The sequence below is a fragment of the Strigops habroptila genome, chromosome 2, assembly GCF_004027225.2.
Source record: "Strigops habroptila isolate Jane chromosome 2, bStrHab1.2.pri, whole genome shotgun sequence".
Lineage (NCBI taxonomy): Eukaryota > Metazoa > Chordata > Aves > Psittaciformes > Psittacidae > Strigops > Strigops habroptila.
This window is the reverse complement of record NC_044278.2, coordinates 9572229-9643637: the sequence shown is the minus strand read 5'-3', so window position 1 is coordinate 9643637 and position 71409 is coordinate 9572229. Positions and strand designations below refer to the sequence as shown.

Sequence of the window (71409 nt, the reverse complement as noted above, 5' to 3'; positions counted from 1 at the left end):
TGCCCTGCAGACTCTTTTCCTCTGCCAGTTGCTGGGCACAGCCTCTTGCCAAAGATCACCAGCTGAGAGGCTACCTCTTCTTGAAAAGCATGCACCACAGGCTGGGGTTACACCATCAATGGTGACTTGCTCCTTCTCAGGACTGCAAAAAGCTTCTGAAGTCTCTTCTTCCATGCAGGAGGAGAAAGAGGTCACCCTAATGAACGACAGGTGATGAACTCACCAACACCACCTCCCTTTCTCCTGCACTAATCTTTCTGCCAGCAGAGCAGAGTACCTGAGTGACAAGTTTAGGAGGTACTGAGAATAACCAAAGAGGTGGACCAGAAAGCAGTAAGGGTGCTGTGCACACTCCTGGTATCCTGCAGACCTATCAGCTCAGGGCTTATGATCTACCTGTGGTTATCTTTAGTACCAATGAGCTCCCAGGAGCACACAGCTTGATCAGATGATAAGGAGATGAGCCTTTGCCTGTGCCCTCCATGGGGGGCACCGGTGCATGAGAGGAACACCTCCCAAAGGACAGAGGTGGTGGAGGTCCTGATGGGAGCTGGCTGAGGCATGCCACCCATAGAGAATATAGTCTTAAAACATGCACTGTTCCAACATGAGCAACTCGAGGGAGGTAAAGAAGAGAGTCCTTTGTCACCGCTCTGGGGACAAAGGCCAGTCTGTGAGACTGAGAGTAATACTGACCCAACCAGCATCAGCTGCCGTTGTTTCTTCCGTCACGCTGACAATGCACAGTTGCAGGGTTTCTTTCCCTGCGAGGAGAATGGGATTTAGTGATACCATAAGTTAGTCAAAAAGCAACCAAGATACCAATTCAAGTCCCGTTCAATGGATGCAGCATTTGCTTTGTGTTGTTTTTCTCCCACTTCCTCTTATTTTGCACCAAGACTCATTTCCTCTCTCTCTTTCCATGTAGCGCGAGCACCACAAAAGCACGCACACGCTTTCACTCCTCTGGCTTCCATTTACCTCCTATTTTGGAGGAAGCAGCTGTGCATTTATATTGCTCGGGAGATCAAATGTTTTTGCCAACACAGGCCCCAGAGAAGCAAATAATGTTAAAACCACTGAAATCAGCATCAATGTGTACCAGTGGTATCATGTCCACCCAAGCGAGTGGGGCAGTGAACCTTGCTTTTGAGTAAACACTGGACCAGTAAATTTCCTCTGGGGTTCGGGAGAAGAGGAGACAGGTTACAGGGACATCTGGCTGCCGGTATCCTCACACACTGTGGCACCCGGACCAGTGCACACTTGGTGCCCAGAAGCAGCTTCCCCTTGCTCTTGAGCTGTGATCGAGGTGCAGAGAGCACTCTGAAGCTTCCTTCTCCATCACAGATATGCTTACCGTCTGCTTGGTCAGGAGGAAGGCATGCAGTCTGGCTAGATTTTGTCTCTGTCTGCGAGCCACTTGCTTACCTGCTCCCCATTGCTACATATTCCTGTAAAATCAAGACAGTTCTGGCTGACTATCTGAAGTGCTAGAGATTGGCCACAGATAGAGAGACAGGCTGGTATGTTCAGGCTGAGCTAGGAAACCTCTCAAGGATCGCCCTGCTGCGTCTTGTTCATGTATCCAAGGGTAATCCAGTGTCCAGATCTAAGCCAGGAAAAAATCTTTGGTCTGGTCAGGGTGGGAAGAATTGTGGGGATGTGATTTGGTCTCCCAGATCTAGTACTGCTGTTGCAAGGAGCTGGTAACAGGCAATCCTGTGGCTTCCAGCCTTTTGTATCATAGAATCATAGAATCACAGAATCACAGAATGGTTTGGGTTGGAAGGGACATTAAAGCCCAACCAGTTCTAAGCCCCTGCCACGGGCAGGGACACCTTCCTCTAGACCAGGTTGCTCAAAGCCCCATCCAGCCTGGCCTTATCGAAGGCTTTCCATCAGTTATAGGTGCTGGGAAGCATTTCCTGTGAGAGAGAAGGGGCGGGCAGAGTTTGCATGTAATAAACAGAAAGGCACCTCCTTACTGACCACAGGCAGGCCCCTGTCCTGCAAATTCATACCTGAATTATTGGGTAATCTCTGATGATCACACAGTGCCAGACATACGGAGAAAACATTTGAGCAGAAGGATGGAGCACTTAAAGCTCCTCTGGAGCTTGGGGTCCATGGGAAGCAGCAGAGGAAGGCCAAAGACTGTTTCACTCTGTGACTACATAAGGTGCAAGGAAATCAGACCTCGAGAAATAGTCCTTGTTCTTACAACTACTGGCGCTGATGTGCTTGATAGGTTTGGTAGTTTTAGGGGAGGAGAAAGGAAAAGAGGAGCATAGCCAGCTCCCTCAGGGGAACTGAAAACAAGGAGGGCTGCTGGAGAGCCAGAACTAACCCTGGCTGTGCCAAGCAATACAGCACATCCCCTCCAAAAGCATGGATATGGATGGGCAAATAGGGTCCTGAAACTGTTTGTAGAGCTGGGGATCCACAGCACTGCGAGGAAGGGAGTTAGGACCTGCAGAGCAAGGTGTGCGGGTCAAGGATGACTTCACACAGACCTGCGGGCCCTAGGCAAGCCATGCAAGCCATGCCAATGTAAACATGGCTGGATATCGCTGACATCTGATGCTGTGATAATGCATGAGACTGGCTACAGCTCAGTGGGTCTGTGGTAGAGCAGTCTGCACACTGGTGGCTGCGGATGCCTATCATTGCCAATATGGAAGAACGGACAGAATGGAAAATAATTCTACTTATTCTGTGTAAGACCCAAATAAGGGCCTAAACTGGCCCAAAAACTTGCCAAGGAGCTCATCTCCTGGATGCCTTGCTATCACAGTTTCAAGATCACTTCCATTGCAAAGCACTTCAGAGCAACTAGTAATGTGCAAGTGTAGTGTCACGTGTGTAAGTATAAACACAGATTACAGAGATATATGTATGTCTGTGTAGACATGTATGTTTATATATGTATGGATATATACACACACTCACAGGCAATACATACAGTGCACATAATATACATGTCACAATATACCTATGTTACAATAGAGCAGTTAATGAGGAGCGTGTTTCTGCCTGATGGCATCACCTTCAACAGAAACCTGAAAAGAAAGGCCCTGCTGCCTGGATTTGAAGCAGTACAAAGAGACAAGGAAGATGAAATGAAAACCACCCTCAGGATCTGAAGTTAGGGAGCAGGGACGTGCTACAGCAGAACAAGATCCCTGAGCCCCATAGGGGATATGAAACACCCTGCTCCTGGGGGCAATTGCCAATGTCCTGGAGGAACCCTGCAAGTCTGAACAACAGCAGTGCTCAGGCATTGCTCGCCAGGTGGGTTGTCCTGGCTGTGATGCTCTACACTAATGAACTCTGCTGTTGCTCTCCCAGTTTGATCTGGAAAGGAAGATGTGGCACTGGGCACGGTGCCTGACAGATACAGCCCTGGTGGTTCTGCAAGCTGCAGTGTGACTTGTGCTACACATGAAAAAGCGTCCTTCCTTGCAGAGGAACATGCTCAGTGCCCCAGGGTGAGGTGCTGCAAAAGGGGAGCCCCTGGGTTACGCACCCCAAGGTAGGTTGAAGCCAGCGCTGCCTGTGGCCAAAACTAACATGCTCCTTGTTGCCTAATCTGTGAGGATTCATCCCAGGGAGTTCTGGAAAAGCCTCAAGCTGTTGTACGCATGGGTGGAGGGCAGAGCAGCACCTTGCTTGCGTTAACAGTACCATCACGTGTTAACCTGGGCAGGGGTGTGCTTTTGTCACCGTTATCACTGGGGTGTAATCGCTTACTGGAAAGCTTTCTTATCCTGGAGCACAGAATCTACAGGGAAGCAGTTGGATTGCATCCCCAGCTCCCCTGGCTTCGGCACACAGAACTGAGCTCCCCAAATATTGCTTTAGCAGAAAGCTGGACACAGAGCAGAACAAGGAGGGTGTCTCACACGGCGCGGTGACACCGAGCCCAGCTTCACATAGGTCAGTGTAAAGGAAAAACAGCAGCAAAAGCATCCTTGAGATTTAGCCAAAATCCACTCAGGAGGGAGCTTCATGTGCAACTTCTGCTGGGAGGACAGGCTGACATGCACAAGGTCAGATTCCTGTCAGAGGCAGGAAAGAGGTTAAGTGAAGAAGAGTGGAAAAGGTAAAGCCACAAATATCCCCATATGAAGGACGGGAAGGGAACATTCTGCTCAGCTGCCTAGGACAGAGGTTTATGATTTTTCACTATGGAGATCAGCAGTGTTATCCACTATGAAAAATCATTGGCCGTGGAGATCTCTGATAAGAACTGACCTGGCATCAGTTGGGAGAACAAAATGTCAAGAATGCATTGGGTTGCACCCCCACTTTTACCAGCAGGCAGGACCTTGGGCTGGGAACAGCATGTTGCTCGCGCTTATCTCTAATTGTCCTGCCTACCTAGCGTCTTTACTGCCTTCTAATGAATGCAAATATGATGGTTTGAGATATGATCTTCTCCTAAGAACCCCTTATCCTCCTACCGCTCACCCCCCGTCCTATGTTCCCTAATGCATAGCCTTGGCTGGTGTTGGGAAGTTTAAGGGAGCTGGGAATGATGTGAGTACAGAGGAGTACCTGCGATTTGGCTAGCTCTCGACTCCTAGGCCAAGGGTGACATAGTTTTCCCCATAAAGTTGCCATTTATAGCAAAATCTCTCTGCTCCGAAGTGCTTTACAATGAAGGAAAGAAAAAATCCCCTTTCTCACATTTTTTGGCAAGAAAGGGGGTACGAGCTGAACAGCCTCAGCCAACACGACGACTATCCAGGGTGCACCAGACATGTCCCACCGGGTGTCAGGGATGGCCACTAGGAAGAGGAACAACTTCAAGGGGAGCCAGTGGCCAGAGGTGGGACACACTGTGCACTCCCTTATGCGGCTGCTGCGGGGCTCAAGGGCTTTTCTTCTCCTGCCCGTGCCACATCCCCTTCCATCAGACCTAACCCTCTGACTGTGCCTTCCTGGGAATGGGTGAATCCTGCCTCACCTCTGTGAGAATGGAGGGTTGTGTCCCCACCATACGCAGTGAGTGCAGAAACTCACCCCAGGGATGTGTGAAGAGCTGTTTGTCTAACAGCAACACAGCACATGGCATCTGAGGACACTTTTGTCCCTCAGCAAGGCAGAGTAGGCTTTGTTAGGGTTGAATCACAGATGTTAGCCTGACACATCAGAGAGGGGTTGACCTCCCTTTTCCTGCTCAAGGCTTGATAGGGGTGATGCTGTCAAAGGAAAGGGCTTTTCTGTACTTCCTCCTTCCTCAAGCTTGACTCTAGCAGGGTGCCTTTCTCAAGCCTGGCTTGTCAGGCTTTGCTTCCCCCCATCCCTTGTGAGCCATCACATACTTAAGGCCCCACAGGCACATCCAAACCTGCTCCCCAGGGCTGCTGGCAATTCAGTTCATTTCCATGAAACCTTGGGCAAAATACCTGCCTCTCCCTGTGTGTTTGAACAGAGCCCTGTCCCTGGGGCTGCTCTGCCCTTCCCAGGCTGCTGCTGGAGGGTATCCAAAGCCAGCGCTCTGCTCCCCTTTAGGGCAGGGCTGGGATGCTGAGCTGCTGGAGGTCGAGCCGCACTGATACCCTGGGAGCAATAGCATTGCTGTGCTCTTCCTGAAGTGTGGGACAAGCCTCTTCAAGCCTGAAAGGTGGTCAGGCAGGAGAGGATTTATGTAGCTGTATTTATACAGCTGTAGCTCTAAGACATCTGTGGTCATGTATTCAAACAACTAGATCTTGCCTGAGTGTTCAGGTGTTAATATTCCGCCGATGCGAGTGAAGACAGAGTAATCCTTATGGATAATACAAGCAGAAAAGTCCTCTTCTAGCACAGTTGTTTCATACGACTTGTGTGTGTTTTGGGGAGGTGGGTTCAGGCTCCAGCAACCATGTGCCTGCAGCAGCACAAGTGGAGAGCTTCACACAAAGGGCAAACTGAAGGATGAGGCACAGAGAGGAGGAAGAGATGCTTAGTTCTTCTTCTAGATTTGGTAGCAATTTGGGGATTTCCCATAACCTCACTGGTAAAATGAGACCACGAGGGTATGAAAAGGGACCCATCAAGGAACCAGTGCAAGTTCCTTGATGCCAGCAATGACACATGGAGGGTTTAAAGATGATGAATTCAGACAGCTGATTGCAAAACCACACTGAAATCCAGACTGAAAAAGAGGAAGGTTCAGGCAAACTGTAGCTGACTGACTGCTTCCAGCGGAGGTAGTGAGGATCCTGCCTCGACTGCTCTCTCTGTGACCAAAATGGATCTTCCCCAGCGGATCCTGAGGGTGCTCATCCAAGTACTAAGTTTTCTTTCCTATCACACCTTCGTATTTCCAGGTGATCACACTGTTTCCAGCAGCTTATGCCAGCAGTGCAGCTGAGCTGTTCCCTGGTCTACAGTAATGAGAAGACTTCACTTATGAGGAACAGCTGAGGGACCTGAGGGGGTTTAGTCTGGAGAAGAGAAGGCTCAGGGGGGACCTTATGGCTCTCTACAACTGCCTGAAAGGAGGTTGCAGTGAGGTGGGGTCGGTCTCTGCTCCCAAGTGACAAGTGCCTGGACAAGAGGTAACGGCCTCAAGCTGCACCAGGGGAGGTTTAGATGGAGATTAGGAACAATTCCTTCCCCAAAGGGTGCTCAGGCATTGGAACAGGCTGCCCAGGGCAGGGCTGGAGTCACCGTCCCTGCAAGTGTTCACACACCATGTAGCCGAGGCCCTCAGTGACATGGGTTAGTGGTGGCCTTGGCAGTGCTGGGGAATGGTTGGACTTGATGAGCTTAAAGGTCTTTTCCAACCCGGTTGATTCCATGACTCTACAAAGCCTGCAAGTATCTGTTGCTTTAGGAGTAATTCGCAGAAGAAGGTCACTCGGAAATATTCTTCTCTCCATGGAAAAAAAAATCTCTTTGTTTCTATTTTTATCTCCTAAAAAACCCCAGAAGAGCAGAGAAGTAAGAGCGTGCAGCCAAGCACGTGTGAGAAAGAGGAGGCTGGGGACAGCCACGTTTCCACTGTCTGTCTCACGGGTTTGCTTTTAGAAAGTGTTTTTTAGAAGAGAAAAGCCTAGAAGTTCCTGGATGCTCAGCTGCACTCAGAATTGAAAACAACAGGGGAAAACAGCCTAATGCAGGAGAAGAAAACCCAACTGCCTGCTCAGCCTCTTCCCCTTCTCCTTTGCCTTTGGGGCTGGGGCAGCATCGAGCTGCGTGGAGGCTGTTCTCAGGTGTTTCAGGTTGTAGCTTGACAATGTGTTAAACCTGGCTGTAGGGCTCCTGACATGAGATCAAACACACCCCGGCCATGCCATGCACAGGGCAGATAAGTATGAACTTGTTGGTTCCAAATCTTTTGCGAGTTTTTGAGACAATAACTCTTCCATAGCCAAGCTTCATGCCTGTTCTGGTCTGGTTTTATCCTGGATCAAGTGCTGTCTTGTCCTCCCAGACATGGGATGAAGCCACCATGCGATGCTCTGGCTCATCCACCAGAAACACAACACTGTTACCGTGCGTCAGCCAGAGCAGATTTATAGGGATGTGTAATGCAGGTTGGCATTGTTGGATGTAAATGATCAGATCCTCACCACCTAATGCATAGCACCAAATATGTGTGTGGATAGGCAGGTAGGTGGTGTATGAATGAAGGTCTTCAGGAGGTTGTTTGAAAGCCAGGTCACCAAGTGGTGTCTCAAGTTAGCTGAGTCAGTTTGTCTGGGCAAGGGTCCACAGTCAAAAGCTCCTTTGGTTGGTGCTGTTGCTGCGAAGCTGTGTGGAGCTGCACCATCAATAATGGTGCTCCTGTCAATGTCTTGGCCATCTCTCCAGCAGGCCCAGATCTGTTTAGTTGTGAACCCTCAGAGTAGTATCTTACGTCTGGCAGGTATGAAGACCAAGGTAAATAACCCTCCATAGCAACCACACTTGTTGTGTTAGATTCCACAATGTACCTTGGGCCTCATTCCCTGAAGCCTGCTCTCAGCCCGTTAGTGCTGATGGCTATTCTGAGTTGTGGTTCCTGTCAGCCATGGTCCCAGTCCACGCACATGACATCCTGTCAAGAATCCTTGTTTTTCCCCCTTTTCTTAGCATCTAAAAACCCCACTATGAATTTTTCCTGCTGGCCGTTCAGCCTCCCCTTTGCAGCGCTATGGCGAGTGCTATGCAGAGCTGCTCTGCCTGCACAGAGGTTTCCCATTCCTCTATGATCCTTCAAACCATCCCTCACTTTCTGGCTTGTCTCTGTGCATCGGGGATCCAGTTGGGCACCAACTTTCCCAAGGGCTCCTTATGAAACACAGCTCTATTCCACTATAATAGGAAAGTTCCAGTGGCGTTCCACTTCTCGTTATCTCCCTCACAATCAAATCTCCCCTCTGGGCTATTTGAATTGGCTGTTTGCCTGACAGTAGTACAAGCCTCTGGGAGGCAGAGGGGATTTTTTTGTGTACCATGCAGGAAATTTGGGGCCTTCTAAAGTGAAAGGAACCACAGAAATGCAAGATCCTATTGCTGCTGATACCAGAGCTGGGCAAACTCTGGCCATATTGGCTTTCCAGCCTGCTGAAGAGGGCTCAAAAAGGTTCAGGCAAGTGAAGATGTTACTGTGTTTGGGAAGCCAGATGGAAGCAGCAGGGAGACAGATCCCATGGGAGAAAAGATGAGTGGGATGAAAGGGATTTCTATCCCTCCTTATAGGAAGTAAAACTTTCCATAGATAGATAGACACCTTCTGCCATACTCTTCATCAGCAAAGCCCATGAGTCCAGAGGCTCTTGGGGTGGCACATGGAGTAAGGGGAACAGAGGAGGGCTGTGGAGGCTGGAGGAGGAGAAGGAGAAGGGAGGAAAGGAGAGGACACAGCAACATCTGAAGCAAGTGCAGGTAGGGTCTGAGCATGCCTGCAGCAGGGAGCTATGGGAGAGCACAGAAGGGGCCCCAAGCATCAGTACTGTTTGGGAGCTATGGAGTATGAAGCTATGAGCTAAGGGACGTCCCTGGGAGGTGTGTTCAAAGCCAGGCTCCTGGGGGGCCTATCCAAAAGGCTTTACTGAATATGTTTGTTTATACATTTCCAGCTAATTGGGGTTAATCTGCTCTGTGTTCTGGCTAATCGGCTGGGTCAGAGACCTCATAGGTTGAAGGGGTGTTCTGCCCTTCTCCTGTTTTCAGGCTGTGGAGTCAGGGGACATCAACCACTGCAGAGGGGCTCGGAGCTGACTGCTGTCAGGTCTGGTGGAAAAGTGCTTTATCCCTTGAGGAATGGTGCTGGGAGCAGGTCCCCAGCAGGGACCGGTGCCTTTCTTCTCACTAATTGGTGGGTCTCATGGAAATGAAGGATTAGTGGGGATAAAAAAAACACTTCAGCAAGAGCCTGGCACTCAGAGCAGGAGGTCACTGCTCTGCAGGGGTCTGCTGAGGCTCCTAAAGCCTGGTGGGCATCATCCCATGTCCTGCCCTGACCCTTAGGGCCCCATCTCCAGCGAAGGAAATGTGTGGGTCAGCCACATGCCTCTGCCGTCCCTCTGTCCCCTGTGAACTTTGCCTTCTGGGAGCCCTTCTGTGCCCATCTGCTCAGGGGCTGTCTCTATTTCAGGTCACTTCACTGGTAGGAGAGGGTGAGTCACAACATGTCATGCAAAACCTTCCTTGTTGATTTAAGTTAAAGAAGATGCTGTTGCCACCACCACATCCTGCCTTCTGAGGGTGGAAAGGATGAGCTCAGCTGTATGCCAAGGGCCCACTGCGCTACGGAGAAGCTGCTGTAAATGCTGTCTCTAATTACTGCGTATTGCTTGGCTTCTAAATAGTGGCCAACATCTAGAGGCAATATAGAACATGTTATGTTGCCTTCACCACCACCCCAGCCCTGGTTACCTGCTCCCTTCCCCAAGCATCAGAGCCCTGTCTGTCACAGTCACTGTTCCCTCAGTCCCTTATCCAGACAAGGACATTAAAGCAGCCACAGTGGGGTGAAGCTTTCCTTTGTTAGCCAATGCTTGCTTCAGTGTTCTCTCAGGACATGGCAACTAGACTGGCCAACACAAGGGATGCTCCTAGAGTGCTGTGAGATGTCCAGCTGAGGTGTTAGTCCTGAGGAGCAAGTGTAGCCAAGAAGTGTTCCTGCAAGACATGTCTTGGACCTGGCTGCAAAGGAGCCTCAGCTACACTACAAAGCAAGGACAACCTAGTGAGGAACAGCATGACCATGAAGCACAGGTTCAGCTCTGGCACAGGAGCTCAGAGGTATGAGAGCCCTGCCAAAACTCCTGAGCAAGGCCATCAGCAGCCTGTCCACACTTGGAAAGCAGCAGCACTTTGTGTCCCTCCTCACACCTTGTATTCTAGCAAGAGGCCCATGGCCAAGGCTGTTTAAAGCTGAAATATCAGGGGAAGAACAACAGGTTCCTTCTTTTCCTCTTGTGCATCAGACGAGCAACCCTGATGTTGCAACTCCATTGCAGTGGGACTGTGAGGAAGTGTGAAGCACTAATCAAAAAGTTCAAGTGTCACGCCTGGGTGGAACAAGCATCATCATCACCAGCAGAATTCATCCCACCTTCTTCCTTCCTCCTTTAGTACAACTCATCTCCCCTTCCCAGCTTGGCTCCCCTCAAGCCCAGTTGCACCAGTTCAGGTGTCAGCATGTCCAGATTCCAATGAGTGGAAGACTTTATTATTTTTAATATGGGGGTTCTACATTAAAGTGTCCAAGACAAGTTAAAACAGTTGCCACCCTCGCCCTCTCCTATTCTCCCCTCCCTACTGCTATTTGAGTTTATATTGTTCAGTACATGAGAGAACTTGGCTTTAAAGTAATACCTTAAGAAAAGGTAATCGGAAGGGATGACAACATGGAGTTTTAACTGCAATCACTTCAGTGCTGTAGTTTGGAGTGATCCTTTGCAGAAGTAAATACATACTTAAGAGGGGCACAGATCAGCAGTTAGGAATAGGACCAAGGGTCTGAAGCATCTCCAAAGGTGGCTTTAGCACAACAGCACTAGGAGCATGAAATGAACTTCATGGTGACTGTCCACATGCAAAAGGCCAGCACCCCCTCCTAGTTCTCAGAAGCAAGCCAGACAAGCATTACATAGTAAAATGATTAGTCAGAGGGAAGCAGCATAACTCGAGCCCAAAGAGCCAACCGGGAGCCCGGAAATGCCTTCCTCAGAAGTGGAAGGTAAAGGATCCTGTATCTGTGATCAGACACCTCCCTCACTCCACTGCAGGCATCGAGATGGGGCAAGCACCACGCCAGAGCAAGTGTGTGCATGCACAGAGGACACTAGGAAACATTATCCCGTGCTTGGCAAAGGAAAATCAGTGTCAGGATTTTGAGAACAAAGCTGCTGGGATCCAAGTGCCAGTCAGTGGAAGCCTGTTCTCATTCTGAGCCCAGCAACTAAGTCGCAAGCCTCCTGCAAGCAAGCCAGAGCAGACATCCAGCCACCAGCTCTCCACTCAGTGCTATACTAGTGGGAAGTAGCCAAGATGCAGAGGCCAGCAGGCTCCCTGAGCTTTAGGCTTTGAAAAGCAAGTGCCTGGAAGCAGTTTGTCACATTAGGCACTGAGCTAGAGTCAGATGCACCAGTGCTGGTAAAAGCCACATGCTGTTGTCTCTGGGTCAAGCAGCCCTGCTTCCCTGCTATACAAAAGGGAAGCACCAAGGGCTGGTCACCACCACACTCAGCAGGGAAGAGAGGTTGCCCTGACCCAGTTTTTGCCTTGAGAAAAAGCATCCACCTAAGACCATGTGGGGGCATCCTCTTATAATCCATCTTTATTAGTAAAAATTCTCATACAAAATCTTCGGTTTCCTTTTACAAAAACAAAAAGGCACATAAAACTACTCAAACTCTCATGCCCATGGACTGATGGTCAGACACTCCCCTCACCCCAACCTTCCCCTTTGCTTTCTCCTCCAGTCCATGTTTCTTCATGTTTCCTTTAGTTTCAGCTCGCTCCTGCCCAGGTACAGTTCTGCGCTTGCAAAGATGAAGTACACACACAGGGGAGGTGGTGGAGAGGTGGCATAGGCTGTGCGTGGAATGGTTTACAGGCGCTTTTTAGTAGTAGGTCTCTCTTTCCACCCAACCTAAGGGAAAAGAAGGGAGAAAGCAGAGTTAGTCTTACAGCAGAGTAGTTAGGAGGTTCATGTGAGCTCCTTTTAGGCTCTGCAAACTTGCACTAACTAGTAGCACCTGAACTAGTAAGTGACCCATCACAATGGCAAAGTCACCAAATTGCTGGTATGCTGCAGCTTTCAGGCCCTGTTCCAGCTTTCTAGAATTTGATGCATTATCAGTCTTTTCCACCTATGTCAGTGTATTGTTACTTTCATATACCGCACAAGAATGCAGGGAGAGGGACAAGAAGTCCTTAATTTGAACTAACTGCACTATTAGCACTGAGGAAGGAAAACACAGCACTGCACAGTGTCTTCACTGGGGGTCCCTGAGCATTTTCAGAGCTTCTACAGAGCTCAGCAGCCTGAGGAGGCAGGGAAGGAAACACACAGATTAGCGGCATGTTCTTACCACCAGGGTTGCGTCTGATAATGAGCTTTCTGATTTCATCATACAGGAATATGAGGAGGGAGTACGGGAAAGCACAGAACCACCAGGTCGGCCTATTTGGGAGAGAAGACAGTAAGAACACAGGCAGCAAAGATGCTCTGTGCTTAGCAGAGCTCTGACTTCATGGCACAGAGGAGTGCAGGAAGGCTGGCATGTCCCAGCCTGCCAGTGCACCAGCAACCACAAAGCTGTGGTTCAGCCGAGAACCCTCCAAGCCAAGAATTACCACCAAGTTTTCTGCTGCAATAGGTTAATCCACTATTTGGCTATTAATTCGAACACGAGGTGCGTCACAGCACCTTTGTGCTTCTCTGTACCAGCACCTCCCCACCTATTAATCTAGCAGCACTTCCTCCAAGTACACATAACCTTTGTGCCCACAGCCTTGCTCACTTGAACTGCATTCATTTCCCTTATGATTTACACATGCTAACGTCTAGCTGCTGCAGGCATTGGGCAGAGGCCAGCTTTCTCAGTAGGAAATGCTTGCACTTCAGCACCAAACTCTAGATGACACTTCCGAATGGGGCACAAGGTGTACCAGGATCTTTCTGCCATGAAAATTTGAACAGAAGCCAGAGGGCTATTCAAAGTTTGAGACTAAACCCCGTCATGAAATGTTGCAATGCTGTTGAGTAATGCTTAAGACGTTGGCACCCTCCCCACTGTTAGGAAAGCTGGTCATCTGCACTGTGCAGCATCTTTCCAAAGACTCCACTACTAGTGCTAGTTCTGTGAAAGGCAGAAAAATGCACGAGACACCATCCCCATCAGTTAGTAAAGAAGAGTCACCTGGCCTATGTTTTAGAGCAATTCAACTGGCTGTCTTTGGAGATGCAGCCCCCTACCCATAAAAATACTCCAGATAAGTATAACAGCAGCTGCACTAGAGTACACTGGTACAACTTGAGGTTGTGCTGCTTTAAGTGGGGCACTGAACTGCAGGCTCCCCATAAACATTCCATAAGCAGTAAAGAAAATCAAAGCCCTGGTGTGCCACACTACAGCAAAGGCTCACTTGTACCCTGCAGCCTGAGCTCTTCTGGGTTAAAACTAGGTTTCATGCTCCACAAGCTCATAACCACTTTTATCCATCTCCCCACCCAAGCGCTGCTGTTCTGTGGTACAGCCTGCTGCACAAAAAGCATGATGCAACTTACTTGAGAGGGTACATCCTTAGAGCAACATCCATGCCAGGGCAGTAGGAGAGGAAGGCAGCCAGAGCAGTCTCCTCAAAGAGACCAAATATTAAGATCTTGTTCCTAGGAGAAACAGGAAAGCAGTCAGAGACAAAGTACTTTTCCAGCTGATACCCTAAAAAACATCTAGTTGCCACATGGTAGTGAATAGAAACAGATATTCAGGTCTAGACCAGAAGTCCATCAGGTGGGGACTACCAGGCCATCAAAGCTGATGGCACAGTTGTCACAAAGGTCTTTTATGTCTCCAGAGATATTCCAGTTCACAACTAAGTCAGCAATTAACCAGGAATAGCTTTCATCACAAATTCAGACAGAGGCTGAGGTTCATGCCACCAGATCTCTTGATCCATCAGCTGCCCAGCTGCAGCGCAAGGCTGTGTAATGAAGCATGACACTGTCCTTTGAGGTGGGCTAGCTCCCACAAACAATGTCAGCAGAAGTCAGCTCACTTTGTCTCAGCCTGACAACCACTGCAGGTATGGCATAGAAGGAGAGCACCCCCTCCCTCTTTTACCCACTACCAAGGCACCAGACTGTTGAAGACTTATGCCAAGATGCCCAGACACTGCCGAGATGAAGAACTAGAATGCTGTGTGCTAGAGAATACATCCTCCTTGGACAGCCTGACTTACTTCATTCCCTGCTGGAAGACGGAGTTTCTTCGGGTCTTACAAATAATCAAGTCTGCCCACTGCACAACCACAATGCTGACAAAGAAGGCTGTATGGCAAGTAAACTCCACTATCTTCCTCTGTTCGTAGGTCTAGGAAGCAAAGCAGAGAGCACTGGTTCCAACATGCTGCCTTTGCTCTCTGGTACTCACACCAAGTTTAGCAGGCACTAGTGTTCTGGATGGCAGGCTCTAAGCTGTGCCTCAAAACTTACCCATTGCTGCCCGTAGCTGTCTTCCACGTCGTTAATCCATCGGTCATCCCACTGAACTCTGATCCCTAGCAAGCCAGAAGGCCAGAACCCATTCTCTGCCATGATTACAAAATAGGTGAAGAAACCCCCAAGGGCCTGGATCATACCTGAACGGGTAAGAAAGGATAATAAAACTGATGAAGCTACTGTGCAGTGCAATTATAATGGAAAGCAGTCTGCATGAGACCCCAAACACCTAAAAAATTGCTCCTTGTGGGGCTCGGCCTCCCAGGTAACAGCTATAGAAATAATTCCTGCTAACATCAAACTCAGCAGCATCCCTCTTGCTGAGCAGCTTCTCCTCCCAGCTTTGTAGAGAGTTACTTCTGTTCTGCCCTGTGCTGTGATGGCACAGTACTCAAGGACACAAGATAAAACACTCTTTGTATTCTCACTAAGCCTTGCCCACCCCCAATCCTTGCAAAATACAAGAAGGTTCCCAAGGTCTGCTGCAATTAAGCATGAGCTCCTGTCCTGCGAACTGGGCACGTCTCTGTAGCTGCCTTTAATCACGGCTCCTAATACTGTGTGTTTAGGGATATGCTGGAGAGAATCCTCTACTTCTAATTAAACTAACAATGGGATCTATGTTCCTGCTGAACAAGTCTGAACCAGAGGAGAGCTGGTTGTCAGCCAGTTTCTTTACAGCACTATGCAATTAAACAACATTACTGTGAAAGCGATTCAGCGGCTCAAGCTGCGCAAGCCACCACTGTGCGGCATGGGGACAGAATCACAGCAAGTTCTGAGGTGCTGGTTCACACATCCCAAACCTCAGCCCTACCAAAATAAGCAGAACAGTCACTGACTAAGGGTGGTGTATAACCCCTGCTACCACCGAGTTCAAATCAGCACCAGAGAAAACAGACCAGCTTACCTATCTGCCCATAGGCCATGCTGATCAGCCGCTCATTCACCAGCTTGTCTGTTTTGGGATTTCTGGGCTGCCTCTTCATGATGTCACTCTCTGCTTGCTCATATGCCAGGGAAATAGCAGGGACCTTCAGAGGTGGTAGGACTGCTGTTAGAACAGTTTCAGTTCTCCCACTGCATATAGCCTTCCCTGCCCCACATGTTCAGCCTGAGAAACAGCATCGTCCAAAAGCCATAGCTGTAGTATCCAGGAAGGACCTCACCCCCCACCCCATTCCCAGTTTGCCCTTACATGGAACTGAAGGACCCTCAGACTCAGAGAGCCACATGACAGGGAGTATCAAATGGTACTTCTTTTAAATCAGAACACTACAGGAAACTCTATTTAAGCATTTTCCTTCCACCTGTTCTTTCTTTAGGGTACCCCAACACCACCCACATTTCTTCTTGAGACAAAAAGACAACATTCACCATGTCAGTGCCCAAGTCAATGCAGAGGATGGTGACTGTTCCCAGTGGAAGGGGTATGTTTGCAATGATGAAGATCAGGAACGGTGTGATTTCAGGAATGTTACTGGTCAGGGTGTAAGCAATAGACTTCTTCAGGTTATCAAAGATCAGACGCCCTGGGGCAAGGAAGAGAGAACAACTAATGTAACTCTTGCTTATCAGCAGAAGGCAGCCAAGTAGCACATGGGCAGCTTCAGTGATAACACTGAAAAGCAAAATGCTAGTGCAGCAACCTGAAGGGTTTCCTTGCATGTAAAAGTGAGACTTTGTGCTTCATGCACAGCATCACCTATACAGAGTAACATCTCTGGGCACAGAAGTCAGGGTTCACTGCATACAGCCCTGGGTTCTGAGGAACATCAAGAGCCCCTGGAGGCACCCTCTGTTCTGCTCCTGTTTGAGAGCTATTGCTCCATCAGGCAGGGAAATGTGTCAGATTCAGCTGGCAAAGATGACTGCAGGGTCACGTGCTAGGCAAAAGGACAAAGTAGCTTTGTTTCTCAGCTGCTTCCTCCTGTTACCCATCCCAAAGGCTTGTGCTGGTCCCATGGAAAGGGAGAAGACTTTTGAAGGGAGGAGGAAAGCCCTCCTTGAAAACACTTGTTGTGGAGATAAGCTCAAATAAAGGAAAGCCTTCCAGAAACCTGTTTCAGAGGGAATCAGTAACTAACACTGCTGAATTATGCCACTTTGCCACCACTGCACACAAGTTATAAACTCACCTTCTTCAACCCCAGTGACAATGGAGGCAAAGTTATCATCCAGCAGAATCATGTCAGCAGCCTGCTTGGAGACATCTGAGCCAGAAATACCCATAGCAACACCAATGTCAGCCTTCTTCAGAGCTGGGGAATCATTCACACCATCACCTGTGACTGCTACAATGGCACCCTAATGACAAAGAGAAGGATAGAAAGACTGAAATGAAATCATCATGTAACATGTTTCAGGCAGAAAAGCTTTCTCCTATCTTTCAGGTGACGAAGCACAAAAAACTCCTTCACTTTGTTAGAAGGAGACCTCAATTTCTCCTTGTCCTCCCTCACCCCTTTTCCCCATTCTGATCAGGCTTGGCGAGCAGCATGGTTCTCTGATAAAGGAGATGCTGGACAATATATAAACATGTTGAATCCTCCTCTCCCAAGCACCTCCAGAGCATTTAGGAATTAAGTGTTAAACATTCTAGGATCAGAAGAAAGCCTCAGTACAAAATGAAGATACTTTTCTGCAAGACCCTTATGTATTGTAGAGCAGCCTGATGTCAGCAGCTGGTGGCCGCTGACAGACTGAGATCTAAGTCTGGCCCTTTACCTGATGGCACTCAGAGGACTAAGCCCTGCCACCTCAGAAGGCAGCACTGGTTAGTAGTTTATATATACATCTGGGGATTTCTCTATATCCTTGGACTCCCTCTCTTTACCTGGCGCTGACAGCCTTCCACAATGATAAGCTTCTGCTGAGGAGATGTCCTGGCAAAGACAATTTCTGTATGATGAGTCAGGATGTCGTCCAGTTGCTCACTAGTCATGTCCTTCAAATCTGTGCCATGAACAACACAAGCTTTGGCATCCCTACAATCAAGAGACAATACAATGTTTTACTTCACAAGTTAAACTGTTTCTCATTAATTGTATTTGCCTACTACAGCTCTTCAGTGCTCTAGGAAAAGACCGGCTCCTGCTGTGCTAAATACTAATCCAGGCAGCCTCTGCGCATAAGTTTGATGATCTGAGTTTAAAAGGTACATGGGGAACACAAAGAAAAAGACAGTGCCAAGCAACAGACAAAGAGCCCCATGAGCAGACTAATTCTCTCTATGGCTTTTTAAAACGAATCAAGGCACAGACTAGTTGTTTCCACAGCTCTTGGCCTCTCTGCAAGAAAAGAGCCCTTGGCTCAGGCTGTCAGCTTCCAACATCACAAGAGATGCTGTGGTCTTCTGCAGGCCATCCTTCTTGCAAAAGACTGATGATCTACGTGTGGCTCTTCAGAGAGCTCACACTGTGTTAGTTCAATTTCACACTCTTCAACGAACGCACACAGTGTTATATTTAGACTGGTTTGGTACCCTGCACGCTACAGTGAAATACTACCTCTCTAACCCGACATACCATCCCTTATAGGTCTAGGAGACTCTCCACAGAGCTCATGACATCATGAGGCTGGGAAATTCCTTCCCCACCCTTACAGCCAGCTGCTGACGTGCTCAGTCACACAGCCCAGTGACCCCCGGCCTGCATTGCTAGGTTGTGAAGTTACCCTTAAAAAGAGAGTAGAATTCAGCCATAATACTTGTCTTCCCCAAGCAATTTCATTCTACAGGGTGTCTATTCACAGTTCATAAACTACATGGCTACCCTCCAGCCCAAACAGAGGCTGGGTCAAGCTAAGCAATGCAGACAGCCCAGCCATTCTGCAAACAGCCTGCTTATGCCAAAGCACATTTTCTGAGGATGCCTCAGTTCTGCAGCAGGCTAGGAAGGCAAACATTAACCCCTACGAGGAAGGATTCTATTTTCACATTAATTCTGCTTGTAGCTACTGACTAGTGTCAATTCCTCTACCCAGTCCAAGTGCTGCTCCCTCTGACCAACTGCAATCAGACCCGGAAGAGACTTTGAGAGCAAGAGGGACAGAACTGTGCTTCAAGTGATCAAGTTCAAGAGGCATTGCAGCTCTTATCTCTGAACAACGTAAAACAGTTAAAACAGTTTACTTTCAGTAGCTCATTCAGTCTGGATTGTGACTAAAACAACTCATTTTCTTTTTACCAGAGTTTTCCCATTACCTGTAAGTTATCTCACCAAATAAGCTTGACTAAGTACATGTTTGACGGCAAAACTAAACCTAGCCTCTATTTAAAGATCTGGAATCTCTGGAACCACAGGACTACACAGTTTCAGGCCCTGCAGCACCATTGCTCAAAACAGTCCTAAAACATCCAACTCCCTCCTCTATACCACTTTGGATACTTTCTCCTGTCTGCTACATTAGGCCAGTACATGGTGCTTGTGCAGCGACATGAACCAGGCAGGGCAAATGCTCAGCTCAGGGGGAAAAGACTTCACCCAGCCAGCTGTCTCCTTCCCCCAGTGTGGGGACAGACCATTAGGACAGGCAGCTATGGGGCAGGGAAAGCGTGGAAGAAACTGCCAGTTTTCTGTATAGTGCTTATTTCTAACTACTTCCCATTTACAAGAGACATGCACATTCAGGACAGCCTTGTGCATTCTTCACATAACCCATGATACACACTGAAGAGCCACAATCTCTAGGGAGAGATGCTGAGATTATCCAAGGCAAGCAGAGAGGCAAATGCTTAATTCTCTGAACAGCTCTGGCCTTCCCCACCAGTCAGTACCTGGGGTTGACCTGGCTGACAGGAATGTTGAGTCGAGCAGCAATATCTTCTACTGTTTCATTGCCCTCAGAGATGATGCCAACACCCTTGGCAATGGCTTTGGCTGTGATCGGATGGTCTCCAGTAACCATGATAACCTGAAATGCAAACAGACTGCTGTGAAAGCCGTGCCTGTACTGCAGAGCAATGCTGCTCAAAGGCACGTCCCTTGAGACCAGAAAGGCCACGTGGCTTTTGTTCTACTAGCGAGCCCTGGCACAGGGCAAGCCTGAGGTACAGGCAGTGATCTGTTACCAGTATGCAAGGGATTGAGGTGGATGGAAGATGGAGAAAATTGTTAATCCCCAAGTCAGATTCAGTTCTATCTCCAGCCTGTGCTTCGCTCTCTCATCTCAGTCAGTACTGTGGGACATGCAGAACATACCCGAGCCAAATCACATGCTTGCTTTGGGACACCATCAGCACCTGCCAGTTTGGAGTCCAACTCTATTTTCAATCCATTAACATACAATCATTTGTATTTAACTCAGAAATGAAACCTCAATTAGTACTAGTTAAATCCTGACCAATACTTCACTCACTCACATTGCAGCAACACAGAGAGTAAGGAAAGCCATTTATATCCACAGACATAGAGCAAAGTGATTTTCAACCCAGGAATAAACTACCTTGATCCCAGCACTTCTGCATTTGCCAACAGCATCTGGCACAGCAGCACGAGGAGGGTCAATCATAGACATCAGTCCTACAAAGCAGAGTTTGTCTACAGGAAAATTCAATTCCTCTGTGTCAAACTGGAAGCCTTCAGGGAACTGATCGTCAGGCAGAGCCAAGTGACAGAATCCTGTAACACATGAAATCCATGTTTACTCTGTTCCTACCCATCAGGAGGCAAAGAGAGCAAATGCTTATTGCTTCTGCAAACGGATGCACAGTAACAACAGGGCTACTGAGGCAGGAGTCACACTCATGTTCTGATAACTAATAGGTGTTGCTAGGTGCCCAGGCATAGCTTGGTTCACATGCAGTGGAGCAAATCTAATACCATGTGGCTCCATGGAGACTGAAGGTCCCAAATGCTTTGCTTCATTTTGATCTAGGGGACCCAGCTCCTGGGCAAGACAAGACCCTGCAGGCTGCCTTCTACATTAAAGGCCAAAGCAGAACTGTTCCTATATGCATTGAAACGACCTTGACTCAACACTATGGTTACACTGCAGGAACAGAGTAAAACCCTCCACTTAATCCATGGAGACTTTGCACAGGAGCACGAGGGACAGATCTTTCCCAATTTAAGGTTGCATTTCCTTACCTAATACTCTCTCCCCAAGGCCTCCCAACTCAAGGTAAGCATTCTGAAAAGCATCTTTCATTTCCTCATCCAGTGGTTGCTCTTTGCCATGAATAAGAATGGTGCTGCAGCGATCCAAGATCCTCTCTGGAGCTCCCTTCATCACCAGCAAGTAACGGGATTCTGATGAGTTTGCATTTTTGTGGATAGACAACTAGGGTGGAAGAAAGGAAACTGGCGTTATAGACATGTACTGTGAAGGTCACAAATAATCTTTATCATTCAATGTGTTGCTGATTACAGCAGCTCAGGAAAGGCTGTGATATTCTGCTCTAGTTTCCATTTACCTGCACCTTATAGAGGTTCACAAGCTAAGGAAAATTGCTATGTATTCTTTAACATTAACATATAAGCACAGATGTTGCAATGACCTTTTTTGTATCCAAGCTCTGCCTTTTCAGGTCATTTCCAAGCAGTTCATTCCTACTTTCAGATTTGAGTTCTTCCATTCCCTGTGCGCTACTGCTGCACAGGTTGGAAGCATGTCTGGTCCTTCCTCAGCAACTGACACCTTGGAGTCAAGGCAGCTCCAGAAGCTCTTAACTTTACAGTCTACAAGGTCTACAAGCATGTAATGGCTAGACAAGATTTTAGTGCCAAAACAAGTTTTGAGGCACACTGCAATCAAATTTACACCAGTGCTTCGCATAGCAGCTCTCCCTTAAGAGGGCACATGCTTACCTGGTACTTGTTGGTAGAGTTAAATGGTATTTCCACCACTTTGGGATACCTTTCTCTCATCTCCTTGACAGAACCACAGCACAACTCAATGCATTTCAGAAGCGCAGACTCAGAGGCATCTCCTGCCACTGCTCTCTGGGGAAAGAGACAACTATCAACGTGTGCATCCCAGCAGACTCACCACAGATGATTAGATCTTTTTAAAGAAACATGCATTCATTTCAGGTGTATTCATCTCAGCTTCTACATAACACAATATGAGAGTGAATAAATGATTCTATTATCTAGTGACAAATACTGCATTTCAGAATGCCAGGCCTCCCACTCTGAGAGAGCAGCAGTCTTCTGGTGCCAAAGGCAAGCAGCCCTTTAGAAGGGCAGAGAAAGTCAAGATAAGCAGGTGCAGTTAGGGAAAGAGAGGCTGGAGGGTAAACTTTAACAACTGCTGTACGTTCCTTGCCATGAAAAACAGCAAATGTGAGATGAAGACTCATGACATGCACACAAACACTTGCATGTGTTCTCCCACCCTAATACAAGATCAGCTTATTGAGCCTCTGGCACGGAAGATTTAATCTGTCCCCATGTCTTGTCCCATTAGGTTAGCACTGATAGAGATTATAGATGGGGGTTCTCAGCCCTGGAGATCTGTGTGTGCTCAACGTCCTGCTCGAGCTGCCTTTGCTGCATTTTAAACTAAGTATTTCTTGCCCTTCTGGTCCCTCTACCCAAGAGAATTTTTGGGGGTTTTTTTTTTTTTGAGTGTTTTCTCATTGGGTTTTGTTTTTGTAGGTTTTTGTTTCCCCTCCCTCCTCCCCTTTCTTCCCATTTTTCTACTGCTTTTTAGGATCTACAGACTTTTCAGAACTCCCCCCTCCCACGTCTTCCTTAGATGGGAAGAACTCCAGCTCTTCATCTTAGGTCTAAAGAACATGACCTGAAGTTACAGTCAGAGGAGGGCTAGGGAAAAATAGTTTGTTCAATCATTTCTATTATCACAGCATGAGAACACCCCTGGGAAGTTCACTAAGCAACATGACTAATATTTGACAGATAAGCACTGTACAGTTAATTTCAGCCCTGGCTGGGTCACAGTTCAGAAGCAGGAATCTGAATTGATGTTCTGCTGGCATTTGCACCAGTGCTGAACCAGCAAAGCTTAAAAAAGCCAAGACTTGCCACTGAGAACAGACTGGCTTAAGACAAACAGGCTCTCATGACTGCTGCTCCCCCAGCTCTGGTGTCTATGACTCTGAGCTCCCAGAACTGGGTGTTTGTAGCTTTTCAGTGTACAAATGCCAGAGATACAGACTTCTGGAACAGCCAGACATTGGGAAATGCCTAGGAAAGCTTTCTGGTCTTTCCTAGCCCTGTCTGAAGCATCTGACCTCCACACAGACTGTTAGTGGATGTCCGGAGTCTGCTGTGGGAAATGTGTCTTCCCAGTCCCACCTCCTATAAGAGTGCTAAACTGCAGTAAAGATTAAGAGTGGCAGATACCTCTACGTGCAGGTTCCTATCAACCCACAGGATGTAATCTCACTACCATTATGGGAGGGCAGTGGTGGGGAACAGGACTTATGTTTCTTGTAGGAACTCACCTTAAGAATTGGTATATTTTCCTGGTTGGCCTGAAACACAGCACGGTTGCAGAGACCTGCAACTCTGGACAAAGCACTCCAAGTAGCTGAGCTCTTGTCAAAGGAAGCACCTAAAAGCAGAAGAAGAACATCAAAAAGCCCACTCCTCAAAAAAATAAGCCTGAAATCCCAGTTTTAAGAGCAAGAAGCCTTTACCTCAGAGATCAGAAACACTTAGAGCCTGTTACCACACTACATCTCTTTCAATCCTCCTCCCTTCCTAGGTACTTGATGAGTAGTTGATTAAGACCAGAGGGTGGAATGGCAACAGTGCAAGAGAACACCTCTGCTTTCAAGATTCCACTAACAGAAGTATCCAGCAACAGCCATGCTGACAAAGCCAAGGAATTTTGGACAGATAACATTCTTTCAGAGAGGCTTGACTAAGGGATGCTGAGTTCCATCTCCATGTTGCCTCACTTTATCCATCACCCAGAAATTGAATGAAACAGCTCTCAAAGGAACAATCCTTAAAGAAAGATACTGCTTCTCTCACACTGACCCTTAAGTTGGCTTCAAGGGAGATGAATTGAACAGCAAGTTAGCTGATAAGCTAATGCACTTCCCATGAAGTCAAATCTTCTAGGTTTATTTCTACTGCAGCCAAGCCAGCTGTTGCCTGGCCAAAAGCAAGCGTTTCCAAATAACACTATTGATGTACTACTGTTAAAGACCAGTAAAGCAGGTTTTTTTTTAAGTGGTTCAGCCCACTTTTGGAGTGGTTGGGGGCAGGGTGCAGTAGCACCAGTGAAAAATGTTTATGCTAATAACACGTTGCAAGCACAGCACTTCACAAGGTAGATGACAGCTAGGAAACTCCTGAATTTGGTTGTATTTATCAGTTCTGGAGAGGTAAATACCTCTCTCAGTTGCACAGCACACTGAGATTTCAGATTCTTATCAACATCTAGAAGAAACTTCCTGCTGAAGTCTTACATTCATTGCTACCGCTCTGCAAACACAATCAGGATGTTTTGGGAAAGAAAACCCCTGTTCAAGAGTAGCCGTCTAGTTCAACATGGGAAATTTTCCATCTATGTCCAGGTCAAGTCATTTATTACCAGGGTCAACACCTTTGCTGTCCACACTTGCAGCAGACTTAAGGTGGGGCAACTCCATCAGATATATTTTGGCAAAAATAATCAGCTACTCTGAAGTACAGAACAGCAAATATTTCTACACACAGGACAAACAAAGGACTGAACATTCAAGAGACTCAAATTCCAGTGGAGTAATTCTGAGCAAAAGCAGCCTATACGGAGTTCAGGGATTAAACAGAACCATGGAACACTGCAAAGCTTTCTATGTGTCCTCTTAAGTCTTTTAATGCTCACTGTAGATCACACATTTGCAAGTCCTTGCAGTGTGAACTTCACTTGCTAAAAACACGGGGTCTTAGAAGTATGGGTGTACAGGAAGCCCCAGGAAAATGCCTCAAGCACAAAGAGATGTTCTTACCACTCTGGTTCTCAGTAGTATCAGCCTCATGAATCTGATTGTCAAACCACATGTGTGCAACAGTCATGCGGTTCTGTGTCAGGGTGCCCGTTTTGTCAGAGCAGATAGTGGATGTGGAGCCCAGGGTTTCCACAGCCTCCAGGTTCTTCACCAAGCAGTTCTTACGAGCCATACGCTTGGCTGTTAGTGTCAGACATACCTGGAGACAAGGAAGAAGACAGGTTACATGTGATTGTGCTACCCAATTCACTGTGGGCATGGAATGACAAACTGCTTATGTGCCTGCAGCAATTCCCTAACTCCATGTTCACCCTGCCAGTGCAAAATAAACAGCAGCATTCAAGCCCAGCTGCTAGGCTTAAATGACATTTTCCTCATAAAGCCTCCAGAAAAAAGGACTCACAAGGCTTCAGTTTCCCACTTTTCAGGGCATTCGGAAGGAAATAACATGCCCTGGAGTAACATTTTAGTTAAAGTTGCAGTTCTCTAATCATAGGAACTCTCAAAATAGGTGGACGGAGGCCACATGAGAAGGCCCAAAATAGCTTTAGTGATAGGGCTGCAACTTACTGGTGTAGCAAACAAGCAGTCCCAGCTACCCTTTCTTGCCAGAGGCTCTTATCTGGTTCCAGCTCCCAACCGTTCATTCCCTGCTTCAGTTGCTGCTCTGCTTCCTAAGGCTGCATGGAAGCCTCTAGCCCTGTAAACCACCACCACAGCTGAGCACACCTAGATACTCCCACTCTGTCTTTGGGAAACCAAATTTACAAGAACCTCTGCCAGGTCCCAGATCAAAAGCTGGGGCTAGAGCAAAGCTTGCAGGATGCTCTGCTAGCCCTTCAGGGTTGGAGGGGCTGGTGTGTATGTGGGTGTAGAAACAGTTGCAACAGGAAAGCCCCTCTTGCCACAGAAAACACAAGTCCAGAACTCCCAGTTTTGCTCATTTCAGTTCTACAAAGCCAAACCTCTGCGCAGGTCTAGCTTAGGGACCCATCTTTATTAGATAAAGAGCTCCAGAACTTGACATTGATTTGGGCAGCTAGTCTGAATACACCGAGTTCAGAAAGCCTAACACTACACACTCAACACAAAGTACCTTCTACCAGTTTAGTGTTTACCTCTGAATGCACACTGAGCGTGAAGCACTCCACCTCCTCATGAACCATATATGTAACTCATTCAAGCTTTTCTTCCCAACTTCACTCACCGTGACTGTTGCAAGCAGCCCCTCAGGGACATTGGCAACAATGATCCCAATGAGGAAGATCACAGCCTCCAGCCACGTGTACTCAAGGATGAGTGAAAGAATGAAAAAGGAGACACCCAAAACCACAGCCACTCCAGTGATGAGGTGGATAAAGTGCTCAATCTCCATGGCAATTGGAGTTTTGCCCCCTTCCAGTCCAGAAGCCAGACTGGCAATACGGCCCATCACAGTGCGATCCCCAGTGCTAATGACAATGCCACGGGCAGTGCCTACAAAAAAGAGAGGTGTTAGAAAACAAAAACCCTTTCCAAAACACACTAAACTGAGTTTGTTCAGCCTGTCCTAGAGTTTAGCAAGCTTTGCCCAAGATTCTGCAGGTAGGCATTACAGTGGCCAAAGTCTCTCACTGCAGACTTTCTTAATCTCTACCAGAACAAGCAATAAATGGAAATGCCTGCTGCACAGGATTCTCATGTGACTGGTCAAGCTGTATGCCCTCTCCCTTCCACCCCAGGGAATCAAGTGCCAATTGCAGGGAATTAGAAGCCATCTTCAAGCAGACAATATCCTCTTTCCTCCTTTAGGAGAGGGCCTGTTTTCTCTCCTCGAGGCTCTTGAGAAAGATTAAGAATATCCTTTCGTTTGGCTGGGTTGGTTTTTTTTTCCTTTGAGGGTTAGTGTCCTATGCTCAGCTGTAGCAGTTATTTTTCTCCTTCCTGTAGCTGGTGCAGTGCTGTGTTTTGGCTTTAGCCTGAGAACAACGCTGATAACACACTGAAGTTTTAGTTGTTGCTCAGTAGCACTTACCCCTATCAAGGACTTTTCAGTCTCATGCTCTGCCAGTGAGGAGGGGCACAAGAAGCCAGGAGGAAGCAGAGACGGGACACCTGACCCAAGCTGGCCAAAGGCATATTCCATACACAGCATGTTATGCCCAGTATAGAAACTGGGGGGAGTCACCCAGAAGGCCCAGATCGCTGCTCAGGTTGGGCTGGGTATCGGTTGGCGGGTGCTGAGTAATTGTACTGGGCATCACTTGTGTTTCTTGGGGTTTTTTTCCCCCTTCCCTTTTTAGTTTTATGTTCTCTCCCTTGTTATTTCCCTTATTATTAGTAGTAGCATTAGTAGTAGTTTTGTATTATACTTTAGTTACTGGACTGTTCTTATCTCAACCCATGGGGTTTACATTCTTTTGCTTCTCCTCCCCATCCCTCTGGCAGCAGGGGTGGGGAAAAGGAGGGGTTTAAACCACAACAGGTGGGAAAGAGCAGAGAACAGTTTGGTGGTGAGAATCTGTCAGGAGAGACAATAGGAGTCCTTTCCTGACAGAACTCTACACCATGACTGAACAGTCACAGCTTGACACCCTGTGCGTGTGGAAAAGATGCCCTGGGCTTCAGCACAAAGAGTGCCTACCACCATACTCAGAGCTGCAACAGAAAGTTCTGCCAGAGATGTTTGAATTTCCTGCTTTCTGCAGCAGCTGTAGTATTCCTTACAGCTCTACTTAACCATTTTGCTTTGCATTATGTTATCTTTATCATAAGATACCATTATTGCACTTTAATGCTGCTGTAATAAGGCAGTCATGCTCAAAAACACACTACATAGCTGTGTCTATGTTTCTCTGAACAGGAAAGTACGACAGTGCTGTGGAGTCTTTTTGGTCCATTGCACATTATTGCAGTTGGAATGGGCAAAGCCTTTGCTGAGAACTTCCAGCCTGCTCTTGCATGGTAGGAATACTCTACCAACTGAACTCGGAGCATTTGCATTGCTTATCTTTGCAGTTCAATCACTAGCATTTTCAATACTTTAAGGAAGTAGGACAGTCACATACCTTCCACACAGTTGGTGGAAAAGAAGGCAATATTCCTGGTCTCCAGTGGGTTTTCATTAGAAAAGTCTGGAGACCTGGTCTGAGGTTCTGATTCACCAGTGAGTGAGGAGTTGTCCACCTACATGGAAGAGAGCACTTTGTCATACACAAGCAGGCTGGTGTCTTCAGCAATGCAAGCAGGTAAAACACCAGGCACTCCCCCACCTTCTCTTCCACTCCATCACCCACTGACAGCATAGGAGACATTCTCACTGACAGCACAGGAGACATTCTTTGAAACCAGACTAATTCATCACCCTTCACAATGAAGCTTTCACAGAGCCTGTCACTGCTGTACCTTGCAACCATGTGCAGATATGATCCGAAGGTCGGCTGGGATTCTGTCTCCTCCTTTTATCTCCACTAGATCTCCCACTACAACGCCTTCAGCATTTATGCTCATCTTCTCACCATTTCTGACTACAAGAGCTTGCTGAAAGACAGTAAAGAAACAATCTATGTCAAAAGCAACTCTTAAGAAGGGGCTCAAAAGATCTGAGTTTCTTAAAATAGTTGTACTACGGATCTACGAGGTTTCTACTTGTACCAAGACATTTATCTCCGATATGTATGTTATTTAAGGAAAACAGCTGTTTTTGTTTTCTTGATATTAAAGTTCCTTGTTGCCAAGGTGACAGTAAGATAGTTAGGTATGATACAGACTGTTTGCGAAGGAACCTGAGTTTTAGTACTTACCACACCAGTTACTAAACTCCCCAGACTATAAAGAAGTGTCCTATGAATGTTAATAAGCTGGTGGAACTCAGGAGTACCCTGGCATTTTATAGTTACTTGGAGCATAAAGAGGAAGGAGTCTCACAGACCCCTCAAAATTAAGAGCTAGTAGCCCACACTAACAGTCAGGCCTTTTACAATTGAAGTAAATGTTTAAAAGAGTTAATAACCTTGAGCACGCTACAGCTTGGCAGATCTCAAGGAAACGAGGTATTCCATACCTGAGGCACCATGTTCTTGAAGGAGTCCATAATCTTGGAACTTTTTGCTTCTTGGTAATAAGAGAAACAGCCAGTAATGATAACCACAGCTGCCAACACAACACCCAGGTACAGCTACAAGGAGCAGAGAAAGTGAGTCAGAGAATGATCTGCCTGAAAGGCAGTTGGTCCAGGTAAATTGCTTGGTATTTGAGTGCCCCATTATAAAGCATGGAGGTACTTGCAGCCTCTGTACATTTTGTACACAAAGGCTGTCCACAAGCTAGTGTTGTTAACACAACACAGAGGAAGTTGGCTGTTCACTTCATTATGTGGAAGCACTCCAAGGCATGTTAAGCTCACACACTGCATTTCCCCTGCTTATGGGAAAAGCTTCTGGACTGAATACTTAAAGGAAGTTAATCTGCTTTGTGCCAAAGAGGCTGTTGAGCTTTTCTTTGAGGTAAACCAGACATTTTTACTTACATTATCATTGTTGGACTCTTCCTCCATCATGCTTCGTATGCCATAAGCCAGAAAACAGAGAACAGCACCAATCCACAACAGGAGCGAGAATCCTCCAAAGAGCTGTCGACAGAACTTTACCCATTCAGGAGTGGTGGGTGGGGGTGTGAGGGCATTTGGGCCATCACGAGCCAAAATCTCAGCTGCACGTGCAGGAGTCAAACCCTAGAAGAGAGGTTCCTTTTATAAGCATCATGGCAAGACTGACTGGGGAAGTAGCTCTGAGTTTGCTCCTGTTCTACCACAGCAACAAAGAGATGCTAAGAGGTAACAGATATCTCCACAATGGAGGGCTCTGCAACACAAGTGCAGGATGTGAAAGCCAAATTCCAGAAGAGGAGCTACAGGACATTGAATTCTGCTTTAGCAGCCATAAGACTACAAACACTGGAGAAGGGCAGGACAAGAAGGCTACAGCAGCAGACTCTGAGAGCTGAGGAACAGCCCGTTCTATGAAATTATGGAACAAGTGAAAGCTGGGGGCCATAAAGATGATGACACTTTGGATTGGCTTTCCAGGAAATTCAGCTTTCAGAAGCCAAGGTCTCTGATAGAAATATGCAAGTCTGATGTTACAGAGTAAGAGCAGACTTGTTGCTATACACGATCATGCAAAAAAAATGCATTAAGCAAAGCAAACAACAGCCAAGGTGCAAAGCCACTGCAGTGCTTCTGTACTGGACTTTGAGGTTAGTTAGGACATTTGCCCATCTTTTACTACAAAAGGGTAATATTTTAACTGCTACTAGCCACCATTAAGTCTGTAGGCATGTGCTAGCTCACTAGCCTACGTCTGCAACACAACAAAACATTTGCCTTTATTACAAACTCCTCAGGAAAAAAAAAAAAAAAAAAACAAATCATAAATCCAAGAAACAACTTGACCTTGGAACAATTCAGATAACAAAGTCAGTAAATTATTGCAGCCAGGCTCTTCAGCGGGAGGATGAAGAGAATTATTAGTGAGCTCAACAGTTCTCCCAAAGCCTGAGAAACTTAACTGGAGGAGGGGAGATTAAACAAAAAATACCCACAGACCACCCAGATCTCCCTTTTGTGAAGTGCTCTGAGCCAAGACCGTTCCTTTCCATATCAGGGCAAGGAGAAAGGGAAAACAAAGTCCACCTACCCGACTCAAGTCTGTTCCATATTTACGATGAAGTTCATCAAGGCTCAGCTTGTGGTCATCCTAAAAGACAAGGAATGGTTGGGGTTGGTGGGGTAGAAGAGATCACAGTCCCTGCAGGCTGATAAGCAAGAGCTCAGCAATTCCACCCTCCACCCCAGCTTTTCCATCTGTATCGGTCTGGCGGGAAAGCAAGACTCTAGCACATTTTCTCTGTGAAGAGAATCTCCATCTCATTCTGCAACTCATCTTTAGCATTCTTGTGACTATTTAGGAATGGCATGACAGCTTTTTAAACAAACTGACTATATCTCAGTGCTGCCTTTATACCCCTAGAAGATTGTGTGAAGCCTCAGTGGGTTTTGTTGGTTTTTCTTTGGTTTGGTTTTTCTTTTTGGTTGGTTGGGTTTTTGGGTTGGGTTCTTTATTGGGGGCAGGACGGAAAGGAGTTGGGAGGGAAGGTCAGGGTGTACAGAATATTAACCCTGTAGTTTCACACATTTTTAAGTAATGCTGCCACCTTAAGCAGTGTTTCTTCCCCCAGAGAGGTTCCTCTTCACAGCCAGGCTATTTTTCAGTTGGATCATGTTGGTGCAGAGCAGTGCCTCACTGAAGAGGTTCTACTGGAGGGAGTTTCAAGTTAGCATTGCTATTGGGCACAATCTCATCTCTGAGCAAGCTTTAGATTCCTCTCTCCCTAAGAGAGGATCCAAAAATGTGAAAGCCCAGACTCAAAACCACAGGACAGAAACAAAACCTGCATCATCTTCAAGGAGAGCAGATCTAAGCTGGATGATGCTAACAGACCGATGTACAGCATCATCCAACATTCAGAGAAGGGGATGGGAGACACTCCCAACAGCCTCAAACATGATTAGAAGGAATAATACTGAGGTCAGTCTGAGCAGAGGCCAGCAGTAAATGGAGCTGTACAGACTCCACTCCTCAGCTGGAATGAAAACAGCAGTCTTACTCACATGACAGCACAATAAAGCCTGCATCACTTCTATCCAGACAGCGCTACGGGTAACAAGGCAAGCAGAGACTTGGGTTCTGCGTCAAGTGCCTTTTGAGAAGTGATGTTTCAGGGCCTACTGCATGGCTATCTTGATGCCAAAACACTTGCAGCATGACTGGCTTGGATACAGAGGGGACAAGAAGGGAGATCAGTGCCTTCAGTCACACCATGCTATCGGCACACCAGTCACATTAGGCACAGGGCTTTGGGGGAAGTGAACATCCTTAAAGCTGCTCTTTCCATGCCCTACACTCTTACCATTGAGACTTCCTTTTTAAGCTCCTCCATGTCCCTCTCCTTCTTCCCCTTTTTCTTCGCGCCATGCTCTGATGTAGCAGTGGGCTCATACTTATCTCTTCCAGCCTGCAAGAGAAGACACAGTACCATTAGAAACAGCCTCTACAGCAGTACCACTAACCATACACACAACACTGACAGGCAGACAAAACTATTATGGAATATTAAAGTTGTCTATAGCTGGACTTTACGTAAGCCTTTGACACTGTTTCCCACAGCATTCTCCCGGAGAAACACGTGCTCATACTCTCCACTGGATAAAAAACTGAGCCCAAACAGCTGAGCCCAAATAGTGGCGGTGAATGGAGTTAAACGCCGTTGGTGGCTGGTCACAAGTCGTGTTCCCCAGGGCTCAGTATTATTGATGATCCAGATGAGGGGATTGAGTGTACACTGAGCACTGGTGTGCATGAATCCTCTGTCAGTTCTGAGCCCCTCACTACAAGAGAGACATTGAGGGGCTGGAGCAAGGCCAGAGAAGGGCAACGGAGCTGGTACAGGACCTGGAGCACAAGTGTGATGAGGAACGGCTGAGGGACCGGGGGGGTTTAGTCTGGAGAAGAGAAGGCTCGGGGGGACCTTATCACTCTATACAATTACCTGAAAGGAGAATGGAGCCAGGAGGTGGCTGGTCTCTGCTCTCAAGTAACAAGCGATAAGACTGTCCTGGGTTCAGCTATAGCAGTCATTTTTCTCCTGCTTAGTAGCTGGTGCAGTGCTGTGTTTTTTAACTTTCAGCCTGGGAACAACGCTGATAACACCGATGTTTTTAGTAGTTGCTAAGTAATGTTTATTCCAACCAAGGACTTTCTCAGTCTCATGCTTTGCCAGGGAGGAGGGGAAGCCGGGAGGAAGCAGAGACAGGACACCTGACCCAAACTAGCCAAAGGGGTATTCCATACCACAGCACGTCATGCCCAGTATATAAACCGGGGGGAGTTACCCGGAAGGCCCAGATCACTGCTCGGGTCGGGCTGGGTATCGGTCGGCGGGTGGTGAGCAATTGTATCCTCTCCCCTTGTTATTTCACTAATCGCTATTATCATTGGTGGTAGCAGTAGTGGTTTTGTGTTATACCTTAGTTGCGGGACTGCTCTTATCTCAACCTGTGGGAGTTACATTCTTCCCATTCTCCTCCCCATCCCTCCGGGAGCGGGGGGAGGAAGAAGGGGGGGGGGGGGAGTGAGCGAGCGGCTGTGTGGTTCTGAGTTACCGGCTGGGCTCAAACCACGACAAAGACAAGAGGAAATGGCCTCAAATTATGCCAGGGGAGGTTTAGATAGAGACTGGGAAAAACTTCTTAGCCAAAGAAGTTGCCAAGTCCCAGGGCAGTGGTGGAGTCACCATCCCTGGAGGTATTTAAGAGAAAAGTAGATGTGGCCCTTAGTGACATGGTTTAGTGGTGGAGTGGGCAGTGCTGGGTAACGGTTGGACTCTATGATCTTAAAGGTCTTTTCCAACCTAAAGAATTCTATGATTCTATGAAAGTTAGGCCACTTCAGTAAAGAAAAAAAACCAGCTAGTGAGCAGACAAGTGTGCTCAACAGCATCCCTGACACAGATTAAAGCCAGACATTGTGCAAGTATAGCTAGGAGGAAAGGAAGCTACATGCTATTCAGCCAGTCTTGATGCATGAGCCCCAGCTCAAGCTGAAAGAGCAGAAGAAACCAAGTCTCAGGTGCATATGTGTGCTCCCTTCAAGGCTTTAACTCTTCCTCCCCGCCTGAATCTTCCACATCCTCTGGCAGGGAGCAGCCTATCAACTGAAGATAAATAAGAGGTGGTATCTCTGACAGCTCGGATCTGGAGGATCAGTTCCAACACTTTCTTTCTCAGTTTGGCACTCTAGCTGGCTGGTTACACAAGAGAAATCTGCTTTCAATTTATGGCAGTTTGACCAGTGAGAATGGTATACAAAGCCATAGTACACTTCTGCAAATCCAGTCTGTGCTCAGTCCTGCTTACACTTCACAGAGCAGATGATTTGCTTAAAGCTTCTTTATTCAGATGGATTTCCATTCACTTCCGTTGTGGTTAATTCTGCATGAAATCATGCAGAGTTAGATCTTGTAACGATGGGGTAAACAAGCACCTAAGGACAAATTGTGACGTAGCACATATAAACATCACCTAAAGGATGAAAAAGTACAGAAGAATTGCAGGCAGAAATAACCCTAAACTGCAAGACATTTGAAAACCCTGGAAGGTACCAAAACCAGGCACCACCACAGCCTCACAGTGCAGTTCCTTCACTGAGTACTCCATACATTTTCAGACTCTTGCAAGCCTCCAATAGCAGCTTTTCCCTTCCTTCCATTCTGCGTGGGACCTACCACATCCCTGTCAAGTTTTATGTGATGAGATTTTCACCCAATGAGCTCCCCGAGAAGTCTTTTGAGATCAAACAGCAGCTAGTGGCACCACAGTCAAACTGTTAACACGATTAAGGAAAGGTTTCAAAGGCATCGCCTTGCTTGATCTCTGCATGAGCACCTCGAATCACAAACTGGATTCCTGAGGGCGATCTGGACACAGAAACTGTCGTTAGGATGTAAGAACTGTCCTGTTGAGCAGCAAACATGGGAAATTTTTATTATTTACTCCAAGAGAAGTAGAAACCAAAACCAAAAGTGACACTACGGGGAAAAAACAGAAAAGAAAACCCCATGACTTTTCTAAAAGCAGCTGTCAGTTACATCTAGACAAGGATTTTTCATTGTTCTGAGAAAGTTCTGTGCACACCACTGCAGCCATAGTCATACATTTCACATGCACAGAAGCTCTCTCTTGACTTTGGTAAAAGCAAGCTTTGCATCCCCCATAGCCTTGCATACAGCTATAGAGCTGTGCAATGGAAACAGTTCTGAGCAAATGGAGCTGAGCCGTTTGCCTCCTCTCATCCAGGAAAAGGACACAGAACTACAGGCTGTCAGCATTCCTGACATTCTCTTCCCTGCACCTAAACTCCCATTTCACTTCTTTAAAAAAAGTGAAAGCCAGAGAACTTAAATCAGCAGGATTCTTGCATGCCAGCATCACAAGAATTTGCCATGGGGCAATTCACAAAAAGTCACCATGAGACAATTTCTCTCCTTCAGTCTCCAAAGGAAACAACTTCAATTTCTGCCAGAGCTCTAGCAGACAAGTCCAAACACAGTCCTGCACATAACACATGCTTCTTGATTACTGCACGAGGCAATAAATGATTTCTAATGAAGGTGAAGGAGCTGGGGCCTTGAGTAACAGTCCACCTTCAGCTTCACCCCTTTCCCCCCAAGAAAAGCTTGGCAAGCCCTTGCAGGTGACCTAAAAACCTCCTGATTCTTTGAAACTTACTCAGCTTACAGGGCAGCAGGCATTTAGCTCTTCCAGCTGCAGAGACAACCTACAAGTGGGCAAGCACAAAAAGGTTCACTGCTCTTGTTTAAGCATGTTTTGCTCAAAAAAGCCCTAGCAAAACCCCCAGTGATCAGCTGCAGTCAGGACAGAAAGCAGAGAGAATTACTTGTTTCTTTAAGCACCTGAGTAATCGAGCCTCAATGGAGTCCATCTTCTGGAGCTCAGAGTTCCTCTGTTCTGTTGCTTTAGAACTGCATCTCACCCTTACACAAAAGGTAAGTCAGTAGCATTGGTTTCAGCTCTTGCTACACAATCATTTCATGCAGAGTCTGAACTTCCAACCTAAAGAATTCTATGATTCTATGAAAGTTAGGCCACTTCAGTAAAGAAAAAAAAAACATCATTCAGACCTCAATTTGACACATAGCTGAAAGCCCTGCCCCTTTTCTGTGCCTTCAGGGCCTTTGCCTCTCTTCTGGCAAGATGAGCCCAAACTGTTCAACAAAAGGCTAGTGCTGGCTGGGCTGCCAGGGGAGGAGGGGTTCATCCCACCCCTCAGCATTGTAGGATTTCCCTGCTCTCTCCCTCCTTTTCCTGCCATACAATGAGAAGAAGGCCTACGGTACTCCAGATGCACATGTTGCCGAGAAATAATCACATGGCTTGAACACAAAGGAAGGTCTGTCTCATCAGAAATGTCACCCCCGTTACTTGACTTGGCCTAGGAACTCTGACTCATCAAAAGTGCCACAGAAAAAACAACACAGCTTTGCAGTTCCCCCCCTCCCCCCAATTGGCTTAAGCACATACCAGTGTAAGAAGTTTCATGCAGCTCCCAGAAAATCCTATTGTCTGTCAGATACAGCTTATGCTTTTCCACTCTGGACTAATTGAGCCATTGGTGGCTGATGTTCTCAACACAAGGCACGACTGACCAGGAAACCATTTGCGCCAGGGAGGGGTGCATATCAGCCTCAGAAGTACATTATTCTAACATCACCTAATCCAAGAAGAAACGTCAAGCAAGAGCCAAAACAAATTACACTGTCTCTGGAGGCCTGGTCTGTTCTAGTACTTATGTCATCATAATCAACTGTGTAGAGAAAACAGAAAAGTTACTGTCCTGTTGCCTCATGAGACAGTCTTGAGTAAATATATTATCCAGATGAGTCATGATACAGACTATGCCTATTGGACTGGAAATACCACTGCGTGACCCTGTATAATCCTAGCAAGGGATGTGAATACCTTCTCTGGACCCTTCTTACTCCCTCCCAAGAGCTGCATTCAATCTCCTACCTTTAATCAAAAGTCTGATCAACTGCATCATTTGAACAGCATCTAGGCCAACACAAAGCAGGTTTTACTCAACAGGTAGTAATTGTTCACCGCGCGCAGAGTGCTGCTTCCCAAATTATGGAAGGACAAGTTTACCTCCCAACACAAGGGATCTAAATCTCACAAGCATTTTCATCATCAGGGTAAAAACAGGAGCACCCACACACCTTAAGTCTTCTCTGGATATTAGGACAAACATCTCTATTCTCATGGAGCTGCCTGAAGACCCAAGTGCAGAGCTGGCTTTCCAAATGCCACCACTGCACAGCTGAGTAGCCCTTCCTGGGTTTTCAATGCTGGGCCAGCTACAGAGTGTCATCTCCCATACTTCTTTGCCTGGAACATTAGTATATCTTTCCATGAAACCAGACCTCTCTAGTAGTTGTCAAACACATGAAGATGAGTGGACTGGACACGGTTCTCCCTTAGAGGAGCTGGTGACTTCAGCTTCCCCTTGCCAAGGCCTGGGTAAAGCACAACCTTCTGCACATTTCAGCAGGTCAGGATCCCACCGGGTTGTGGGACAATCCACAGGGACAGACCACTTGCTAGAAACCCTTCATCCTGTTACACCATACTTTCCAAAAACATGGGCTGACTAGGCCCAGGGTTTTCTTTAGCAAAAGGCATATCCTCTAGCCATAGTGATACAAAGTTGGAATGAGAAAGATGGGGGAAGAGTAATTTATTCAGATTTCTTAATTGCACCAGATAAGCATTGCTTTGATTCATAACATTTAGTCCATTATGCAATAATCCTTCCTAGTTTCTGACAGGAAAAAACCTTAACTGGGGTTCAGGCGTTAGCACTGAAATCCAGAGGCAACTCAAAGCACCCGCTAACTGTGTGCTATGCCTGTGCAGCCAGGGAGATGGGAGTGAAACACGCTGCTGTTTGCAGACAGCTTCCAGGCAGCCCTGAACAGAAATGAAATCCCGTCTGCTCTCCTCCACTACACACACCCCCTTGGATAATCTGCTTTCTGGACTGAACAACATAGCTGGGCAGCTCACAGCCCTCCCCTTGTCCCGTTACCATTTAAAGTAAAACAGACACCCCGCTTGGCTTCTCCTCACAGGCACAGAGACAAGGAACTTGTTCTCTCACACTCTACACTCCTACTTTCTCTTCCAGCCCATGCTCCCATGGGAGGGAGGTTTCCTTTTCAGGCACATGCTGTTCAGTGTTGCATCTACACACTGCCTTTTACACAGTCTTGCTCTCTCGCATCCCCACTTTACACGGGGTCCCCAACTACCTACATGCATTCTCACTGCTAAACCTTATGACTTGGTATGAGAAAGCCTGTGGCAGCTGTACACTGTTGAATTATCCCTCATGTCAGCACTTCAGTTTCAGGCCAATGCTGCTTTACTATCCATGCAACCTATGACATCTGAAATGGGAGACAGCTAAAAGCCTTCTGGGTCAGAAGGCATTTGTACCTATTAGTCCAGCCAATGCAGCGCAAGCCCCCAAAACCTTCTGCACTGCACTTATACATACACACATAACTCCAAGGCTTCTTTGACAATTTAAAGCATCCAGAAGACTGCTACACCACCAAATCCTCCCTCAGTATTTATCTTTTAGATGACCTCTTACTGTGTACACTGCCTGTTGCCCACCAGACTAAACTACATCACACTGTGCTGCCAAGCACCAAAAGAACTTCACCAAGGAAAAAAAAATACACACAAACACATCCTGAAAAACCACCCCACTCCCTCCTCTCAACCCCCTTTTCCACGTAACTGTCCCTTCAAGCATGTTCTTGCAGCTCCCCTACTATTCTGGCAGTTATGTCAACATTGCCGCCTGTTGTACCACACCGATGAGGACAATGCAAAATCAAGTCAATGTTTGAACAGTACTTGGGAAGCACAGAACACCTGCAGGCAGGGGCAAGGCTGCCACCTCTGCATCTCCAGGCCCTGCGCACTTCACCCTCTCCTGCAGGAGTGGAGAAATTTGGGAATTTTCCAAGAATGAGTCTAAACCAAAAGTAAACAAAAGCCTACACACCTCCAACTATGAGACACACAGTGAAGTATTTGAAGGGGGGGGGGGGAACATCCAAACAATAAAATCCAGAAGCTGGTCTTTACTTTCTGAACACAAAATAAAACTGGAGCAACCCAACAGGTGTTTCTGCTCCACACACGGGCACGTGATCACAACATCCAACTTCAAAAAGTCTTCACTCCTGCGTTCAACAGGCTTCACATTCACTTTTCTTTAGTTAAAAGGCATGATCTGAATTAAGAACTCCTCCTTGCGGGCTAGGAGGTGGAAACAACGCTGTTACAGGGCAGAAACCGCTGCATGGCCTTCTGTGAGGCTTTTATCACCCCCATTAACAGCAAAGACATGATAAAAGTCAGGGCCGATCACCACCCTCCTACCACCATCACCCCCTCACTGCTACCAACAAGAAAATTAACCCTAATAATCCTGACAACTTTCCTTCCCTTCCCGGGCCCTTGCGTCTCAACAAGTCTAAAGTACTCTTCGGGAGACACGGGAGCAGCCATGCTCGGCAGCTCAGCTCCAAAAGGGCATCAGATAACACCAGCCCCGGGGGCTGCGGGCCCCACACGCCCGGGAGGCGAGAGGCCCCTTTGCGGGAAGACTCAGCGATGGGGAAGGCGGCGGGTTCGAAGCGGCACCCCCCCCAATACACATACACCTCCCGCCCGGGCTCACCGGCACCGGGCCCCCTCCGCGGCCATGTCCGCGGCCGGGCCCGCCGTGCGCGCCTCCCGCCCCGCCCGTTACTTCCTCTCCCGGAGGCGGCGGGCAGGCGGGCGGCCGCCGGGGCACGTTGCTCGGGGGCAGCGGCACCGGCGCCGCCCTCTAACGGCCGTCACCATTTACCGGCCCGCCCCGGCCACGACGTGGCTTCCCCCTCACCCCCCCTTTCGCCGGCACAGACAAAGCGGAGCCGCGCCCGCCGCAGCCGGAGGGGAAGGGGAACCGGCCATGGTCCGGCTCCTTAAATTTCCCACTCCCGGCCATGCGCTCCGCTCCAGCCCCGCCGCTCACCTCTTTGCCCATGGTGCCAGGCGACAGCGTGCGGGTCAAGCGACTGCGGGCGAGGAGCGGGGCTCAGCGGCGGCGCCACGTGTCCCGGCCGGCGGCAGGTGCGGAACAATAGCAGCACCCCGGGCGCCGCTCGCTTTCTTCTCCTTCTTCTTCTTCCTCCTCCTCCTCCTCCTCGGCTCCTCTCTTCGCCTCTCCCCCTGCCCGGCTCACTCCTCTCTGTGGCCGCAGCCACACGCAGCTCCAAGAGCCGTCGCCTTCCCGCCGCATAAAGAGCCCTCGCCCCACCGCCCCGCCCCGGTCCGCCCCTCCGAGGCGGCGGGGAGGAGACGGGACGGGACGCGACCAGAGCGACGGGGTGGAGGCTGGAGGCGGGCGCGGTGCCCGCGGGCTCGGCCCCGGGTGCACCTCGGGGCTTACCTCGGCTGCCCCGGGCGCGCCGCTGCCTCGCCAGGGAGACGGGAGGCGGGACGCGGGACGCGGCGCGGGGCTCCTTCCGCGACGGGCAAAGCTCGTTTCGCCCGCCCCAGGACGAGGCCGCCGCCATGCCGGGCTGCGCCGGGCCGGCTCCCCGCCGCCCAGAATGGGTTTGGCGGTTAATCCCTCGGGAGCTCGCCTCGCTCGAAGTCATGGAATGGTTTGGGTTGGAAGGGATCTGCAAAGGTCATCTAGTTCCAACCCCCATGCAATGAGCAGGGACACCTTCCACTAGGCCAGCTTGAATGTGTCCAGGGATGGTGCATCCACCACCTCTCTGGGCATCCTGCACCAGTGTTTTACCACCCTCAGTGTAAAGATTTTTTTCCTCACATCCAGCCTTAATCTCCCCTCTTTTAGTTTAAAACCATCACCCCGCATCCTATTGCAACAGGCCCCTTTTTAGAACTGAAAGGTCCAGTCTTCTTCAGGCTGAACAATCCCAACTCTCTCAGCCTTTCCTCATGGAAGTGCTCCCTCCATATGATCATTTTTGTGGCCCTCCTCTGGACCCTTTCCGACAGGTCCATGACTCTCCCCTACTGAGGGCCCCAGAGCTGGCTGCAGTACTGCTGGATGCAGGTGGGGTCCCACCAGAGCAGAGGGGCAGAATCACTTCCCTCAACCTGCTGGCCATGCTCCTTTGGATATAGCCCAGGATACAATGGGCTGCCTGGGCTACGAGTGCATGCTGCCAGCTAATGTCCAATCTTTCATCCATCAGCACCCCCAAGTCCTTCTCCTCAGGAGTACTCTCAATCCCTCTATCCCCCAGGCTGTAGATACTGGGGATTGCCCCGACCACATGCAGGACCCTACACTTGGCCCCATTGAACCTCATGAGGTTCGCATGGACCTACCTCTCCAGCCTGTCCCAAGTTCTTCTGGACAGCTTCCCATCTCTCAGGTGTGTCAACTGCGCCACTCAGCTTCATGTCATCTGCAAACTTGCTGACAGCACACTCAATCCCACTGTCGCTGGTGAAGGTATTTGAGAGTACTGGTGCCAGTATAGACCCCTGAGGGATGCTACTTGTCACTTGGGGGGCACAAGACCTCCAGAAGCCCCTTTCTGCCCAAACCTGAGCCTGTGCGGTTGCCTCAGTGGGCTGTGAGGGGCCATGCCACAAGCCTTCTGAGGCTAAGGCGTGCTCCATACCCTGGGAGATGTGCGTGTATGTGCCAGAAACCACTTCAAAGCATGGTTGGTGATCACTACACTTGGTGATCAAGGGCTTGGTGAATAGTTGCAGGGCATCTTTCTGTGCCCTCTGCAGTTCCGGGCACCTGGCACAGGCGTCATCCTTCAAACTGTGGGAGAGACAGACGCAGAAGTTGTCACTGTGTTTGATCACTTTGCTTTGTACTTCTGTCTTGATTCTCTGGCAAAGGAAATCAGCTCCTGCTCTTTTTCATTCTCCACAGCTTAGTAAAACCTCCAGGACCCTGCATGAGCCTGGAAATAAGAAAGTGTTTCAGTAGCTTCTTCCCCACAGGAAGCTTCACCTGCTGAGGGCACCAAAAATGAGATGGGAACTTTCTTGACGAGGAAGAACATAGTTATGGCATTTCCCTGCTAAGCGGGGCTTGAAACTCCCTTCTGCAGGAGAAAAGAACTGAACTCAGCCCTAAAACACCCTGCACAAGAACTTGCTCATCAGTTTGCCCCACAGGCCCATGTATGTGAGGGGAAGGGATGCCACTACCACTACCACAGTGTTTGAAAACGTGGTGGAGGCACCACACTGGTGGTGGAGCTTTGTCCTGTCACCATGCCATAACCTGCTTTTAGAGCTTCCGATGGATCTGGTGCTTGTGGACATGCAGGACACTCTATCTTTGTGATTCCATACGGACTTAAAAACAGCTAAACCTCCTCAGTACTGATGTGTTTCTGGGCCTGAATGTCCTGAACTCTAAAGTAAAAACCAGCAATGAGATCAGATGCAATTTTGGACAGCAGGCCAGCATTTCAGAGACAATTGCTTAGTCTTCTGCATAAGCTCCATTTTGTGCCTCTGATGGTCTTTATTGGATCTGGCACTGTGTTGACAGAAGCTTTTGGTTTACCTAGACGATACATGGCACCTGGGCAGCCATCCCCTTCCCAAGCTGCACCGTCTTGACCCCGAGGCAGTGCTCTTAAGCTCTCATTACTCATCTTTGAGGTTTTCTTTTAAGCCTTCCCATGAAAGGCCTGGCTCTTGCCAGCAGGCAGGGAGAAGGGGAACTGGATAGAAATTTCAGAGCCTGAAATCACCAATTCATTTCATTTTCACTCTTTAACACCATTTCAGTCCTTAAGAGCAATCCACTGTACCAAACTTGGGTTTCTTTCTATGTGGCAGTGAAGCATCAGCAGTAGGACACGAAAAGAAGACCTCCAGACAACTTCTGAGCCATACTGCCCCTTGAAGTGCCACCTAACTAGCATGGTTGATTTGGCACGCTGTCAGTTTGATCCAGCTTTTGCCTTGGGGCAGTCGATGCATTGCCATTTCCTCTCAGCATGAAACTGTAGCGTGCAACTGTAGTGCTGTAAACTCAGACCTAGAGTTCTTTCAGGAGAAAAAAATGTGTCTCAGTTCTGTTACTGGCAGTGATTTAAACAAAAAGCAAATCCATACAGGTCAAACACAATTTTATTACGTCAAAGCAGGCAGGGAGGGTACTTGTGTTCTCCAACTGTAATAGGTATCGGTGAGATTAGCTTAAGAAAAATCAGGAGAGCTCTGTTTTCAGTATCTACAAGCAATTACAAACTGTTTTTGATACCTTGGCAGGGTGACCAAAAGCAGCAGAGATAACATACAGGGAACTTCACTCCTGCCAGCGGGTCAGATCCAAATCAGGTTTTACCTGAAAATTCCTGCTCTTTGGCTTGTGTGTCCCTCTCGTTTCATCCCGGGAGTAACCGTGCATCGTTACTTTGCAGATTTGCAGCAATACATCATTGTTCCCTTCGAACCACTTGCTCTTTGTGGTGCGGTTGTGGGCTGCCGAGCAGCAGTTGAATTCCAGGGGTAGGCAGCACAGGATGCGCTGAAAGGAGAAGGGTGGGCCTTAGGTAAACAGTGCAGGGTGTTATATGAATGCCTGCTGCTGTGGCCCTTCTGCAGCTTTTTTTACTTTGAGAAGTGTTTTAGAGCAGAGAGTTTTATTATGGCCCATTTAGGGACAGGAAAACGGAGTCAGGCATGCAGAAAAGCTTTTGTAGGTTCTAGTTAAGAGTCCGAAGGTCTGAAAGACCTTTGCTCTTGCTGCTACATATGACAGCTTCTGCTCAGGCATGTTCCTGCTTCCAGTAACACAGTGCATCCAGCTTGGCACAGAGAAACAAGTCGTCTTTCTCTCTTTGCAACTGCCATACCCAAGGGCTGCATTTGCTGGGAAATGCTAGGCTGCATTTGCTAGGATCCCAGCAGCGGATACTACCCAGCATAGGAAAGAATGTCATCTCCCACGTTTATTCTTTCTGTGACATCTCCCATGTTCACCAGCATTTTGCATGTGTCGCAACAAGCGCCACACTTTAGCCTTCACCTTGAAAACCAGAGCTTTAGTGGCAATGAGCATGTACACGGTGGGACAGTCTGCCTATGTTCGGTACAGTGCCCTTCTTCGCAGATAAGAAAATCTCCTGTGGCTCCACTTCCTCAGCAAAACATAAGGAATGGAAGCTGGGCCCAAATAAGCTATTTTCCCTCATCCGCTTGTACCTTATCTCAAGAGTCTCCAAAGGATGGGGCTTCCTACAGCAGACTAAAGCAGGCAACAAAAGAAGCAGCCATGCAGATAAAGCAAGATGTGCTCCATCATGATGTCTCTATCAGTGTGGTTCAGAAAGGTGCTCAAAAGGGATTCATGCTTTTTGAAGGGTAATTCCACTAAGAGGGGACCCAAAGACAAGGTGATTGTATGTAACTGTGTTTCTATCGAGCTTCCCTCTGTAATTACAGGTCTCACACCCCCTGCTGTCGTGTCCCCTGCTTTTAATGAGATCACTTTAAGAGATGAGGCAGTGACTCCATTAAAGGAGCGGAGCGGGGGGAATATCTAACTATGAGGTGAGCAAAGATCAAGATCCACTCTACCCGTCAGGCTTGATTAAGTTTCTTCCTCTGCTGCTTTTCTCCCCCCAGCTGTGGGATACAAACATTTTGCATTTTTGACAGTATTTTGCATTGTTCTGAGCCGTTCCATGCCATCCAAATGCTGTTGCAAAAACACAACAAAGGCTCCTCACAGGGAAAATGAGGGCTGCAGCCTTTGCCACTGCATATAACCAGTATATTACCTTTCTTTAGAGCAGTGGTGTTGAGGGCTGCAGAGGCGAAGGGCAGAAATATGCAGCATTCCTGTCATTTCAAGTGCCTCAGTGCTATGCCTGTATGAAATTCCTGGGCACTCGGCACTTCCGTAGGTGGGAGCTCCAGCTGCTCAGCCCTCCTCGATAGTAAACTCAAAGTGCCTCAGCCCCAGAGCTTAAAAACTGGATTTTTTGCATTTTACCAGAGTGGAGGTGGAGGCTTACTAGAGTCATGCAGTGAATGAGATCAATGTGTGGGATTTAGGAGAGCGTGGTTCCTGTCCAGCTGCTAGGAGATGGGGTTTTACTCCTGGTTCACAAATCCCCAAAGACTGCTTCGAGGAAGGGGTACGCCGTGAGAGCACAAAAAGCAAAGCCAACACCAATAGGTTGAAATACACTATTCAAGGATTTGTGCTTCTCCAGGAAAAATGTTTAAGAATCCACAAATCTCAAAAAATAAAGGGCTCAACTCTTGCTCTGGACAAAGCTGTAACATGCATTGAAGAGACACTTCTTTTTCAAAGCCCATAATCATAACCTATCATTCCATTTTTAGTTACCAACACTGGTTTTAATTCGGGCTTCTTTGCCAGTGGGATATCTGAGAGATAAAGCAGCTTTGAAATCCCCAGACTCCATGGAACCACAGTGTATATCTGTGTGTGCACTTTGCCATTCCAGAGCAGATAAACTAAGTGCCATGGAACTTACACCTTCTCTGCAAATTGTTTGAGCACTAGTGGCTGGAGGAAATATATCTGAAAGAGCATAAGATTGAGCCAGAAATGTCTGCATGTATGCTATTTATGGTTTTTTCCTTTTCCTCCCCTTTGCACCTGCTTGTATTCCATGGCAGAAAGGCGATAGCATATAAATACATACAAGCTGGTGAAAAATGCCACTTTTTTATCCATACCTCGACTGTTTTTTACCCAGCTGAGAGGGCAAGTGGGTGTATTACTGATAAGTAAAAGGGAGTTGAAGATATTGTTCCTCAAGGGTGGAGAACGAGAAATTATAAAGTGTATGTCACCATATTAAAACCAGTTTGACATTTTACTGTGCTACAAATACATTTTCAAGCATTAATAATTTTCCATTAAATTTTTTTTAATTAGAAAAATATGATATTTCCAAAGAGAAAACACCCTAATGTCAGGATGTGCCAAAGTCCAACCTCTGCTCTCTCCACCTGACTGCATGCACTGTGGTGCAGCCTTCAGTCACAACACGTGAAATGCTGCACAATGAATGAGAGGGAGGCAGCTTTAATAGGCAGAGGTTTATCTTCACCTGCAATCATGCTTCATTTTCCAAGACTAATGATCTCCGAGTTCAAAAGTCCCTTTTAGCAGGACAACCGGAGGTATTAGAAGAAAACAGGCTGACAGGGACCCTTGCTGGCGGCAACCTCAGAGACCAAGGTCAGCACGGAGCTCAGCGCCCTGCCTGTTGACTCACAGCCACGTAATAGTGACGGCAGAATCTTTAAGACCTGCCTGGTGGTGTTCAACCATGTCAATCATACCTCCTAATATCTGATCTGGCCTACAGGACGCTGTGCCTCACTTCCCCATACTTTATGCAACCAGTAGGGGTACTAAAGATGGGCATTCCTGGTAGGAAAAAAGAGGATATGGCTGAAAATTGTTGATTTGAAGTAGCCTGAATGTGATGAGTTTCTAAGCAAGCTACATAAGCCGTCAAATTGGCAGGGCACTGGGGGGAGGACTGAGAATATTCTTCCCAGCATGACAGGGATGGATTTTCTGGAGGTGGCTGCTTCTGTTCCCGTACAAATGATTACTTTAATACAATAAAAAATGAACAATATGAGTTTGGGCACCTACAGCCTTAAATAGCCACATCTTTAATTTTCATTTAAGTCTGCATCCATCAATAAAATATTTGATATTGTTCACTAGACAACCGAGTTCTGCACAAGATGTTCAGTCTGGCCCTGGTTCATCAAAACACTTAAGTGCTTTGCTGAATCAGGGACTTGCTTCTCATTAGAGCAGGCATTTTTTATTCAAGGAAGGAGAGATCATGGTGCAACCTCACTGTGTGGTCTCTTGGCAGGTGCTGCATACAGTAATAGGTTATAGATTAGGACCCTGTTCTCAAGGCCCAGACTCTCACTCTGGATCTTCCACCAGACACATTTTTCAGCTGGTAGTTATCAAATGGTCATGGAAGTACTTGAGCTTGGGGAAGGAGGTAGTTGTTGCTTAGAAGTGGTACTGATTTGTTTTGGTTGGTTGGTTGGTTTTCCCTGAAACAAGGAAATTCTTCTATGCAGCCTCAGGATTATAGAGAGAAGATTAAAAGTATTGAGCTCTGACACTGAGTCAGTCATTGTGCAGGTTCACTTTTGGGATAATCCAGCTCCCATGAAGACTTTCACAAAAAGCTACAAAACCAGCTATTGTGGTAAGGCAAGCACTACAGAGCAGACATTGTAGTAATGCCTCTATGTAACTGTCTAATAAGCAGTGTGTGGGAAGGAAGAAACCAAAATGAGTAAAGGCATATCCCCAAGATACATTCAAAGGATGTGTCACTAAGAAAGAGGGAGGGTAATCTCATCATTCACGAGTCAAGCTGTGCCTGAGATGTCCCAAAACATCCATCATCAGCACTAGCAGGGCAAAAAGCTTTGCCTCACCACCATAATCCCCTGTCCCTTCCTTCTGCTGCCATGGCACTTCCCATGTCTCCCAGCAACTGCGTTGGCCCAACTGCCATGGACAAATAGTAAGAAACAGGTTGGAGAACTGATCCCGCTTGAAACAAACATGTAGAAAGCACCCCCTGTTTTCTCCTTAGAGTCTGTTACTCAAAGAGTTGCTCTCACATCAGGTCCTCACAAACAGCAGTGCCAGCACAAGGCAACATTGCCATAAACTGGCATTGCCACCATGGCATGGGAGCCAGGAGCCCCCACATTTGCTGGTAATTGAGTATAGTTCCTATACTCATAGTATAGGTCCCATAGTTTATGCCAAGTGCTTCACAGTTGTTAGGTAAAGCATCCTGCTCATCTGGAATTAGTAAGGAAATGCTCTTATCTGCCTGAAGCACAGAGGTAGGGCCTCAAGTAGAATGCCCCTGGAGTCCTGCAGAAAAGGCAGAGCCAGGGAAGGAGCTAGGAAACACCCCAGTCTGGATTTGGGACAGTCTGAATATGGTCCTAATCCCTGATGCACAGAAGTAGTCCTGGAGTTTATGTGCAGAAAAATTGCTTGTCATCTTAGCTGGATGCACAAGAAGCCTAGGAAAGAGCAGGGATGTCACAGTAGTTCTAAACTGTGTTTGTAAGAGGGAGTTTTCTACCCTGGGAAACATGAAGCGCATATGCATGGTTGGTGTTTATACACAGGGCTGTTTCAGGACAATGTAACTGCTGGGGAAAAGGATGATTAAAAAATGGTTGTGAAATAGACAAGATAGCTCCATAAATCCTCCACTACCTGAGGTGGAAAGCCAGCAAAAATAAGCCTCACCAACAGCTCTTGTGGTGGCGAAATAAAACAAGAGAACTGCCAGAACAGTGGGTTGCAGTTCATGGCATGAGCGCATCAGTATCATTATAGCCTTAAGATGAGCAGTTACCCTTAGTGAGAAATGCACATTCAGCAGCAAAATTGTTCTGTGCAGATGGGCTATAGCCCAAGGACATGTTGTATTCCCAAAGCGTTTACTGCGCAGAGCAACTCAAATAGGCATGAGCAAGCAAAGCACTGACCAGCTATAGATTTTTGCTTCAAGTTTATGAGTCTTTCTTGCCTGCAACATCATTTTAATCCAGTAACAAGTTCTGTTTGCAGAACATCTTTCTCTTCAAGGATTTTACAAACTACCTGTTTGCACTGATCACTGTCCCAGAGCAAAAGAAAAGAGCTGCTTATCAACACTCTGTAATATTGCCGTATGGAAAAACAGGGAAATTAATTACAATAAAAGAACTGACGAGTGAGAGGGAGAACTCAGATGACAGACATAGTTGACAAGGTTGCTGGCTCTTACAAAAATGTCATTATAAAAATGTCATGTCTGTATGTTCAGAACCCAAACAAGAAAGCCTAAAAAGCAGCCTTGACTCTTGATAACTGAGATCTTGAGAAGGGTTCTTCAGCATGATGAAAAGGTATAGCAGCTCTTTAAAAGCAAATACTTAGAAATCCATTCTGTCCCTTGTTACAAGAGCTCAGCCTAACCTCCTCTCTGTCACTGGCATTACTTGGGATTTCTGGTGTCCACAAGGACAAGTGCTGGCCCAGAGATCTTTCCAGCGGTTTCACACAAATGCATGCATATATTTTTGCTTCATGTTTGAAATATGTCATGGATGGCTCCTTATTCCAACAGTAAGGACAAGATATAGTTCCCCTCCAGTTTCAGAAAGAACATGCGTAAACCTGCAGTTTCACCTAAAAGTGGGTGAAGTTTGTTAGACCTGGGAAAGTTAAAGCAAAGTCCTAGCGAGTGTTGTCCGTATTGTTGCTTACTCTGTGTAAAGACCAGAGGCCATGGGGGCTATCATACATTAATCAGGTTCAGCATGCATGCAAAGAAAGGGTTTGAATGGAATGGGCACGGATGTACGACATACTCATAGGAGCATGTCTGGACACCGCCACCCTAGCACCCCTCAGCATATATGCTGAGTGTAGCTGTGGTCTGACTACAGAGCAGAGCAGCAGGGAGCTCATTATAGAAAGATTTGGATTGGAAAGGACCTTAAGATCATCCAGTTCCAACCCCCTGCCATGGGCAGGGACACCTTCCACTAGACCAGGTTGCTCCAAGCCCCTGTGTCCAGCCTGGCCTTGAACACTGCCAGGGATGGGGCAGCCACAGCTTCTTTGGGCACCCTGTGCCAGCGCCTCACCACCCTCACAGTAAAGAACTTCTTCCTTATATTTAACTTGAACTTCCCCTGTTTCAGTTTAAACCCATCACCCCTTGTCCTGTCACTACAGTCCTTGATGAAGCATCTTTCCAAAAGTTAGTGCAGAGCAGAAGTGGCTCAGACTCAAACCAGAGAAGGACCCATGTTGTCTCCTCCAGGCGTGCAAGTCACCCCATCTTTTTTGGCAGGGCAAAGCCAGCCGCCGAGGAGAAGCTCTGGGGAGGATGCTGCTCCATTTCTTTCTCCATCCTCTTTGACTCTGGGGCTCTGCAGGCCGAGGGGATTTACAGCCCTGCTTGGAGATGTCCAAAAGGCTGCTCCAAGTTATCTGCCCAGATGTGTTTCTGAGTTACAACTTTCAGGCACTCCCTGTATCAGCAAGGCACCTTGGTGGTCCCTCTGTGCTGCTGACGGGAACAGGGTTACAGGTCTGACTGGGGCCAGCCATCTTCACCCCATTGTACCAGGCAGACTATCATGCAGTTGTCACACTCTCGAGTAGAGCTTCTGGTTGCCCAAGATAAAAGAGTTGCACATCGGCCAGAGGCTGTGATAGGCTCTGTCTGAGGGATTACACCCAGGTTAAGAAAAAGTGAAAAGCCTGAAGTACAAGCTGGCAGTTGACAGGAGCACAGACTATGCACATGGGAACAAGTTATTGCTGGGGAAGATCATGTGGATGCATCAGTTCCCCTGGCTGCACAGGGCAATATCCACTGAAGGGAGGATGCTGTCCACTTACCATGAGTAATGAGAGGTGCACATGGTACATCCTTCTGAGAGCTCACTCATGGTCTCATAGCCTCTTTGATGCACTGTATTAGCCACTTGTGGATTTACCCAGCTGGCAAACTGTTATCTCCAGTTGCAGTCCCCCAGCAAGAACCTCATTGTGCCATTATTTACATTGTACAGAAGAGACAAAGAAACACAGCACAGAGGGGCAAGGGTGGGATTCATGATGTTTCCATACTCAATTCATTCTACCAACATCCACGCTGAACCTAGAAGTAAGGCGTCACTCTGGAAGACCCCATGTTTCTCCACTAACTTTGGCCCTGTTCAAAGGCCTAAATTTTTTGAATAAGCTAAAGTTAGGGACAGTGAATTGCACCAAAACTTGTCTTGCCCAAGCTTCTTGGAAAGTTCATGGCAGAGCCCATATTCTCCTTGGGATACCAGGCAAACTCGAAAGCACAACCTTTGCTTAGGTGAACATTGGCTCTTCAGCAGGATAGTAACAGTTCTTTTCAGTGTCGTTCTGGCACCAGATGCTTTTGGGCAAGTGCAGCTTTCCTTTCATGCAACACATACATGTATATTTGCCATAATGTTGGGTTAATAGTGCCTGAAGTTGTGGTAAATCTGCTGACTTGTAGCTTGGGGTTTTCCCCTGAAGAAGAATGAGTGCCTACTGCTGTGCTTTGCTCCCAGCACTCTCATGTTGTCCTCTTTGTTCTTTCCCACAGGCTGCTGAAAAAGCAGCATTCCCAGGGGCCATAGAGTTAACTTTGAGCATTCCAAGAGGCAATTACAGTGGAGATGGTAGACCACAGGAGCAGCTCTGAGGAATAGCATGTCCCAGGAGAATGTGCTTTGCTCCTCCAGTGAACATTACTCTCTACAGGGTACAGGTATCTGCCAAGTACATGAGGTACAGCAGCCCAGCTCCCTATTCCCCAGTGTGGGGTTTTTAAATGATTATATAGTGGTTTAGATACGTTTAGACCTTGGCTTGCCAGCACAGAGCTATTGTCTGCATGGGCATGTCCTCAAGAAACAATGCAGAGAGCCCATTAAGGTTAGTGATAGACCTGAGCTGCATAATTGAGATCCACCCTTAAGCCACAAGATGTTCTGATCTAATGCTCAAATCCAGCAGATTCTTCTGTTGCAGACAAAAGCGAAAAACCACCAGAACCAGCATTTCTAAAGGTGATTTCTCCCAGTTCTAAAGAGCCTGAGGATTTTATTTTAGTTTGAGGGCTCAGTGTCAGTTCAGATCTTGTTCCCATACACGAGTGTTCAGGAGGACCGCTGGATGCACTAGCTTGTTTTGAGCCAAGTCTCTAGTTACATTGAAGAAGTGTTTAGTGGGGAGAGGCTAATCATGAGCTGACTGAATACCTGAGAAAATTAATTTTAAGGCAGGTCTGTGAAAGTCTTTTTTTGTGCCAGAATAGTAATATTGTTAAGGAGCATCTTCCCCCCCACCCCTCTTTTTTGGCAGAGAAGTTGAAATTTCCATAATGGTAAAAGCCTTTAGTGCAATGCTGTTGAATCCATTTATAAGTCTTTTTGCCAATATATAGTCATTTTTGTTTCACTTACTGAAATCAGCTAAACCAACAGAACTCTCTTGTGACAGCAAAAGCAGCTCTCCCATGAGGAAGGTTTGCTGGGATGCTCTTCTGGAATACTTACACCTGGAAATTTTAAAAGTAAGACCTCGCTGAAATAAACATGTATAAATCTATATATGTTGCAAAGAGGTAGTGAGGAAAACAGCCTGAGTCATCTCCAGTCTATACCAATAGACTGATGAGAAAGCTTTGCCTTGCTTCCAGTTCCTGCATAAACGGTGTGAGCTTCCTCTGTTATTTATGCCTTGGTAAGTAAGGAGACAGCAGCAACAAACAGCACCAGCCTTGTCTTCATTCTTTGCAGCTTATTACCCTCAGAGTGTGCCTTTCCAAGGAGATTGCCAAACTCACCAGACCGCCTCCCCGAGGTATGTTCTGAAGAGCTGATGCATGTCACGCCCGTGCAATCCTCTTTTCGTGCATCTCCAGGCAAGGGCACGTACTGCCCATAAAAGCATGCAAATCATTCCCTAAGTACTATACCAATGGGTGAAAGAAAGTATTTCCTTGCCCTGAGGAAGTCACCAGCTATGAAGAGATGGAAAAGTCTGGGGAAGAACTGGAGGGGGTCAGCTCTTCCCTGGCTGAAATAACGGGTCTGGAACAAGATAGGTGGTGGAGAAGCCAAACCCACCGTGCTGGCCAGCAGGGCCAGGGAGTGGTGCAGAGGCCTCTCCTCCTGGGTCAGTGTACCCTGAGCTGATCAACTGTGGTGACCCTTGATAAGCTCAGGGCGCTGCTGATCCAACAGGACCGGAGTGGCTCAGGCACTGCGCCTAGGCCTGAGCTAGCCTGGCTCTCTCGGCCATTATGGAGGGACTTCATCTGGCCAAGGCAGAGCTGCCCTTGGCCAAGGCTACCAGCTTGGACCTAAGAGACATGTGTGACTTCTGGGGCCTGACTTAGTGCCCAGAGCACTGGCAGAAACACATTATTTCAGCTGCAGTGGGCACGGAGGGGACTGCTTGGAAGCAGTTGGTATACTGCTGCTGGCCTTTACAGGCTGGAGTTACTGCAGAAAGGGCCTTTTGAAATTTATGGATATTTTCTAATCTTGCTTAACAGCTTGAAGAAATATCCCTTTTCCTCTTGCTTCATTTTTGGGACAACATTTCCCACATATACTTCCAATCTCAAAACATAGGCTTCCCAATGCAAGCTGAGCATGTTAAGCAAGAAGCTGGCATTACTAAACTGGAGCGGTACCATCTTCTCCTGGAGAACCACAGCAGAGGAAACAAGTTTCTGCAGACCTAATCAACTAGTCCTACGGGAAGTCACGAGACCAGCTCCACTCAAGCTAAAGCACTGAATGCTTAAACAACAAATTGAGATGTTGATTAAAAGGAAAAAAGCCTTTTAAATCTGTATTGGCCAATACAGTTTTAAAGGGAGGTTTATTGTTGTAAGTGTATATACTATAAATAAGGGGGTTATTTGATGTTCTGAGAGTTGCGCAACAGACTGTTCCATGCAATCTTTCAAGAAATGGTTTTAGCATGAGTGAGGTGGGTGGTTCTCAGCGGCCTTGGATTTCATCAATATGCTGAGGCTTCTGGGAGAGCTTCCACCCTAAGAAAGATGGATCTGTCATGTTAGGTTTCCTGCCTCTCCCAGGCAACTAAGTGATAAAAGGGCATAACCCTTGACAAGTAGAAGCAGGGGGGGAAGTATGTTCGGGTAAAAGAGGAGGGAAGATTCACCTATTGCTATTCCAAAGAGGGAGCCTGCTCTGCATTTGAGTTTAGGAAATACTTTTCATCCATGTTGCCAACACATGCAGCAGTGTATCAGGGGTCAGCTAGATTCTAGCAGCACTTCCAGAATCCTTGACAGCAACACACAAGTGCCTTCAAGATCTGTGGCCACCTAGCAATCCTGAAATCAGCTTATAAGATGGCAAGAGAAAGAGATAAATCACAGCACAACAAAGACCCACGTGTGATCAGAGATGGGGACTCCAGGCAGGGTGCCATGAGGCAGCAGTGGTGAGCTGGAACACAGTGGAAGTATGTCAGCTCCCCTTCTTCACCTGAAGAAGGTCTTCAGCACTGCAGAGGCACTGGGGCATAACTGGTACTCCACCTCATGCTGTTAACTTTTAACATTTCCACTCTCCTGATGTGCCATGTGGAGCCTTATTTCTTCTGCAATAGATTGCAAAATGTCTCTTGCAGATGTAATGGTCAGAGAAGGCTGAGGTGGAAAACAACTGTGCAAGCAGGTGCAGGTCATACCTCTGCTTCCTGCTGGCAAGTAGTGCTTGTGCCTCTGTTGATGCAGGATTGTGTTGTTTGTTTGATGTGGTTGGGGTAGGAAAGCCAAGCTCCTTGCTGTCAGTGCACCCAAGTTAACGAGCACGAACTGGGTCATTGCCACTATAAAAGAGAATGCCTTGAAGGAAGATTGTAGTGTAATAAAAAAAGGTAATCCAAGTACTGCACCTAGTTCTGTGCTTAGCACTGTGTAGCAGTCATTACTCTTACTAGACCTTTACACCTGTCTGACTGCAAGACTAGATTTCTACCCTAAATCTGAAGGAGAAAGAAAAGTTTGATCCAAAGGGTAGGGTTTAGAGCTGAACCATGAAGAAGATCAAGCTGTAAGTTCATTCCCCACTGTGCCATGCACTTGTATACAAGGTGTGCCCATGCTTTCTCCTACAGTGGTTCAGCCAGGACACCTCTGGCTCTCACCACCCAGCCCCACACAGCTGAATGAAGGGGACGCTGACTGAATGGGTACCCCAAAGGGCTGCTTCTTCCAAGGAAAAAGGATGTTGGCTGTACCCGATTGCCTCACCCATTAGCTCATGCTGATCTAACCCACCCGTTGTTCTGGGGCAGGATTGTACATACCCTACCCTGCCTGAACTGCAGGGACTTTTAAGAACTGACGGAGCTGGTGGGTGGCAGTCCAGTGGCAGAGACTGTGGGTTCTTATTGGAGGACTAGTGATCCTTAAAAACTTGAAAGTATTTCCCCAATTCCTACCATAAATCATCCTTCTTGTAAATCAAGGCTGGCCTGCCTTGCTTCTGTGAACATGGAGAACAATGCATCACAACTTGTATGAGAAGGCAGGCTTTCTGGTCTCTCCCCAGTTGCTGTGTCCATAGCAAAACATAACAGACTCCATCACATGTTCTTGCTGCTTTCTCTTAAAGTTTTTGCTCACCTGTCCAAGTCTTGAACCTGATGTAATGCAAACTTAGTCTGGATTCTGACACCAACATAAAATTCTCCATGGCCTTAAGTGAACAATTCCCTGGTGAAGGAATAGAAAACTGAAACGTGGGCCCCATTTGTCTATGGGCATACTTGTCCCTGGGTCATAACTTCATAGGGTCTTTTAAAAAAGAAAGACTGAGCAAAACTCCTGCCTTTAGCTATCTCCAAACTCTGGATAAGCCTACACTTGAAATGAGCACATGGGCCCATAAGCAGAGCATGACCCACATTAATTCCTGAGCAAAACATTAATAATTCAGGAGAATTAGAACTTGGGACACTCAGCTTGATTTACCAAAAAGGTTATGCCTACAGATTGAATTGCAGGTCTTAGCACCGAGGCTTGCATGCCCTCTCTGTGGTGGGAGAGCTGGAGGAGCCTTTGCAGGTGGCATTCCTTCTCACCCTCACACTAGCATGCACAGCAGAAGACATGGTGTGCATTACTGCTCTGGATTTCAGTGCATCTACAAGTGGTAACCAGAGAAGCTGTGGCAGAGTCATGGGAAGGCAAGCTGAAATCGATCCAGGAAACATGCTAGCATCAGCTATCCTGTTGCAAATCCCACTGAGAGGATGTCAGTACAGTAGTATCAGAGATTATTGAAGAACAGGCCTTCCACATTTGATGAATATAAAAATAAATGCAAATCCAACAATTGTGCAACTTGTGTGTCCCTGTCTGAGGCATAGAGATTCCAGGAGAGCATGGAAAGTGACTGCAAGAGAGCTGAATCTCAAGGGTATCATCTTGACCTCTGAAACTTGGCATCCAGGAGGAAGGCTGGCTCATCTGGAGTGCCAGGTGATACCAGAGGAGGCCACTCCTGTCAAGCTGACAGTCTGGGTCTTGGCTGCACAAAAGCTCTGCCTGGTGTGACTGCATCTCAGGACAGGGAGGAAGGAGTTAACAGCCTTACAGCTACCTACGACAGCCTGAAGGCACTGTATGTGCCTAGACAAAGAGGAAAGGTGGACTGATGTGCCCTCAGGCTCCTGTGTACATAGGGAAAAGGATGTTTGCAGCATGCCTGGGCTGCCTGAGTGGCAGGAAAGGGCACTGGGGAGCACACAGCAGCACTGGCACAGCTGCACCTTGTACCACTGCAGTAAAGCCAGCCCAGGTGCCCAGGCAGAGCAGGCTGGGCTGGCAGTGCTCAGACAAAGCCATACCTGCCAGGCACCCTGCTTGCCAGAGGCCTGTGTGTCCTTCCGCCCCTGGCTGGGCTATGAAGGGACATGGAGCCACCAGCAACACATGATACCCTGCACATGATACCTTGCCCCAGGAGCTGGGGAACCTGGTGCTTCACCCAGCACACAGGAGGCTACATCAGCACCTACCTGCATCCTCAGAGCACTTCTGGTCAGCCTGCCACATCCCCAGGTGCTCAAGGCTCACATCCCTCCTCCAGACCCTCAAACCTCATACAAACAGCATACAGTCCCCATCTTTACATTACTCTACCTCTCCCACCATACCACAGGGCTGGCAGAAGATACACTCCCAGTGCTGGGGCTTATCTCCAATTCCCAATGCCTCTCAGCTGTGTCCCGCTAATCAGAAAAAGGCAGTGCTGCCAGGGCTGTCCTGATGCTGTTAGGGCTCATCCCATACGTGACCTTGCCTGGAGGAGAGGGGAGGGTAGACCCTGATGAGTGATCTGGCATGGGGTAGTGGGGTTGAGGAGCTGCCCCTCCTGCTTGCTGGTGCTGGGACTTCACTGAGGGGCTGCTCTGTTTCTAAAAGCCATTGGTGGCAGAACTGCTTTAGAAGCTGTGGTTTTCCAATTGCATGTCACAGGGGCTACATCCTCTCAAGCCACGCTTCTTGTTCCCTTTGCAACTCACTAAACAGTGAGACGAGAAACCGATAAGGCTGACACTCCTAAGTTCCTTCACCTGGGTTACCTGGAAAGCAATTCCTAGATGACAACTGCTGCTGAGATGGGATTTTTTTCGCTGGTTTCTGCTGGACTTGTCTCAGCTTTACCTGTGTTCTGCCTCTTCAGATGACAAGAGTTAATGTCCTTATTCTGCCCAAGTTGGGCAAATATCCAGCTGAACATGGAGAGGGAAAAAGGACAAGGGACTATTAGCAGCCTCAAGATAATGTATTATAAACTGTGGGCTGTATCTATCACTCAGCTCTGCCACAGAGGCTTGGACTGGGTCAACACTGTTTCTGCACTTGTAGAGCAGAGATAATAAGTCTTCCCAAATCTGTTGCTAGGAGAAAGATCATTATTGCTCATTAAACCTTTGAGGTTTTTAAAGGGCAGGCTAGCTGGCCGAAGTACTGGAAGTCTATCACCCAGCTGGACGGCACTCTGTGACTTGAAATACAACAGCCCTTTGCAAGGGGGGAGGATCATAAATTCCACAGGGCACCAGATAAACTGGAGGAGGTAAAAAGACAAAGGGGCAGCTGAAGTTTCAAGTCCCTTCCCCCCCATCCCCTGCCTCCTCCCTCCCACCTTTGCCATGCCAACACAACAATAACGGTGTGACAGCCCTCTTCATCACTGCTTGGGGTAAAAGCAGTGTAGGGTTATGCTGCACCAGTCCTGCTGCCCATGGGCTGTGTCTCTCCTTCATCCCTGTTCCTCCTCCTTGGTCAGCAGGTGGACAGCCTGAGCAGCCTCTTTCCTGGGAAAACAAAAAGAGGAATGATGATAGAGGGGGAAGAAAGACAGGGTTGGAGGAAGGCAGGAGGAATGGAGGGTTGCAGTATGGAGCAGGATGGAAAAGCTGGAGCTGAGCAGAAGGAGAAAAGAGAGTAAAAGAGGGAAGGGGAGAAAGGAGGACACAGACACCCCTGCAGAAGAAAGGCAATGGGTGGAAGCATGAAGAAGGGTCTGGCAATGGGAACTGGTATTGCACACACTCCTGGCAAGTGGGAAAAGGCCACACAGAGCCTCCTCCGCAGCACACACATCTCTGGGCAGGTGCCTTGCACACCCAGGAGGTAGCACTGATGTTAGAAACCTGCCACCTCTGGAGCAGAGGTTTGGGACCAGACCAGAAATCCACCTTCATTTGGCACATGCAGTGCCCACTTTGCCCAGCTCCAGCCACAACTGTTTGCCTTCCCTGCTGTGGGGTGGTGATCACTCACCCAATGGTCACTCAACTTGTTCTACCGCTTTGGTTGGACAACACGGAACAGTTACAGGAGCCTGGAGAGTTCCTGTAAAGGTGAAGACAAAGAAAACAAGGCTGTACTTAAAAGTGTTACCGATGTACTCATTTTGGAAGGGGGCTGGCAGGAAGAGGGAAGACAGAACTTTGTAAGAGCTGTAACAGCCCAAGTCTAGGTACAATTATGCTGCAAAGGAGCACTTTTACCAGGAAAGCTTATTTCCCTTGGCAAACAATGCCAACAACTGCTTTGCATGGAGAAGTATGGATACAGGAACCTAGATACACACCTGGGGCACTGTGGCGTAGCAAACTCCTGCTCATCAGCTGCATAGTGCCTGGAAAGGAGTATCTTGAGTTTAAAACACGTGCAGGGTCATTGAACATAGACAAACAAGCTACAATCACTATTTATTAGTAGTTTGTTGCCATCAGTACTTTGACAGTGAGTCTAAGCTCTAAAATGTGTGCTGTGCAAGGAAAATGGTGGAGGAGAACATACACAGCTTTGGGAATAGCATGTTACTGACAAACCTCTTTGGTGAAGGCAAAGTCTGCACTGGTTGCTTTTCATTGCACAGAGGAATACCCCCAGTGTGCAGAAAAAGCCCTGTCCGCACTGCTGGGAGACTTCTCTGCTATAGCTTCCCAGGACAGGTACAGCCACAGAAAGGGACAAAGCCAGAGAGGCTACAGCAGCTAGACTGACTGACTTCAGCCTGGCTCCTTATGCTCTTGGACTCACCTCCAAACTCTCCTTCATCCGGAAACATTAACTCCAAGGCCTTGCTGACTGCATCCATTTTTCACAAGTGATGCACGCTCAGGCTTGGAAAACCACGGGTCATTAATGGACCTGACTGGGACAGTCCAGGACCACAGGCTATTCACAGCCTGGAGGCTGAAAACTGCATTCCCCCAAATGAAGGGTAAAAGAATTTGCCTCTTTGTTTTAGGGATTGTTCTTCCCAACCCTAAGCACAAGCTGAATATTCATGAACCTCCTATACGAATTAGTTATCTTTTAAAGGCTAACACAAAGTCCTCATTCTGCATGGGGTGCCCAGGCACCAGACAAAGCCAAGTGTCAGCTCTAGCAGTAGGTTTCCCAGGGACTCTGCACGCTGCCTTAAACCAGTTACTCTTGCGTATTAAAGCAGGATCAAAACTGAACAAAGACAAAGATCCTTCCAGAGCTGTTCAAGGCAGTTGCAGCTAGTTCTGTCTTCTACATCTCTTGACTTAACATGACTCCCAGGCTGCCACATTGTCTGGATGGGAAGCCAGAAGGGCAGATAACGTGATTTTTATTGTAAGTGCTGCTCACCAGTGCAGTCAGTCTAGTTTAGGTGAAGAGTTCAGGTTGCTAAGTAGCTTGTCAGCATACAGGTTCAGATTCGTGTTTGAGCTGTATTTGTGGTAGGAACAAATGGGTGTGTATGAGCACAAATGTCTATAATGGCTCATTTGCAGGTGTTTGTGGTAGCCTGCGGGAGGGAGATGGGCATCTCTGGGTGGGGGCACTCCTGAGGACATCAGACAATAGTTCATTGTATACATGATGGAGCTGGCACAACGGCATTTAGGAAATGGGTATCACTGGGAAGGCAGACCCAGGTCCAAATGAGATGGCAAGAGTGTGCAAAAAAAGGTGAGCAAGTATGTGTACAAAAGAGACGAACCATGCCTACTGTCTGTACTAGGTTTGTCTGAGATGGAGTTGGGAAGTTAACTTTCTTCATAGCTGCCCCTATGGTGCTGTGCTTTGCATTTGTGGCTATCCAGCACTGATAGCACACTAATGTTTGGCTACTGCTGAACAATGCTTGCACAGTGTAAAGGCTTTGTCTCTCTCTTCCCTGAACCCCACAAGTAAGTAGGCTAAGGGTGGATGAGAGGTTGGAAGGGGACAGCTGGGACAGCTGACCCAAACAGACCAAAAGGGTATTATATACCATATGACTATACTATATATCATACTCAGCAGTAAAATCTCCAGAATAGGAGGAAGGAGGGCATTCATGGTTATGGCATTTGTCTTCCCAAGCAACTGCTATGTGTACTGAGGTCCTGCTTCCCAGGACGTGGCTGGACATCTGCCTGCTAATGGAAAGTGAACAAATTCCTCTTTTAGCCTTGCTTCCATGTGCAGCTTTTGCTTTTATTGTTAAACTGTTGCTATCTTGACCATGAGGGTTTTTTTTCATCTTATTTTCTCCCCCTGTCCAGTTGGGTGTCCAGGTCTCCTGCGGCCACCAAGGGGCAGAGAGGGGATGTCCTTGGTCAGTCACCACTGTGTATGCTCCACTTCATGTGTGCAGATGGCAGAGAGTCCCTGGTGCTCTAGAGAACAGTCCTGGCAGATGTCACCAAATTCAGAGCTTTTCTGGACTAAAAATGGTTGGACTCCACTTGCTCCCTTTTCCCAACCCCTAAATAGAGTTGCCCTTACCCTTAGATGTTGGAGGACACAGCAGGACTGCTATCTCCATGAGCCAACTCCACACCCCACAGAAGCAGCAGGCATGGGCATGGTCTCAGCATGGTTTATGGGGTCTCCAGACATAAATGCCTTCTGCATGCACCGGACATCCCCCAACCCCTCTCCCATTTTCCCCAAGGCCTATGTGTTTTAATCCCCACCTTTCTACTGCACCCTCTCCAAGTGCAGCCCCACCATATCACAAGACCTTGTCAGCCTCCTATTCCTTATTCCCTATTTCTCTCCCTGCACTTTGGATGCTCACAGGGAGAGGAGGACATGAATGGCAGGTCTTTGCTCTGTGCCCCCACCGGCTCCCTGTTCTTGCATTTTTAACCCTCTGACCTTCATCCTTTCATTGCTCATCCAACATTCCTGCTGTTTTCCTTTATGCCTTCCCACCCCGAGAGCTCTCTGGTTTGGTTAGGATCAGCTGACACCCATGCTAAGGGGTAGGGTTTTCCCCAGCAGTGCTTGGCCAATGGCCACATAATGAAAAGCAGTGGGAGAGCGGCAGCAGGAACCCAATCTGGCATTAATGAAAGCAGCAGGAGCCAAACAGCGACATAACAAATGGCACTGTGTGTAGCAAAGCTCCTCTTTAGCATAACACGGATCTCAGTTACACCTGGGTGTTCAGCCTCCCAGCTTCGCCCTTTCCCAATCAGCTGTCTTGCAGAAGGAAGCATAAAAAACCAGAATCTACTTGTTACTTACAGCAAAAAAATAAAGTCTTACATACCTACTGTTGGGTTTGTGTCTTGTCCTTCCCTGGAGCTGATGGTGTCCAGACAGAGCTTTCATGCCTCGAATGTTCAAGGCCAGGTTGGACGGGGCTTTGAGCAACCTGGTCTAGTGGAAGGTATCCCTGCTCGTGGCTGGGGGTTGGAACTGGATGAGCTGTAAGGTCCCTTCCAACCCTAACCATTCTATGATTCTATTCTATGGCCAGGCTAAATGACCAAAAGGTTTAGAAGAGGGCTATCTTGCTTCTCTTTGCTGGGAGCCCTCTTCCCCTGTCAGCTGGTGAAGCTGTCAAGGTATCCATGGGCAGGGAGGATGAGGCAGGACACAAAGAGTTGTTAGGCTTTGCTATGAAACAACTCACTGCATGGATCTGAGCCCTGCTTGGACTTTGCAAGACTCAGTTGCTTTGTGACCTGCCTCTGTTGCTGCTCTTCAGACCACAGAACCCATATCCTTTATTTATGTAGGTGCTTGATGAGGCTGACTGCAGGCTGCGAGCTGCAAAACACTCTGGGCTGGCAACTGTCTTGCAAGGTCTCTGTTAAGAAACTCCTTCTCAAGCTAGTTCACTGCTATATTGTACAGCAAAACACACATGGGTTTACACTTACTACCAGTTGTAGTTTATTTCAACTCCTCAGTAAGCAAAAGTTCACGCTTCTTCACAACCTTGACTGATAGCAGACATAGCAAAAGCCTGGTCCTAATGTCCCTGATGTGCATGTGATCAGGAGTAACTGTACAGTTTAAACTATTACTATACCCCTACACACAACTGTGGTCCTTGACTGGAAGCTTGGAGGCAGTCCATAACCTTTGTGCAGCCTTGGGAGTTGACTGCAGTCTGAGGAAGCCGCCGTCTATGCAGGCCAGAGACATCAAAACAGGGCATTGCCCACAACATGTTCTTTGCACAGCATTGTTAGCTAAGGAATGACATATAATATGTGGTCATATCTATCATCTCTTTCACTACACCAGCATAATTCAGACAGTCAAAGAGGTTATGTCAGTAAAATTTCCCAAGTGGACAAGCCTCATCATGGTTTTCTGACAACCACATAATACAACATTTTCACACTGCTCAGAGCAGCTAAGCAAGCAACAGACCTGGCTTTCAGTGTAAGAAACCCTCTGAACAAAAGCAGGTATGTCACCTTCTGAGAGTTTTTCCACCTTTTCTGGAATAAGGAAATACCTGAATGGTTTCTGCCCTTTTAGAACATGAATTCAGAATATATTTTGCCAGGGACTTCAAAAATCATCATTTGGAGCTGGGAACCCAATAAGACAGGCAGGTAGTGTTTGGTCTGTATGCATCAGGAGAGTTTGTATTGGCAATTGCATTTCTGCAGTAGAGATGTGACTTGTTCAGACCCCAAGTGCAAAGCAGACTGGCACAGGAGTTTGCACAGACCATGTCTGTTTGCACAGATCTCCACTGCAAAACTCTCATCTTGGGGCTGGGACTCCCACTTGTGCCCTCAATAGAAATAATACATAATCATTTATGGTTTTGAGGATGTTTCTTTTTCATGCAGCCTGAGTGTGGACCTGCAAGTGTGAACACAGCTCCAAGGCCAGTGAGACAGATGCTTTGGGGAGGGAGGTGAAGCTGTTCAGTGCTGAGCACAGAGAGACTGAGCTGTCAGAGGCACTGCTGTGCCAGTTGTGGAGGACATGGTGTGGTCCCCACATGTGCCACTGACCAACCCAACACTGCCACTGGGAGGGGGCACCCAACCACGAACATGAAGTACACCCCAATTTGCAGCATGCAATCGCTCTGGTTGTGAAAAGCACTTACCTGCTCTTGAAAGCTTGTATGAGTTTGTACTGAAGGGGATTGCAAAGCTCTACTATGCAATGACAACAGTATCCCACCAAAAGCCCGAGCGCAGGGGCCTCATACTGGCTGTGCCTTTTGGAGGCAGAACCTCCCCAGTAGTAGCACTTCCATGCTAGCATGGATGCCATATCTAGCTGCATCTTTTCTGATAGAGGGAAGGAACACCTGGCAGAGGGAACCCTAGAGCTGGGCATTTCCCAGGCCACCTCTATTACCAAACTCACCATTTCATTACCACACCGTTGGTGGGTCAGAGGCTCCTCTTTCTGAGTGCATGAAAAGGGTGATACTGGTACAAGCACACGTAGGTGATACGGGCCACAGTCCTGGCTGCAGGAGAAGTGCAAGGCATGCCATTAAGTATGTCTGTGTGGTGGCAAAAAGGATGCTGCAACACTGCAAAGCAGCTACGGGGAAACATGTGCAGGATGGGGCCAAAGTCTTATGCCCTGTCGGCAGGCCAAAATGAAGCTACCCACACTTAAGTGCCCCAAGCACCTTAAACATGCCCCAGGCTTCAGCCTGGCTAAGGAGAGCTGTTGAAATGTTACCTGCAAACATGATTTTGTCTTGCTGAATGCAGTGAGACAATACTGCATTGCACTGCAATATTGATGGGGTGACACCAGGTCTTAAGTGTAGGAGGGTTAGACAATAACACTAGAGATAGAAAGTGTGTCCATGCAATAGGTTGGATATGGAGCAACGTTCTGTCATAAACAATCCCTACAGAGAGGGGATTAGCCTAGGTTTACCATACAACAGCTTTACAGAAACCATGGACCAAATCCTGGCATTTCACCAGCTTCAAGAGTGGCGCCGACTCAGAAAACAGTTCAATGCAGTTCTACTTCTCTATGGATGAAAAGGATAGATTTCCCTGTAACATGAGAGGAGCACTGTACCTGGCTGCTTCAAGGCTGTGGTATTTGCAGCAGGGATGGGACTGAGGCAGGCCAAGGAGTAGGAGGCAAGAACAAGCCACGAGCTGTATGTGTGAAGCCACAACAACAGATGGGGCTGGAGGCAAACCACCCAGATGAAAATTGTCCATGGGTGAAGCAAAGACCTGCTTGCAAAAACCCATGTCTGAACTTGCCCACACAGAGTGGGTGCTTGAATCTTAGTCCAAGCCTTCTTGGAAGCTCAGTGGTGTAAGAGGTAAGAGTCAGAGCAGAAGAGATCACAAGGTTCATATCAGTAGAGGGTACAGACCAGGTAAGAGAGTCCAAACCCAGCAGCTCTTTTGTCCTGTGACTCATGAGGATGAAGACAGTTTTGGGGAACTACAGCTTCAGGCCTATGGATGGTTTGCAAAAGGGCATCTTGGTGCTGATGCATGTGAATTGCTCTCAGCTGAACTCTGTGAGTACAGAGCAGGGGTGGCATTTGACCTGTCATGCTTTTATCCACCGCCTCTCTATCGTTACCATCACAGACAGTGGAAGAACTGCAGAGAGGGTTGCCCGGCTGCTTTCCCATCACATCCAACCCCCCAACTGTGATGGGAGGTCTAGAAAGCATGGCTTTTGTTTTCATCCAGTCTACAGGAGACTGAGAGGAGCCACAGTAATAGGCTTCAAGCATGTGAAAGGCCACTGCAAAAGGCAAGGGAGTAACCCATTCTCCTTTCCCACTAGGGAAAAGTCAAACTCACGTGCCTAAAACACAGTAAGATCCAGGTCAATACCACAAACCATCTCTAAATAATAAGGTGAGTGAATCACTTCCCGAGTAGGCTGGAGGATTGGAGTGCTGTTAAAGACATGTCAAAAATCATCTGCCAGGCATGGGCTAGGTTTAGTTAATCCTGCTTTGGAGAGGAGGATGGAGTTAGCTGATCCCAAGGTCCTGTCCTATTCTGTGTTCAGTGATTTCAACAATCCTCATAGTATCCAGGGACTAAAAGCTTTGTAAGACCCTTACTGGCTTGTGTTTCTTCCATTAAAAGAAAACAAAACAAAACCCAAACCAAAACAAAAACCCCACAACAGACTCACCCATGGTTTATTTAGGAAGGAAATAGATATTCAGGGAAGAAAAACATCCTCCATTTACTTTGTAGCCAATACCTAAGAGAAGACTATGAGAGGAACCAGGTCCTGCAGTGCTTTCTAAAAGCAGGCAAAACTTCTTTGGGAATAAAAAGATCCACCACAGCCAGCACAGCTGTATCTCCCGTAAGCGCCTCCAGTTTCACTCACTGGTGGCTTTCAACCTTTCTGATTATAGATCTTCACAACATTGTCTCCCTTTGAAGGCACAGGCCCCGTACAGTGAATTTAAACTGGCCAGCAAGTTTTCTCCTTAACTACCTTGCATGGACCTTTCAGAAACAAGGGGGCCGCAGACCACAGGCCGAAGGTGGCTTTGCTGAAGAGAGTTCAACTTTAATCTCTTTAAGACCAAGTGCAAGGGATCAGGCAACTGAACATGCTACTGCCTGGGGCTCTACCTTGGATTATGCTCCCAGGAAGCATTTTGTGTTTCGAAGCTCTCCTTCAGGACAGACCAAAACGCAAGCAGTTCAGAGTCATGAGGACTGTGGACAGGCAGAGGGAAAAACTATCTCTTTTTGATTCTAAATGACAGACTGGTGTATGAACCCCCGTGGGGCTCATCAACAGCCTCATCCTAATTGCCATGCCATTTCTCACGCACGCAGAGCTGTGGCTGGCCGTTCGCTCCGATGCTGCACGTAGTGTCTTCCTGGGCCACTTGCAATCCTCATGTGGTACCCTGGCACACTTGTTGCATGACGGTGACACCCCACAGCTCTGGAGTCAGGGTAAAAGCCTCGTGGTGGTTCTAAGTGTTCCTCACCGCTGCATTTCCTGGGGGATGCCAGGAGATTCTGTTTCAGCTCATGCTCTGGAGGGCTGGAGCATGGTGTAGTGCAGCACAAAGCATTGTTAGCAGAGACCGAAACGAATTGTGCTTGGCAAGCACAACGGAAAGGAGAAGAAGGGTGACCTAGGAGCATTGCTGTTCTCACTTCATTTTTCCATTGCATCTGCTGCTCTTTTTTTTTTTTTTTCCTATCAAGCCCAAAGAGAGAAACAGAACAGAAATAAAATAAAAACAGGTTTCCTCACCATACGTACTACAGGAGGGGAGCACTGTCAGAGACAAAAGCAAGAAGGTCTGGGTTATAGATGTATATATATGTCTCCATCCTTCCACTCACTCCCTCTTCTGCCCTTCCAACCCCCCCTATCCTGGTCTTGCTTTCTCCCCAGCATCCCACCACCACTGCCAGTCAGGGAGCTGAGCTGATGTTTGAACTGGTGCCTTGACAGGGTACCAAAGAATTCTATTGCCCACAGGCTGGCTCTGAAGAGACATTTTGGAAGCGCCTCAGCTCTCCTCACAGCGTATTGTCAACAGATACAATGGCTCAAATATGACAGCAGTTGAAGGCGATAGGAATGTTATTGTCGTCTGTGTTGCTGGGAGCAGCTTCTGGCTGCTCTTGTGCGTCTTTGTGAAGCATCGACAGGCCCATTGCTCAAAGCTCGAACCATACAGAAGGTGCCCATCTCCTGCAGCAGCACCTCCAAGCTGTCTCTGGCAGAAGCTGAATGTCACTTCCATTAACCTGCCCTAAAGAAACTCAGCCCTTGCCAACTGATCTGACGTGGCCCCTCTTCTGGCTGGCTCAGCTGAATGGCCAAGGAGTGAGTGGTCCAGATAGGTCCTGTTCTGAAAAGGAGCACGCATAGGGAAAGATCGCTTTGCCACTGCCTAGGCCCTGCCTTACCTTCCCAAGGCGCAGTGTGGGGGTCATGGATGTGATGTGTCTATCAGGAAACCTGCTTCACCCTTCCCTGCTGCCAGGTCTCCCCCTCCAGTTGCCTCCCTCCATCCCCATCCAGCAGGAGAGCTGGAGCACATGGGTTATCCGCTCCAACAGTCTGGCAACTTCAACTGCCCATTTCCATGACAGTATCATGGTCCACAGAGAAAGGTTTGCAGAGGATGCCAGGAAAGTCCCTAGAGAAGGTCTATTTGGAGAAGATTCCCTTTTGAGCTAGAATCTAACCCAAGGGACCCATGATGACCAATCTGTCCTAGAACTGGATTCAGGGAAAAGGCATTTCTTTTCCTGTATTTCACTGGCAATGTTACTGTCTTGGCAATGAGCACGAGGCAGACCCCTGAACTTGGCTCCCCCTTCACTGGCAGAGCTGCAGGGGCTGAGGGAATCACAGCTCCCACAAGCCTTAGAGCAACCTTGTGCTTGCTTGCAAGAAATGTCTTGGAGCTGGAGAGCCCTTTACTCAGAGGTGGAAGCAGAAAATACATTTCTTCCCTCCATAGCACGGCTCTGAGAACAACAGTCACCACGCGATGAAACCAGACTGCAGCCAAAAAGCACACCAGTCCTAACGTCGGGGAGAAGGCTGTGTTTACACCCTACTGTTGTGTGTAACCTCAGGCAAGTCATCGCCTCGGTTGGCTGCACCTCAAACCTGCTCAAAGTAACCTTTCCTGATCTTATCATAGAATCAGCTTGGTTGGTTGGAAAAGACCTTTAAGATCATCAAGTCCAACTGTTCCCCAGCACTGCCAAGGCCACCACTAACCCATGTCACTGAGGGCCTCGGCTACACGGTGTGTGAACACTTGCAGGGACGGTGACTCCAGCACTGCCCTGGGCAGCCTGTTCCAATGCCTGAGCACCCTCTGGGGAAGGAATTGTTCCTCAGCTCCATCTAAACCTCCCCTGGTGCAGCTTGAGGCTGTTTCCTCTTGTCCCATCCCTTGTTCCTTGGGTGGAGAGACTGACCCCACCTCACTCCAACCTCCTGTCAGGCAGTTGTAGAGAGTGACAAGGTCCCCCCTGAGCCTTCTCTTCTCCATACTAAACCCCCCCCAGGTCCCTCAACCGTTCCTCATCACACTTGTGCTCCAGGCCCTGCACCAGCTCTGGTGCCCTTCTCTGGCCCCGCTTCAGCCCCTCAATGTCTCTCTTGTAGTGAGGGGTGATCTTGCTCTAACTCTCCATGATCACGGATTCCTCTGCAAGCCCAGCACATGCCAGTCTTTGCCTTTAGCTGGGAGATGTTGCAGCTGTGCTGCTCCCAGCAGATGCTATGTGCTGCGGCTGCTGTACCCCTTTAAATGCTGCTCCTTTATTCCAAATGCAATCTTCCTGTAACCTGAGCAGCCGAAATTGGGTGCTGGCACTGGAAAGCATTTACATAACGTGCCTGAGGTGAAACCCTTTTGGCAGGGGGATGTGAAAGGAGACAGAGATGGGAGGCTCCGATCCCTGGGGCGATTACCCCATACTTCTACCTAGGAGCCTGGGAGAGAGGAGATGGATGAATCCACTCGAGTGACTGTCCCACTCCCAGCTGTTGTTCTCCCAAACCATCTCTGCCATGAAGCATGGACAGATCTGGACAACTAGGTGAGGGCACTGCTGGTAAATGAGGCAAGCCAGACCTGTCCGAGTCTGAAAACAGGAGACCTGCGCAGACCCTGTTCACCCTGCACATATTTCAAGCATCACCTTTTGGTCTCCAAAGTTGTCAAGCTGGCCACGTGTTCACCGAACTGTATCATGTCTTCCCTCTCCCAGTGTCACCCCAGTGTGGGGAGCATGCAAACACAGGGAACCCCTTGGGCAAAGCAAGGAAGGTGCTTGGCAATGCGCAGCCTACAAACCTCACCATGCTTTGGACCAGCAAACATGCCATGCCATGTTTGCATGGCTCCTCCACCAGCCAGAACCCTGCTGCTGCTGCTGCCAAGAGCAGGGCTTTGCTGGCTCTGGCACGTGTGAGGAGCAGGGCGTGCATCCCATCCCTTTGCACGGGCTCACCAGCATGTGCACCGCTGGTGGTGGGACCATGTGGGCTCAAGCTGCTGCGCCTCCCCTGGGTGATGTCTGAGGCTGGTCCCACCCCTGCTGCCTGGGTAACTGCTCCAACCTGCCAAGGCAGGAGCTTGCCTGCAGCATTGTTTTTCCCCAGCCATGCAAATTAATTTGCTGGTAATCAAGAAGCATGATCTAACCGGTGCTTTGTACCATCTACTCTTGTGGGAGCTGCTGGAGTGCCTGTCCTCCTTTTCTCCCTGCTTGAAGCCCTGCAGTTGCCAGCTCCCCATAGCTTCCCATCCCCATCCAGAGAGACTTGGCTTCCAGCAGTGCCAGCTCACCTGTGAATGAATGAATGAATGCCCATCAGCTGCTTCCTGCTTTCTCCTGCCTCAGCCATGCAGAACATTTGCACCTTGGCTGCAGAAAGCCTTGTACCCTGCTTCTTCCTAGCCCTTGCACAGAAGCTGCCTTGCTTTTCCCTGCTGGGTTGAGCACATTCCTTCCTCCCTCCCCGTTTCACTCTGCTCTGCAGCAATTTCCAAAGAGTTTTTGTGGCATCTGAGACCCGGAGACAAATTTCATGAGATGTGGAGCTGTGGTTTCTGTCACATGCTCTTAGCTCCAAGTCCTCCCTAGTGCAGGGGATGGTCGGTCCACGAGGGCATGAACACCAACCATCTTCCTCTCCTGAGGGTCAGGGTGTGCTGTTTCACAGCTGGCCCCCTTTAAGCAGAATTAAATTGCTCTGATTGGGAAAATGTGGTGCCTGTGCTCTCTCTCCCAGGTTCCTGACAGTCACAGTAATAATTATGTGGCCTGGGAAACAATGATTATTAACCATAAGCCTGGGAAACTGCTTTTGCTATTCAGCTTTACGGGAATCCATACAGCTCCCATCGAAGGGGATTATTTACCCTAGGCCCTGAGAAAAAGCCGAGGAGCCTCCGTGCTCCTTCTGGCTATTGTATTGCTGAAACCCACAATGGTGCGGCCGGAGAGCAGCTTCCTCTGGCTGTCATTAATTCTTGCGTGTTTGACTGCCTCAGCACGCGGCATCCTTTGGATCGCCGGCCGCTGGGAAGCAGGGCCATTGTTTCAGGGGTTTTATCCCAGACAGAGGGCTTGCTGGAGCTGTGGAACCAGCCTTTGCAGGCATCCCACCGTCACAAAGTGACTGGCTCACAGCCTGATGGTTGCGCAGCCCCTTCCTAGCTCTGTTGCCAGGAAGCAAGCTGGATTTGGACCTGTTTTGATGAGGATGAAGGAAAGACTGGCTCTGTATATAAGTCATGTATATAGTATGAGTATAAACCATGCTTGCCTGAGCTTCCCTACACGCCACAGGGGGTGGCTCCATACAATCCCCATGGGTGGGACAGGACAACTGGGACCCCTCCTGCTTCCTCCTGGTCCCTAAATCCCAAGGTGGTCTTCTAATCATAGAATCATAGAATGGTTTGGGTTGGAAGGGACCTTAAAGATCATCTAATTCCAAGCCCTTGCCAAGGGCAGGGACACCTTCCACTAGACCAGGTTGCTCCAACCCCCATCCAACCTGGCCTTGAGCACTGCCAGGGATTGGAGCATTCACAACTTCCTTGGGCAGCCTGTGCCAGCGTCTCACCACTCTCACAGTAAAGAACTTCTTCCTTATATCCAACCTGAATCTCCCCCGTTTAAGTTTGAACCCAGGGGTTCAATCCCTACAGGGGAGAAGCAGGAAGACGCAGTTTCAGTTCCATGCATGAATTGAAGCAAGGGAGATGTTCTCTCTCTCCAAGAGCTAAAACAAAACTTAGAGAGGAGGCTTTTTAATAGGGATGGTGCCCATGGCATGCATGTGCACACATGTGCATGCAAGGAGTTGGGGCATGCAGAGAAACCCAAACAGGGCCTTCATTCCTTGCTGTGGGCTTGTGGAGCCCTTTGTGTTTCCTCCTTCTCCAAAAGACGCTTGCGGTGGCCTTCAGGAGGTGGCAAGGAAAGAGGAAGATGTGGGAGATCAGTATCAGTGATTCAGCCATCACCAGACCATCACTGTTACATGCACAGAAGCTCAAGCGCAAACCTGCAATAATAAACCATCAGCAGGATCTCGAGCTGCCCTACAATAACCAAGCAGCGTGTCTTCTGTTGGATGCCATCAAACCAACCACTACCTCCCTGTCCAAGCTAGAGCAAGAGAGCCAGTGGTTAGGGAGGGCCCCAGCTTACCAAAGCGCAGCATCAACCCTTGTGAATCAAAACCTCCCATACTGAGTTAGAGCCCCAAGCTGTGAAGCAGTGAGCTCTGCAAATGATTTTTACAGTGAAATCCTTAGAGGAAGGAAGAGAAATCTGAGTGTTTTCCAAGTCAGGGCTTGAAAGGGGGTTTATAGCTCTGATGGGAAACTCTCTTTCCAAGGTTGCCTCTGCCCCAGCATGAACTACACTTTAGGGACAGCTCAGAAGGAAGTTGTGATTTTTTCCCCTTTGATAATGGCAGGCAATGCACTGGTCAGCCTGGAAAGAGCTGCCTTTTCTTTCTCTAGGTGAGACACACAGCTGGGAATGCCTACATGTGGGCAAACCCCCACATTGCTCCCAATTCCCACCTCTCCCAGGGCTGCTGCAAGGCCATGGAGCAAAGCAGCCAGCCCCAACTGCCCAGCCAGCTCTGCCATTGCTACCAGCAGCTCTCCTGGGCTGGCAGCAGGACCCTCCCTCCTCCTTCCCTCTTTGGGGGCCTTGGGTGCAACCACAGCTTTGCAAGTGGCAGCAATGTTATTTTGATGCTGCCTTCACTCCTTTAC

The 71409-nt window shown here is 48.0% G+C and overlaps 1 protein-coding gene across 1 annotated transcript; it reads right to left on the bottom strand.

Moving 5' to 3' along the window:
• Positions 1-11741: 11741 nt before the first annotated feature.
• On the bottom strand, positions 11742-39575 carry ATP1A1 (ATPase Na+/K+ transporting subunit alpha 1). Its single transcript, XM_030471468.1, has 23 exons — positions 39275-39575; positions 31512-31616; positions 30239-30298; positions 29071-29274; positions 28606-28719; positions 27948-28082; positions 27611-27728; positions 25771-26039; positions 24564-24762; positions 23067-23176; positions 21466-21600; positions 20746-20938; positions 20102-20277; positions 19434-19570; positions 17493-17643; positions 16795-16963; positions 16034-16188; positions 15567-15690; positions 14651-14796; positions 14398-14528; positions 13724-13825; positions 12525-12616; positions 11742-12082 (listed from the first exon to the last, which is right to left on the bottom strand). The coding sequence occupies exons 1-23, from the start codon at positions 39284-39286 to the stop codon at positions 12054-12056; spliced, it is 3066 nt and encodes a 1021-aa protein (XP_030327328.1). The 5' UTR covers positions 39287-39575; the 3' UTR covers positions 11742-12053.
• Between the last annotated feature and the right edge of the window lie 31834 nt (positions 39576-71409).

Coding starts and splice junctions, on each gene's coding strand:
- ATP1A1 (XM_030471468.1), bottom strand. Junction 19,571..20,101: donor GCAGAAGTGCTGGGATCAAG/GTAGTTTATTCC, acceptor TTTGCATTTCAG/GTTATCATGGTTACTGGAGA. Junction 13,826..14,397: donor GTCTTCCAGCAGGGAATGAA/GTAAGTCAGGCT, acceptor TGTTTCTCCTAG/GAACAAGATCTTAATATTTG.